The following is a 59,661-nucleotide window of genomic DNA, read 5'->3' on the forward strand; positions in this document are numbered from 1 at the left end:
ATAACAGAGTTAAGACCTATTTCACAACAGAATTTTTTACTTTTTATCTTCATCTGAAGCGCTGCATGGAACTTAATATGCATCACAGCACAAAAGTTTTATTAATTTCGTGATAATTTCTCATATCTCACTAATTTTTGCAGACGTTACTGCCGAGAAAAAACAACACATTTTTGTATGCCATTTACTTTTATAAGTTGCTATGCATTCCAAAATATTCAAACGTGTACTTTGTAGTTTAACATCTGGATTGAGGGACAGTTAAAAAAAGAACAAGCACTGAAACGGAGCCCTTCCATTGAAGGCTTTTATTACAGAATATTCCAGGCACAGAACACTGCTGTAAGCCAGAGGTGCACAGTCGAAGTGGCAGACAATTTCTTTTATACCAGGAGGGCAATCACAAGGACCAGAATCTAAAATAACATAACTGGGAAAGCTGAAGGAATTTACTCAACATTGAGTCTTTGTCCAAACCGGTTCTTACATGGACTGATATGATGAACCAATTTTCTGGTCATGAAATAAACACTGCTGAAATAAAATTTAAAATTTAAAATTAGAAACAGATAAATGAATCAGGAACCTGATGTTTTTCACCCGAATTTTTATTTCAAAGTTGACAGCTTTACATTTTTTCCATCTCCATGTCTTTTCTCACACAACTTAGTCTCATGTATTCCCTAATCTCAGTCATACCACTTTTTACAGACCCAATACATGTAGAAAATGTGACAATTACAAAAAAGTGATAAACATATACAATCAGAGCGTTTACATGACGGGAACGTAGAGACAAAAAAACATCAGTAAGTGCAAACTGGAGAAAACGGGCTAAGATCAGTAACGACTGCCGCCTGACCGTTTGAGAAAACGTAGAAAATAGAATTGATGTGAGCAAAGACATGAGTGAACCAATAGAAACGTACTCATTTAGCAAAAAAAAAAACACGAATCCTCAACTCGTAAAACAATGCCAATAGTTGAGATTATGAACAGAGGATGAGTAAAGTCTGACAAAAAAAAGGGGGGGAGGGGTGTCTCAACAACCTGTGATCCGGTTTATCACAAGGCACGAGTGTTTGGATAGCCCGCGATTGGCTTGACGTGATGTGAAATGCGATTTTGTCACATTAATCGAGGTCGGATTTTTTTCTTTTTCTTTTACAGAGCGTCCAGCAAACTGTCGATCCGGCCGATGAGCTCCTGCCTTTTGGCGGAGAGAGTCTTGTCATTTTCTATGTAGGCCTCCTTTTTCACCTTCCCGGCAACCAGTCGCTCGGCATCTTGGCTGGCCCGGAACACCAGATCTTTCACCTGGCCGTCAAGTTTCTGCACCTCTGCCACCTGATAAGCAGACCACAGTCATTAATCTTTGGGGACTTTATGATTTGATTATAACCAATGTTCCCTCTAAGCTGCGTGTGTGCGCAATTGCGCACTACCCAGAGCTTTTCCGCGCACAAGAAAATCTAGACAGCTCACAAAAATCAGAGCACGAAATTGCTAATTAAGAAGCGAATTAAGTCAAAGTTACAGTGCATGAAGGTAAAACTACAAAGGTTCCCCTGACGTTGTGTTCTAAATGCAGTATTTTGAAGTCAAAAGAAGTAGAACGAAGTTGAGTAAAGTCAGTAGAGTTTTACGAGAAACGGCTTCTTCGGCTCGGCTCACTAACGGCTCTTCAGGTTGTTTTTGCTTCTTTAATCCCTACACGACCAAATATTATGTAGAATTGTGCAAAAAATGACTTAAAGGAAGGGGGGGAATAGAACAAAAAAGAAAAAAAGAATACCAAAATGAAAAAGTAGTGAAAAGCTGAGGAAAAAAAAAGAAACAAAAGGAAGAGAAAAAGGAAGGAAAATTTCAGAAAAAATCCAGAAGAAAAGAAAAGAAAACAAAGGAAAAAAAGTAAATAGAGAACAAAAACAAAAAAGTAACAACTGGGAAAAATGAACACAATAAGATTTTTTTTTTAAAGGAATAAAAAAAAATAGAAAAAAAAGCAGGGAAAAAGAAGAAAAAGTTTGTGTTGTATTCAAATAATTTCCAATTATACCAAGTCAATCTTGTCGCCAACATTGTACTTCCACTAAAAAATGTGATTAAATACAGTTGTGTATCGTGCAACCGACTAAATAAGCCCCAAAAAATGTTAGTATTTTGCAACAAAATATATCAGGGGAAAAAAAGAAATGGATATCTTGTGAAAGAATTGTAAGAACAAACAACGTTTGTAGGCCGTACAACCTTTGCAATAGTACATGAGTCAATTTATTCAAAAGAGAAAAAAAATGTATTGGCGGAAACTCAGCAAAATGTAACTTGATGTCAAGTTTTGGATATGTTTGATAATGGATTAGTTGCCACACTTGGGGATGCTGTTGCTCACTGTTGTTTCAAGCGTTGCTCACAGACTTTGTGTGAACGCTCAAACCCGTGGAAAATTACAGGGAACATTGAGTGCAATTACCATTTAGGGGGTTAAGATTCAGATTATGAAACCATTACAATTTTTTTTCTTTATAAGACTTTCAAAAATTGGATTTAAGACATTCTAATGCATTTTTTTTCATAGAATATTTTATTCAATGCCTTTTAAGACTTTAAGGATCCGCGGGAACCCTGTGAACACTAGGAGCTGGAGTGCCTGCCCGCCGGCTCATCTGTCAAGGTCACTAAACAACTTCAGGGTCAAGATGATGAAGGGGCTGCATCGGAGTCCAATAATGAGGCTTCCCTAGCTACTGCTACTCATGGAAACCAGTACTATCTGTTTCATGTGGGGGAGCAAACCCCTACCCAAAGAAACAACTTGCAGAGGGATGCAAGCTATACTTGCCAGAAAGAGAGAAAAGAGAAGGAGAAAAAGGGAGAAGGGGAGAAAGAGAGAAGGGAAAAGCAAAAGAGAAAGAGAACCAAAGAGAAAAAGAGTAACAGAGAGAGGGCTAGAGAGTGTGAGAGAGAGAGACAGAGACACAGAGACACAAAGAGACAGAGAGAGAAATACAGCGTTTGTGAGAGGCACCAGGCTGTGGCAACATCAAGTGGATACATTTCCACAAGCAGCTCATTTTTCTCTTGTGCTTCTCTGAGCGTCGTCTCACGCCTGTTTGACGCCCCTGTTCTAAGCCTTCCACGGGTCTAATCACACAAAGTCTGTGGGCATCACTTGAAACAACAGTGAGCGACATCAATGCTGCGCGTTGCAACCAAATCATTACATGTCCAAAACCTGAGATCAAATCCATGTCCATTTTGCAGAGTTTCCAGCAACACTGGTTAGTTTTTCAAGTTTTAATGAATTGGCCAATGTAATAATGAAGAGGTCGCATAGCGCACATACGACAGTTGTTTTTACAACAACTATTGCATGAGAGTTCTGATTTCATTTTTTACATTTTGTGGATTTATTTAGTTGGTAGTACTGTAAAGAACTGTAATCAATCACACTTTTTAGTAGAAGTACAATGTCGGCATGATATATCTGCACATTATTTAAATGCAATTTCTTGTTTTGTTTCTTTTTTTTCTAGCTTTACTTATTTTTTTGCCTTTTTCTTTTGTTGTCAAGTTTTTTATTTTATTTGTTGATTCTTTTTGCTTCTTTTTTTCTGTATTTTCTTGCGCTTCCCTTTTTCTGTTTCTCTTTTGTTCTTTTATCTTTTCCCTTTGGATTCTTTTTTATTTTTTTGCTTTCCCCTCTTTTTAAATCATTCTATGACTATTTTTACATGAATAAAAAGCAACAAAAAAAATCTAAAAAGCAGCCGAAAGACAGCCACATTGATGAAGGCAAGAAAAGTCCCATAGCTACATAACATAACGGTGGAGAAAGAAACTGGAACTGTTCACACACACACCTTGTCAGCCAAATCGGATCCTTCGGACTTGAGGCGGGCCTGCAAGGAGCTGATTTCGTTGGTGAGCGCCCGGTGGTCGGCCTCCAGGGTTTTGCGTCCGCTGTTGAGGGCGCCCGTGTCTCTGGATTGCTTGTAGCGGTTGACCACCTCGTCCAAGTGTCTGTACAGGCCCAGGCGCTTGTTGACCAGGGTTAGCACTTGCTCTGTGATGGAAGCCACCTTCATGCGCACTTCCGCCGCTGGGTCCTGAAGGGGAAATTAAACACAAGTTTTCAATAGCAAAACAACAATCCATATTAACCATATTTGTATGAAATCATAACGAGGGGATGTGTGTTTAACTATCAAGTGAAACAAAAAAAAAATCTTTATTTTCATATTTTACTTTTTTGTTTTTAAGATGTATTACGAAGGAGCCTTTTTTTTTTAATTAGAGAAGAATGTGTACAGTTCCTCCCCACAATCATGAAGAAATGTTGCAGAATATTTAACATGCCATGGAGCTCGAGAAATTAATTTTCATAGTAGCTGTATAATATAAACTAATACAGCTGTGACGTCACCAGAAGACAACAAGGAAAGAAAATAATGGCGGTTCCCGTTGAAAAACAGACGGCGATTGTAGTAATCAGCGAATGCATAGTGCTCACTTCTGCTTTGGAGTAAATGGAACTTTGCTCACTGTGTCGCTTGGGGGCTGCTGACTCTTTTGTCCGAGTTGCGTGTTTTGATCATCAAAAGCTGCATGCGGTAAGTTTAGCTGCCGTCATGTACAGCGTGCGTTCCTTTTTTGACTTTGCCTCCTTTTAGGTATGTGATTGTGACATTTCTTTTGGTATTTTCTGCTGCGTCTCTTGCAATTAATATTGCTCGGATAGCTCCCCCGTTAGCGTGCACTATTGCAGAATACCAGGTTAGCCCCATTAGCAGTCGGCTAGCTGGCTAGCCTGCCTTGCTAATTGTTTTTTCCCTGGCTTGGTTCATGTTTGTTAGTATAATCACTTTTTTGTTGTTAGCCCCCAGTTATCCTGGCCCTCTTACCTTATGTTTTTGGTCAGCCAGCCATTTGTTTTTTCCGCTGATCAGTCCCGATTAGCCCTTTGTAGTATCCTGCTAGCCGCCCCATTTGGTGTATTTACGGCTGGGTTCGTGTTTGTTGACGTAATCGTTTTTGTTGTTGGCTCCTGGTTATCCTGGCTGCTTACTGAATGTTTTCGGATATCTAGCCTCCCATATTTCCACGGATTGTTCCAGGTTGGCCATTTATAGCAGCAGGCTAGCCTGCCATCTCCCGACTGGGATAGCCCTATTTAGCTCTGTGTTATCTTAGCCAGTTCACCCCATTTTGGCTACTCGCCATTTGTTGTACCATTGCTGCACCCACCTGCGACACAACGCCTAGCCATTCTCCACATAAACTACCAAAACTTTGCTATAAACATTACAAATATTTTCGACTAATTAACATGTAAACCATTATCGTGACTGGCTTCTTAGGATGCTGGTGTTCTTTACATGGTGTCAGAGCTCCGGAGGTCAAAGACAAAATGGACCGTCTTCAAAATGCATTATCACAGAAAATAATTAGAATATACCAATGACATATAGATTAATATAGATATACAAAAAAAAACTGTACTATTTTCTCACATTTTGTATGTTTTAGAATTTGGGTATCGCTTTAAGTTAATGTTTCAAAACCGCAGTAAGAAAAATAGTCCAACGCAAATGACAGAAAATGTTTTAAGTAGATTTGTTTGTTCGTGTTATGATATTTGATCTCAGAATAAGAAATACATTGTTGAAATAAGCTAAATAGTCTTAACAGATGGTATATTAGCTAATAATTTCCAGAAGTTCGAAAGTACAAAAATATTTATATGGATTAATGAAATACTGCGTCTGCAAAATCAGATTATTCTGCTTATTTAACCCTTGGGGGTATGTTTTACAGATAGTGTCTTTCTGAAAAAAAGCATAGAAAGAAAACACTATCCGGGGAAAAAAATAAATAAGAATACATGTACACATAGCTATGATTTCTCTTAACATTTTGAGTGTTTGGAGAAGACAAACGGCAAACGCGTAGACTTTGTATGATCAAAACATCTCAAGTTAACCCAAAAGGTTAAGCATGCATTTTCTCAGGTTCTTGGGTAAAAATATCTTAACACTACAAAAAAATACTATTTTACTGCAACTGGGGTAAGACTTATTTTTTTGCAATATAAAGATTCCATGAAGAAAAAAAGTGAAATATGATAGTATTTAAACAAATTTAAATATATTTTTTTCTCATGACAGCAAAAAAATATTATATAATATTGTATACAGATCTATGTAGGATTTATACAGCCACATAAAAATGAATCTCAATTTTACCAGTCAGTCTGAACGATTGTGAATTTTATCTCAGTTTTAATCAATGAACCCCTAATATTTCAAATTCTCTATTTTTAAGATGAAGAATTCTTCATATTAATTCAAATTATTGCCTAGTCCTGTTTCAAAGGGTTGCTCCCACGAAATATTTCCTGTTAGGTTGATATTAAGTAAAATGATTAGAATTGATTTTTTTTCAGAGCAAGTAAATCAAGAGTAAGTCTTACTGGGCCCAAAATGCATAATTATGTAGAACAAAAAAACTAAGTCACATTTTTCTCATTTGCAGAGGAAAAACAAGCTAATTTTGTCCTTCAAAAAAAAAGGCTAGTTTTTGTAAACTTGGAGTCTGCAAACCTTTGTTATGGCAAAGTCCATGCGAACATAGATGATGACAGTGAAGAAAAGGATGTAGAAGGCTGCCACAACCAAGAGTGGCTCCTGTAGCATCAAGATCTTATTGAAGTTGTAGTGAACCTGAAAATTATAAAACATGCATTTCTTAAGCCATCATTAATCTAATAACAAGTCGAGTCCTCTTTTTCTTGAGCACAGAGGCTATGTTTACATTCAATTAAAAATCCGAGCTGAAACTGAATATTAGATTTCTGGAGAAATCCAAACAACTCGTATATATACCTGGAGATGAGTGACCCCTTACACATTACATTTCTAAGTTGATTGCAATGGTCAAGCAAGAGCAATGTTATTACAAAAAAGGAGTTGTTTACACATTTAACTTTTGACATTGAAGATTGGGTGTGTAATTTGAGGTGTCTGAAATCTAATATTTTCTCTATTAAGTTTGTGTTAACAATGCCCAACTGAGTTCAAAGAGACCATATATATCTATTTCCACTGTGCGTATCTTCTTTTATCTTACTTTTACCCTTGGTGTTCCCGCCACAGAGCTTATTATGCAAGACTAGAGGAAAGCAGGCTGGGGGTGGGGGGGTTAGAGAGGGATTTCACAAAAATGCTTGTGTTTTTCTTTTTCCAGGATGAAAATAGTGAAAGAAAAGGACTGTTTCAAATACAGTCCAAATGCCAACTCAAACTCCCAAAAAGATGAAAAAGGAAGAGTTTATTCGAGCAAAATTTCACATACTTGCACGCGCAACAAAGGGAGCTTGACTCAGGCTGAAATGGTGATTTTAGCCAGAAAATGGCAACAGTAAACAGAATATTTTGAAGTAATGGACGCCATATTTCAATAAAGGAAGTTTCAGACATGTTATTTAACAAATCTGACAAAGTGGCATGTTTTTTACGTTGATGTCCAATAGTTCGCTCCATCGCTGTGTTTCGTACGTTTACAAGATGTACACTTACATAGCTTACAAGGAGCATAGATTTTAACTGTATATATATGGGTAGATACAACTGTGGCATCCATTTTATAGGGATGGATACAACTGTGACATTTTCATTGTAGGGACAGAAAATCAAACAGAAATGTTGAGGTGAAATAAACCAATACTCTTTTTTGACAACCGAGTCAAAGTTTGTCTCCGTACTACAAATTCCACAGTGCTTTGCAGCACAAAAATATCCTGAATGAGAGAACTGAGCATGTGCACAAGGAATTGGAGAACTTTCATGCACAAGTAATGGGAAAATTAAAGGAATAACCTGGCCATTACAATCAAAGTAGGATTAAGACCTTAATCAGATTTTAGTGCACGTTTCCATGGTTTTACAAAATTGAAATACTGGTAGAAGTATGTTTTCAATTAGATTATTGCCTGCGCGTACCCGATGACACAGTTTTTGGTGCAAGATAAAAAGCCCTCTTACCACAACATCTTGAATGTGCTGCTCCACCAGGTTCTTCTTGGTGGCTACCAGCACAGGCCGGCCAAAAGTATCAAGGTACGTATAGTGCAGTTCATTTGGCATGTGGTCGATTTTGTATGGTGTATCCATCTGGATGTTTCTAAAAGGAAGCATACAGTAAAATAGTAAAAGAAATAGCATTTTATATTTCAAAAAGAAATGCAAACACCAATTGCTAACTCACTTGGCTCCCTCTGGAAGGATAATTTTAACGGTCATGCTATCAATGACCTGGTCATCATAAATGTGGTCAACCAGTCTCATCTTCAGTGCATACTGGTCCCCTGAAAAATTATGGCTCGTATTAGACATTATTGTCACAGTAATGATGCTCTTGTGCATGTATGAATAAAATTTAACACATTAAGGACGAGCGCGCCTGGCGCTGTAGGTCTCGTAGGCTTTAGCCCCACCCACATAAAACTGAGTTTTGCCTAGAAATCAAACTATATTGTTGACATTACTATCCCAATCCCTGAAGCACACGGAAACATCATTATATTATGATTTTGTATCTGATATCTGTGGCTTTGAGAGAAACCCATGTTTATTATTATAAACTCAACATATTTCTAAATTCACCAAACTAAACAGAAAACAAACAAAAAAACAAGTGGATCCAGATATTCCACTTTTGGGGTATACTTTGTATAGTATTGTAAGTTATTGGCAATAGTATTCTATATTCTGTGATGTTTGGTGATTTTATAAAATAAAAGAAAGCCCAGGCCCCAACAGTGAGTTTCTTCCGCATTCACGAATGAACCAACGTTGGCATCAGTCTCCATCAGGGTTTCAAATTGGACTCTTTCAGTAAAAAGAATGTGATTAAAATTGAAAAATGAGGAAAGAACAGTATGTATTTCTTTAAACTCAGAGATGCATTACACTGTAGTCTGAATCTTGTGACTTGAGGGGTAATTATTTGTCCTCCCAGGCAGCTTCTTTGACATGTTCGGTACATTAGACTTTAGTTTTGACCAACAGGAAAATAGTACCTTTGTTTTGCTCTTTAAAAGTCCGCAAGGGCTTTGTTCATATATGTATGAACTTGCACTAGCCACTATCTGTCCCCCCCAAAAAATTGAGAATATTGTATGCGGGTTAAGACACCACCACATGTTTATTCTGGTGTCTTTCATTTTCAAAGACAGATGAAAAACAAATTACGCAGATCAGGGGTCACAAACACTGTGCCAGCGGGCACCAGGTAGTCCCCTACGAAACCTAAATGTCCTCTGATGATTTCTCACCAGTGATTGATCATTGTGATTTTCTAAGAAATTGGATTTCTAACTGGCATGTTGTTTTAGTGGTTGACTAAGTCTATTTTAACACAACTTATTAAAATAACAATTATAGAAGTTGTTATTTTAGAAAAGCATATGAACAGGTAAGCCCTTCATGCTTATCATGAGCCAAAACGTAGCTCATCTTCAAACAGGTTGTTGAAAATTGGTTTAAGAAAATTGCCAACATGCTCCTGTCCTAAATGGGTTGAATATCATACATAGACATATCAAACAGCAAATTTTGGATTAAAAAAAAAACGTTTGGAAAACGGCTGAATTATAATTGAATCAATGAATAAGCCAAATGATTGTTCACGGTAAAAAAGAAAGGTACATATCTTAATGTTCAGTACAAAATATTGGTAACCAACTCACCCAGAGTATACAGATACTCATAACTAGGCAGATTATATCCAATAATATAATGGGTCTTCCAGCCACCAAACAATGGGAAGCGGGGCCTGATTTCAACTTCCACTGAGTCATCCAGAATCTGCAGGTGAGAGGTGGAGATGTTTCCAATCTCGTCCCTGTAGTAGACATCTTGCGCGGAAGCGGGAAGTATAGTCTGCAGGACAAGGGATGATTATCACATCATACAAAAATCTCATGGGGATTTGTTACCTTGAAGGACTTGACAGATGAGATGCCGCTGTCTGACTGCCTCTGGTAGTCATAGCGAGAAAAGGGGCCCTTTAGAACGGCTCCGGTATGCCGGACATCAATGGTTTCCTCCACGGCGATGTTGCCCCAATGAGATACTTCAATGATGCGAGTAACACTGCTAATAGTGAGGAATGGGGTGTTGTTCTCAAAGTGGATTTTCATGGTATCCTGCACGAGAACATGCATTAGGTTAGAAATCTAAAATTTCAAGCACAGATCACCAACGTACCATAATAAAGAGGATGCAGGATACGGCGACCCCATATTGCGTTTTTACGCTATACCTCGATTTGGCATTTTCCCCACTATACGACAACAACAAATTACTTTACGTGCCTAACAACTGATAAACTTTGCCGTGATTGTGGATAGGAGGGGTTACATCCCCAAGATGCCTGACAGTGAATGCTATTTGTCAACATCATTTAAGACTGCTGGTCAAAGTTGGTTTAAATTAAGGAGTAATGAAGATGCAGATATGATATTGACTGAATTCCCTCCCACAATACCCTTCTCTCTTTCCGTTTAGTTCAAAATATTGTGTGCTTCTTAAAGACTAAGTGCGAGACAATGCTTTATTTTTTGTACAGTCATGCTAAAAGGAAAAGCAAAAATATAACAGAGCTGCCAAATATTAAAAATGGCATTTTAGAATGGATAGAGAATTTTCAGATTTGGACTTTTTTTGCTAGTGACAATCAAAGTGCTGTTTTTAGGTTGGAAGTGGTTCTTAGACAATGTTATCACTTAAGAAAATAAAGTAACAATGATTAATAACTTTGTATTAAAGTGAATGTTTAATAACTAACACTCACACACCAACATATTTGAACAAACCAACATTTTCACTAAACAAACATTTTTTTTTTACCTGATTTTTTTAGTTTTAATGGAAAAATAATTAGTAATTTTCTGTAAACTGAAGTAGTAAACTAAGGAAGATTTGTTGTATTTAGTAGCTCCATGATAATCATGAAAAACTATTGAATAGCATGAATCATTATCCTTGTCAAGTTGAATGGCAGTAACCAGTCAAAGATTGGGACAATTAATGAATTAAAGAGACCAAATAAGGCAATGAAATCTCCTAAGGGCATGACAATGCTTACATGTCAATGATTTAATGTAAGTTTTACTTTTATTCTGCCGACGCCATCTCCTCCACCCTCTGCATTCACCCACTACACCACCAAATCAGTTCAAATAAGGTCAAGCCAAATGTAAATAGAATTTATATTTGTATATAATTTCATATTTGTAATGATATCTAATGATATGCATATATATTACACACAAGTACTAGTTACTGTATACTATTGTTATTTTAACATTTTTATCTGGGGTACCAAGCGTTCTGAAGTAAAGTCATGTTTATTTGCATAGCCCTTAATCACAAAGAGTCTCGAGGGGCTGCTGAAGGGAATAACTTATTACTATAGGTTTCTATCCCCACGATACAGCAATTTTACTTTGCGATCCCCACTTCATAATGGATTAATGTTGGATTCTGGGGTATCCTGTACATACCTGGCTAAACTGGGGGATGTCCCTGTATGGGCCGTATTCAATTATTTCATCCGTTTTGCTGGGATTTCCTAGTTTGGTGTAGCTCTCCACGGTTTTGGACGCCAGGCGGACACGCGTGGTTTGAGTTTGGGTTGGGTATGGCGAATAGAAGTAGTGGTTGCCTTCGAAAACTACAAGCTGGCGCTCAGCCTGGGTGATTTCCGAGGGAAAAGGCTCGAGGATGTGGCTGAATGTCATTTCCACCTTGATTTTGACCTTGCCGCCCACCACCAAGAGGGACGGGAGGGTTACTTTGAAAAACACATCCCTGTGAAAGGATGCAGAGACGAATTAATATTACGTAGAAAATGATTTGAATACATTACAAATGGATGAGAATATGAACGTACGTCAATGAGTTGATTTTGGTTTCCTCAATTGGAAGTTGTCCGTCATCCTCTTCATCCCCTTGCACCTGTATGTAAATATATATATATATATATGGTTTAAGTAAGAACACACAAATATCTTATTTGACATGTCAGTAAAACTAAACCTCTTAAGCTCTGGTTAAATAATTAATCAATTCAAAGTTATCTCACACTACTTATTTCCATACTGTGAAGTGTTAAAATAACTGAAAACCTTAAAATGGGATAAGTTGGAGTATGCCTGGCTAAAAATTATGTATAAAGCTCAGCACATAATACAAATCTTAAAATAACCTGCAAAGCCCTTTACAAAAAAGGGTAAACATAAAAAAGTGACTTTTTTTTCTAAACCAAAACACATGCCAAAAATAAAATAAAACCCTGCACAATAGGTAGCTTCCTCAGAACACTGGAGTAGGCCTTGGACTGGTTCTAAAAATAACTCAGCAGTGATGAGTCAATGTGATTTTCTAGAAAATTTGATTTATAATTGGAACCATGTTAGAAGCCTGACCAAGCTCGTATAAACCCTACTTCATGACATGGTAATAGCATAGTAATAACATGTCTTACTTTAGAAATACATAACAAGTAACCATTTGCGCCCAACTGTATAAAAAAAAAGTACACCTACATTTCAGTTGGGGCTCCCTGGTGTACAATGAGTCAATTTATATAAAATATTTGATTAGATAATTAAATAAGTACACTCCATTTTTCATTTTAAAACTGCTTAAAAACAAAGGTGTGTAGCACAAAACCTTGCTTTTTTTACTATTCCATTTTTTCCCTGTGACTCTATAGTTTTACTTCTTTCAGTGCACTTTCACTCTCACAGAGTGGAATGAACGGATTAAACTAAGGGTCTCTTCTTTTATGACAAGCTCAAACAACAATTACTCCCCAGAGCCATTACCACCCTAAACAGGCATACAAAAATGTATATTCATAATTCTTCATTCCTATTCGTACACAACGGTGTTACTAATGACTTTGCACTGTTTACTTATGAATATATAAATTAAATACGTCTTCAACCACTACCTTGTTGTTTTCCTGCCTATTTATCTTAACATTCTTTTATATTTTTAATCAGTTATCAATCAATTAGTAATCAATTACAATAAAGACAATTGTATTAAATTCTAAATAGTCCTAGGTTTTGATTGATGACATCCATTCATGATGAAATTAGAACAAATTCTAATTTGTTTCAATCTGCATTCATTTATTTACACAAGGAAGATAATATAAACTAATAACTATAAAGAATGGTTGCAGACTGGAAGTGGGCGTGGTCAATGCGCAGGCGCAGCCGGAAATACGCTAGCAAGCGCTTACGTGTCATTCAATCACTAGAACAACCATGCAAAGCTAAAAAAGTATTAATATTTATCAGGAATAATTAATAAAATAACTCTTCCAAACAAAGCTTTGTTGTGAATGATTCGATCACAAATAATGAACTCTGATTGGTCATTGACGAGTTATCAACGATGGTTGGCTTTTTGAAAGAGGCATGGTCATTTATTTAAGTACCCTTAAAGGCTAGTGTTAATTTTATCCAATGCATGAAAATTGACGCAGAATATTATTGCACAAAAGTTTGGGTAAACCTTTTCAGACATCAAAGGAATGCAACATACGCGCGTCTTCTGCATGAAGTAGCCAATAAGCTAGCATGTTAGCATTAGCCCTTTTATCAAAGGGCGGAAATTATATAGGATCATGTTCTTACCGAGGCTCCAATGTATGCCATATGGGGGAAAAGTTTAGGATCCACAGTAAGAATGAAGCTTGTTACATCGTAGCGAGCGTGATTAGATAGCGTTATGTCCGCGGTGATCTTAGCCAAATGAGTGCTCAGGTCCACCGTCCTCTTCACTTCGTCGTTCACCAAAGTGGCAGAACACCGCGCAGCGATCATGAGAATCAGGAAAGCACCAAGAAGGGGCTTTCTCGCCATTTCTGTTGACATTACCGAAAGATAAGCGTTTGATTTTGGAGGGAATACAGTAGGGAAGGCCGACACACAGCGCTGCTCCGCAGCCAGCACGAGAAACGATGACGCTTCATTCATATGAATGTTGTGACGTCATAAAGACGCGACCGAATGCCTCGCAATTTTCAGCTATTTCGTCTTCTGGTGATTAATCCAAAAGTGCAGTTTTTGCCCAACTTTTTCAGTAGATAAGCAACAATACCATTACACTGCCCGCTATGGTGTATGTCTATGTAGCCTTATGGCTCCAGTGTGTGGCATGCCGAAATAGCTCAGTTGGGAGAGCGTTAGACTGAAGATCTAAAGGTCCCTGGTTCGATCCCGGGTTTCGGCATCGGGAGACTCCTTTTGTTGCAATTGACGACCTGCAAAACTTTCACTCACTGTCCTATATGCAGGAGGCTAGGGACACGTCATTCTAAAACATGGGTCACAACACTTTTTGAGTCCAATAACTACTTTTTTGTTCTATGGAAAAATATATTTTTTCCACATTTTTGTCTACTTGTTTTGGGCATGGATGGCCACTGGGCAAGAAATGGTCTATGAACCTCATCTCATCTCATCAGCTGAACCGCTTATCCTCAGTAGGGTCGCGGGGGTGCTGGAGCCCATCCCAGCAATCATCGGGCAGTGGGCAGGGGACACCCTGAATTGGTTGTGGTGCCAATTGCAGGGTACACGGGGGACAGACAACTCACTCGCTCAGTCACACCTAGGGACAATTTGAACCGGCCAAATCACCTGAAATGCATGTCTTTGGAATGTGGGAGGAAACCGGAGTGCCCGGAGGAAACCCACGCAAGCACGGGGAGAACATACAAACTCCGCACAATAAGGCCGGGAGCTGGATTTGAACCCACGCAGGAGGTTCCCCCAACCTCAGAACTGTGCCGCACACACGCTAACCACTGAACCTGTTCGTATTTATTTAAGGGACCTGTAGCGTTTGCCAGAGGGAAGCAAGTCAAAAGGGCTGTGGCGAGAGCGAGAAGAGTTGAGCCCTCCATAATGTTATTGGCTCTGCTCTGGTAGTGCAAGCCAGCAATAGCTTATGGACTGGGCAGGGAGCAGCTGATTATTTTCTGGGCTATGTTGATGGGAGTCTGTTGCAGCATACCACATTGTGGTGCTGTATTCTAGGTGTAATGCTTCGCCTGCGTACAATTTGACTAATTTCATGTTAAAATGTGTCATCATTTCTTTAATATGTCAGTTATCTCATTCTCAACTCATGGACGTTGCCATTGATTGCGCCCTCCATCATCTGCACTGCTTATCCTCAGTAAGGTCGCGGGGGTGCTGGAGTCCATCCCAGCTATCTTCAGGCGGTCGGCATGCGACACCATGAACTGGTTTCCATTGATTGTGCATTGACCTAAATTTATTCAGTGTACACTAGAGAACAATTTACAAACAATAGAATAATTCTGAAAAAATGCCATCTTCACTGCTCGACAGTTTAAGGTCAATTTGTTGTGTCTATGTCTTGCTACTACAACACTTTTTTACAAAATGGATAAGGCATTTCAACAAAAAAACTGGATTGAAAAACTGCACTGATCAAAATTAGAGGACACTTTCAGGTGCCTCTTCACCTAATGGTTCTGAAACACCCCTAGGGCATCATGTTCATCTGTTGATAAACAACGGGGTAGACTGCTGGAAGTGTGAATTTCCCTACGGGGATGAATAAAGTATCTATCTATCTATCTATCTATCTATCTATCTATCTATCTATCTATCTATCTATCTATCTATCTATCTATCTATCTATCTATCTATCTATCTATCTATCTATCTATCTATCTATCTATCTATCTATCTATCTATCTATCTATCTATCTATCTATCTATCTATCTATCTATCTATCTATCTATCTATCTATAAAACATTGTGCTAAATTCCTTTATTATCCGTCCACCCCTATTTAACTGGCAATCTAACTGCCAGTTTCACTGATTTTGCCAGATGGCGGGCTTTTCTAAAGTGACTGAAAGCCTTCAGCAGCAGGTTTTCCAGATCAAAACATAAGGGATGACCATAGCAAGACAAGTTGATCGTTCCATATCTGTGATTTCAAGAAAACGACAAACTCTTTCAAGTCATCCTAGAAGGCTGGTTGTCCACAGAAGAAACACAGAAGAGAGGACAGGTCACTGGGGAGGATCGGAGGATGTCAATGGGTAAACGTTTCCACACTGCAGCTAGAATTGCTCATTAGTTCAGTGCCGAGGTTAGTTCATCTGTCCAGCCAGTAAGGAGCCTTTGGACTAAAGGCCCGCACTGCAGTGACCAAACCTCTTATTAGCAACAAAAAAATTATATAAAAAAGCTTGACCAGGGGAGCCGAACACGTGGCTCTAGAGCCTCATCATATTTTCTATGTACTGTGGCTCTTTGCTTTGTTTCATGTTTAGGTTTTTTTTTTGTGTATTGAGGGTGGACACTTACCTTGAAATCAACACAAGAAATATATTTGTTGTTTTGTAAGGAGAGGAGTGTGTTATGGGAAATAATATGTTTTTAATTGTGTGTGTTTGTGTGTGTCCATCTGTCAAGGCAGGTCAGTGCGTGGTGTGGCTCTTTGACTCTCACCGTAAAAATTTTGGCTCTTTGTGTCAAACTTGTTCCCCACCCCTGAGGTAGACTGAGCTTTGCTGAGGAGCATGTGGTGTGGACAGAGAAGAAATTATCCTGAGTTCACTTCTGTGATAAAAGCAAATGTACTTTATTTGGGTCATTATGAGAGGGACTAAACCAGAAATGTGTGAAAAAATAAAATAAAATATAAAGTCAGTGAAAGGTGGAGAAGGAAGTGTCACTGTTTGGGGCATGTTTTCTGCTGCAGGAGTTTGACCTCTTGAAGAGCTACATGAATGCAAATGTGTATCAGAAACTTCACATGGTTAGTTACTTGCATTCATTTCATTTCATTTCCTCACCCAGTCAGCCTTGCAGTCTTCATGCAGGACAATGCTCTATGTCACACAGTAAAATGGGTGAAGAATTTCCTTGAAAGTGAAAATATTGGCCTGCCCAGAACTTTTGGAAAATCTTTGGTGACAAAGTTATGGTAAAGAAAACCACTACAATCACCAAACTGTGGAGAAGGCTATAAGAAGAATGGACCAAAATCACACCAGAACAGTGTGAGAGAAACTAGTGGTATCCTGTTGCCGCAGATGTGCTGATGTCATTCATAGCAGAGGCCTGTACACTTATTACTGATTGCCGACTGTTGTAACCTTTTTCTCCCATGCCAAATTCATTGTCGTTCTCAAATTTTGATCAGTGCGTTCTTTCATTTTGACTTGACTTTCTGAAAAATATGTTTGGGGGGTTGAATGCTTCTTTTTTTTTTAAAAAAAGAAGTGTTGTTTTATCATGATACAGACACAATAAAATGCAGTTCAACTATTGAACCGTGAAGATTGTATTCTTTCAAAATTCTTAAATGTTTTATAAGTTATCTAATTTTAGTTTTTACATTTTTGACCGACTTTCTTTTTTCTAAATGTAGCGATAAGAGGGAGAAGGACGATTTGAGACGAGTCAGCGGGCCAGCATCTGGACCTGAAGCATGTCAACGCCCGCATCGACCAGCCGGCAGAGATGGAAGCTGCGTCGTTGCTGTTAAGGACTTTTTGGACTATTTTACAGGCTTGATGCGTCAAATGTCAACATATTACCTATTTTTTTCCTTTATTGGTGATCACTATGTTGAACTATGTGAACTGTTACCCCAGTGCGAAATCTATTGCACCCTGGTCATCCGGGAAGGGTGATTACCACTTGTGAGGCCTCTTCTCAAGGTTTCTTATTTTATTCGTGCTGAGGTTTTGAGTTTTTTCTTGCCTGCATGTTGGTTTAAGATCAAGGGATGGTGTCTGTGCTGTCCTTTGAAACATCTTGTGATTAAGGGCTATACAAACAGATGTGACTTGACGATAATAGTTTTAATCAAAACCAATCTCTTTAGATATACTTTTTAAATTTTCAATTTATTTTCCTCCTTGTGTTTACACACGAACTAGGAAGAGGAAGCCGGATTTCTTCTTCGGGGTGGATGCTCACGGTAGCGGCGGAAAGAAGCACTACAGTAATGTCCTGTCGTCGGAAAAAGATGCACAATACAAAATCTGACTTACAGCAGTGTCCGGATATTTTTTGACATCCCGAAAAAAATTATCTACAGTGGGACCTCGGTTATCGTGGTTAATGGGGACCAAAACCACCCACGAAAAGTGAAAATCCGCGAAGTAGCGACGCCCTTTCAAAAATGCTTAAATTCTTTTTTTTTTTATCATTTTATTCTATTATTATTTTTTAGACCTGCGAAGCTCTGAACCTGCAAAAGTGGAACCACGAAGTAGCGACGCCCCTTCAAAAATGATTAAAAAAACATTTTATTTTATTATTATTTTTTTTTAGACCTGCGAAGTTCTGAACCCGCAAATGTGGAACCACAAAGTAGCGACGTCCCTTCAAAAATGCTTAAAAAAAAAAAACCCGCGAAGCTCTGAACCCGCGAACGTCGAACCGCGAAGTAGTGAGGTCCCACTGTACTGTTTTTCCTGACTCGGCTGACTCAATCTTGGTGTGTGAGTGTGTGTGAATGGGTAAGTGTGAAGCACATTGTAAAGCGCTTTGGGAGGTCTTCATTGACTTGAAAAGCGCTATACAAATGCAGACCATTTACCATTTAATTGTAATTTCGAGAATCCAAACTGGCCCAACTGAGTAAGGCGTAGTCGGAGTGTGACGTCACCACCCCTTTCGTCGCTTGTTTTGGAGGAAGTGGACGACAGCGAGCGAGGCTAACAGCTAAGCTAGCACATTAGCTAGACGGACGGAGAAAAGCCAACGTCAACAAGACACCGTCGGAGCGAACCGTCAAGTTTGGATTTTTTGCTGCCACTGACAGCACTTTTCTCTTGGAAAGATTTCTCGACGAAAAACTAGTATATATCAGCACAGTGTCCAGACTTTGGAGAGATACTTTAGCGACGGCGGACATTTAAAAGGAACTGCTAGCTTTTTGGGGGGCTAATCGGAGCGTTAGCTAACGCTAGGAATTGAGGAAAACCCCACTTGATATTCTTTACTAAAAGATCGTCTCACAGGTATGTTTTATAATATTTCATGTAATTTATATACATTTGAGAAAATGTTGCTCCATTCCACGTTGCTCATAGTTACGCTAACGTTAGCCGAATTGATTTAGCTAAGGGTAAATGCTGAAAAACGAGGTGGAAATATGGATCAAGTAACACACTGCTGGTCCAAACTAGTAAAAGTTTTTAAAATCACAATCGTGCATAATAATGTTACAAATGTCGAACCATTTTTCCCTTCCTCTATGTTCAGGGTAGTAAAATGATGACGCTGCATTCTGTGCAATCGATTTGAACATTTTGTGCTCCGCGTTAAACATTTTAAATCAACAATTTCTATGATTGCATTTTAATTCCTCAAATTAACCGCTGCGTGCCGAGTCATGATTCCGTTAGCCGTGTGTTGACGAAACCATGTGATCCGTCGTTGACGATGTGTCATGGGTTGCAGATTAGGAGCGCCGCTGCCCCGGCTAGCGCTTTGCAAGCGTTGTGTTCTCTCATCCCTGCTTGATTGTTATGTAAATACCTAAAATATTAAATACGCCTCCTGATTGTTGTTGCAAAATCACCATCGTCACGTAATTTGGACTTTGGTCGGTTTTCCTGCATTGTTTAATAGGGATATTCTGCACACTCTGCTGATACGAGGATACCTTCGTAAAAATATGTCAAATCCAGCACAAATCACTTTTTTATTATTGGTAGTGCTAATTATGTCATCTCAATAATTAACATCTTTAGACTGCTGCAGTGGATTGTAAATGATTGTTATTATAATGCTAATTTCTCCCCATGGCTTATTTAAAATACAATGGATGAGATAACCAATTTATATGCAGACGCAATCATAGAACATGTAATGATTAACACAGGGCTCTATTTGTTATGCTGTCTTGTGACTGTTTTTTCCCCTTTAAAATATTTTTTCCCGATGGTTGACTTCCTGTGAGTTTTGATGTAAAAAACATTAATACTTGATTTTAAAAAGTATTCATTATCCAGGACGTCCCCAGAAAGTTAGAATAATGTGATAAAGTTCATTATTTTTTGTTACACATTTTAAAAATAAATGTCATCATTGTCATTCTGGATTCATTTTCAATCAACTTTTATTGTTTAAATTTAGCTGATTATGGCATACACCTATTATATTTGAATATCATGAAAAAGTAAACTAGTTCAATGCATCCATTTTTGTTTTTTAATTGCGTTACGGAAAATTAATCACACATCATATTAAAATTTTCAGAGACATTGGTGTAGAAATTCCACATGTCCAGTAATATTTTCACATGCTCGAGTCTCAAGGATACTTCATTTTCCTCATGTTAAGGTTTTTGAGTTTTTTCTTGCCCACGTGTAGGTTTTAGATTGGGGGATGGTGTAATAATAGTTTGTGGTTTACAAAAATCTGTGGTCCGTGCAGCCCTTTAGGACATAAAAATTACTTGTCATACAAGTTTTCGGACAATTATGTAAGTGTTGGGCATGTTACTTTAAACAAGTAATTAGTTGTAGTTACTCACCACTTCTTCCATAAATTAACCGAGTTAGTAACTTAATTACTTTCTAGTAACTAGTTATTAGGGAAAGTATCTTTTCCGTTACTTTAAAAATAAATTAGTGTATGTTAAAGGATTTGACATTTTCTGAGCAAATACAAAACACTGTGTTTACTTGTAGAAATGGGAATTCTGGCTTTTTAGAGAATCTTCTTTTATTTTTATTTATTTTTGTCTGTATCACTAAATGCGTAAAGGGGATGTAAACATGAAAATTCTATCCATAATAGATATGTGTACCCCAGTCCTGATTACATTTGTGTTCATGGAAGATGACTTATGCTAAAAAAACAACATTTTTTTTTAACTTGATGTTAACTGCTGATTTTGAAAGCGAGTGTGCTTCAAACCCAGATGAAGTAGTTTAGTGCATGTTTACTTAACTGTTTAAACCTTTGGTGAACTTATCCAGGTGTCGAAGACGTAAACAGTGAAGAAAGGATTAGGCAATAAGAATCCACATAGTAAATGGCACATTTTTAAACTCTTGAGAGTTGAGACTCAATATTTATCAAGCTCTATTGTCAATGTTTGCAGTTATGCACGGATGTAAATCAACCAACCAAAGGAATCAGGTGTAAGATTCCAGACTTTTTGTGGAGCTATCACAGAATGAAAAATGACATATGATGTGTGGATGCTGGGATTTGGATCAGCTTTTTTTTAATAGCATTGTAAACGGCACACAAAAGTCGTAATTGCAACAAGCGGCTTGTGTCCTTGCCATTTCTTACATTTGTATTTTTCCAGTGATGTTGTACCTGTGTTTTTTTCGATTATTAAATCCCCCCCCCCCCCTCTTGTTTTCTCTTGTTCAAGCGGAGGCACAATGACTTCTAGGAAGAAAGTCCTCCTCAAAGTCATCATCCTTGGAGATTCTGGGTAAGCTGCTCTCAAAGCTTAAGTGGTTTCCACTGCACCTTCCATCGATGCATTAATACAAAGAGCACAATTTGTTCTGCTTCAACCACTCCACAACACTATACACTCACAAAAAAGTAAAGTTATCTGTCCCTAATTTTTAACTCTACCCAATGGTTCGCACCTAGAGTTGGGAAGACCTCACTGATGAACCAGTATGTGAATAAGAAGTTCAGTAACCAGTACAAGGCCACGATAGGAGCAGACTTCTTGACGAAAGAAGTCATGGTGGATGACAGACTTGTCACAATGCAGGTACATGCACAATTTTTGAATGAACATTTATCCATTTTTAACGGTACAAATTGTTGAAACGTGTGTTAGGACTGACAGAAGGGGATTAGACATTTTTACTGCACTAGACTTTTTATTCCTGAAGCGTCAGTGTGTGTTCTATAGCGACCCTAGTGGTGTGAAAGTACTTCATTTAAATAAAACGCTGTTTATTAGAATAATTTAAAAAAAAAACATGTACGGTCTCAAACATGATTTTGAAGACTCGTAAATTTTGAGATTTGTAAGTATATTACACAGACGCTTTTTAAAGAAGCCGGTATGTTTGTCTGCCATCTTACTACTACGAATGCTCTTTAGCATTTAATGGCCATTTATTTTACACACCTTTGCCCTGCATGTGGTAGTCAGAGAGTCTCATGAATAAGGTATATGACACTTTTTTCCCCCACAATTTCCTTATCTAGCCACCAGGCTGCAGGCTATGGCTCGCTACAAGCCGCTAATATTGTTAGCTGATTCGTGTAACTAAACATTGCGTCATTGCTCATTGTCACTCGCCTTCCACATCTAATTAAGCAAGCCAACATACCCGAGTTCAGTAATTTCAGGATCTAAAATTTTTTTTTCCAACTTTATTTCGCTCTTGCAATCTTTAACTGGCCTTTCTAGTAGCTTTCCTCACTAGCCGCTAATGTGAATCTCTTTTACTAGCTCTGACCAACCTCAGCTATTCACTTTTTTCAGCCGCTTCGAGTTTATTTAATACCTTTACATTACAATTGGACAACGTGTATTGTTGTGGTCGTAACACTGCTAAAAATAGCATCATTTTCTATGCCAGGGTGTTGCAACTTTTTTGTACACTTTTCTGAAAACATGTGTCATCTCCTTCATCAGGAACAACACTTATTTTGTTTTTTTCTTTTGCTAAAATCAAGCATTACATTCTACCTCGAAAAGCGATTTCAACTTCTTTACCAAAAACTGGCCTTGTTATCTGGAAGTATATTGATATAATTTAACAGATTTCCAAAACTATAGCGAAATATATCTTTACTCGCAAGTGAAGATGCCTCTTCATTTTTCTTCGAATTCCGTTGTTTTAGATTTGGGACACAGCAGGTCAAGAAAGGTTTCAGTCTTTAGGAGTGGCGTTCTACCGCGGAGCAGACTGCTGCGTCCTGGTTTTTGACGTGACAGCCCCCAACACCTTCAAGACCCTCGACAGCTGGAGGGACGAGTTCCTGATCCAGGCTAGCCCCAGAGACCCAGAAAACTTCCCCTTTGTGGTGCTAGGCAACAAGATCGATTTAGAGAACAGACAGGTGTCCTGGAAACTTCCTATTTTTTTTTCTTACTTTGAGTTTTTACTCCACACTTAAATATTCAATTTCGGTTTGTATTTCATAAATTCAGGTCACCACCAAGCGAGCACAGGCTTGGTGTCAGAGCAAGAACAACATCCCCTATTTTGAAACCAGCGCCAAGGAGGCCATCAACGTGGAGCAGGCCTTCCAGACGATCGCACGGAACGCTCTCAAACAGGTTGGACTTTTACAGTGACTACTTTTACATGCGGCAAAAGTCCGACTGGGACCGGAAGTCAGACTTTTGGACCAATCTGAATGAATTAGTTACATGCATATTGACAAACAAATAACCCTGTATATAGGGCATTTGTAAGTATTTTGATTACTGTGGTAAATCGGGAAATACGTCATTATGCAAGTGAGGTTGTTTCCACACCTAATTTTTGACATGAATTAGACGCGAATCGAAGTACCGTGCTTGTTTCCTCTGCACTCTAAAAGTGAGCTCTGCTGATGCATGCCATCTGTCTACAAGTGATCTTACGTGACTAGCCAAAGCGCAGATCTACACTACATATCCCTTATATATCATTTCACTCAAAAAGCCATTAACGCTAAAAAAAAAAATCCCAGTGTGAGCCACACCATATGTTTTAAGGCAAAATTTAACAAATGTATTCAAACTCTTCAGTACATTTTATTTTACTGTATGACTTTTGATTGTTTCATGATATAAAATAAGATGATAACGACAGAGTCCATGTTCCAGATCAACAAATATCCCACTTAAAATTTTTCTTCACTAAGATCGTGTAAGTCCGTTTTGACCATCATTTTTGTCGTGAATACTTTTTTCAAAACAAAATGCGAGCAGAGTCATTTCGTAAAAAGGTAAAAACATTTTGCAAACAAAAAGGATACAGAGGTATTGACCTTCATCTGTGTGACATTGTCATAGTTCTAACCTCATTAGTCCTCCTTTCGATGTTATAGATGTGAACCATTGAAATCTACAAACACTTGTCTTAAAAGTCCACAAGCGTGTTGTTGATCATTTGTCACTTTTTCATTACTTAACAGGCTTTAAAAACAAAAACAGGAAATTGTAAAAGGCGGATGTCATACCGCCTACTTGATTTGATGCATCTCATTGGCTAAAAACACAGAGAATTCAATCCCTTTTTACCAACCTTAGAGGTAGAAAAGCGCTACATTACATTGGATGGGGGAAACTGCGCCTGAGCAATCTGAACAATCTTATGCGTTAAACGGATGAGTCTATGGAAAATCAAACCAATGATTGCATTCAAAATTTGAACCACGACCTTAATTGGATTTCCTGGTTGCGTTTACAAGGATGTACATTATCCGAATACTGGCAAAATATTGTTTTTTTTTTTAAGTGGAATATCGCCTGCATGTAAACGTAACCAGTGACAGCTCAGCCCCTCAAAGCAAAGTTGCAACTGTGTGTTTTGACCTTTTTATCCAGGAGACCGAAGTGGAGTTATACAACGAGTTCCCAGAGCCCATCAAGCTAGACAGGAACGAACGGGCCAAGCAGTCGGCAGAGACCTGCAGCTGCTGAGGAACGCCCATGAGATCTGCGTCACGGCTCTCGTCATGCCTTGTCAAAATAGTCTCCCTTCCCATGACCCAATGTGTTGACCCAAGCAGCACCCTGCTCACAAAAGTGACCAAAATGCTGCCCCTTTCTCCACACATTTTCTATCAAGTATAGGTCCTCTAGCCCAAAGAACACCTTCCACATTGTATGCTTATTATTCCTGTCCAGTGTTTTTTCCCCATGTTTGAATGGCAACAGTTGTTTTCAGTTCTATGAATATTGCTGCTTTCACAATCATTTGTTTTACATCGAGCTCCTACATCCTTAAATGTGTTGGGGTTTTTTTGTAGCTGTGGTGATCGTCTTACATTAACAAAGCACCACAACTGCATGATTAGAGGAAAAATTACCCCCGCCTCCTTTTAGCCCCTTGTGTTGTGGCTTTTTGTCACGCAACTTTAAAACTGAACATGTTAGGGACTGAAATTTATGTTTTGGATAATCCGAATGTGACAAATGCAGTCAAATGTTGCCTATTGATGTGCTAATTGATACACGATGAAGAAAATGTAGACCAAGTTCTACCACCTCTTAAGTGCGCAGGTTAAATATTTGAAAAAATGCGAACGCTACATGACACTAGCTCACAAGTTAGTGCAGTTCTCTTTATTGATTTTTTTTTCTTGTACATTAATCACTTGTTGGTGCAACTTGTAACAAAAAAATGACAGTTTCTCTTGACGAAAGAAGTACAACGGTTTGTAACTGCACATTTAACCAATGTCTTTTTTTTTATTGCCGACTTTGTACAATTCCATTCGTTCTGTGGGAAAGACAAACGCGTACGGCTTCATATCTTACTGCCAGTTGCTTTAAGTGCTTGACATTTTTCTTTTAACCAATCAGATCTGTTTGAATCATGGTGAAACGTTACAGGTTCGAGGAATGCTAACACTCTATAACGGTGTGATGGTGGAAAAAGTGGCATTCATCATTGTATTATAAATATGATAAATGCATAGCAACGTTTCAAACATGTCTTTGCCTTTCAAGTAATAAGGTAATAAAAACCGCAAATTCAACTACTTCATTTTTAGAACACGACTTTTGAACGAGTCATTGAAAAGTACATATTGTGTTATAATGTCACATTGAACTGAAACAAGAACCCAAATTCGGTAGTTCTCTACTGGGTTTTTGTTTTTTTGTCAGCACTCTGCAACCACTGCTGAAGCGCTCCAGCAGACTTGCCCGGAGTTTCTTTCTTATCTGGTTCCTCGTGAATATCCGGCTCCTTCCTTTTTGAAGAGCCGCTCGCTAGCCAGTTCATCATCATCTTGCTGCTGGCTGTCTGCTTGACCTCCTGCAAGGATAACAAGGTCCAAGTTATCAACAAAAGCATAAACCATTAAGGCACATCTACGACAAAAGTTCTGAAAGATTTTCAGGGTCACAAGAGAAATAAATTTGAAAAATAGGATTACCGTGGTTGACAAGTTCATATGGAGTACAAAGAAGAATTAATCAGTTGAATAAGTCTTTTTAAACAAACCCTCTTTTCAGTTAAACCTCATAATTATTGCTAAATTCCTAAAACCATTTAGAGAAACAGTTTCCTTAAAGTAACTGTGCGATAAATCACTAGGTCGTTGTAGCTTAGAATGGCGCAGAAGTGTGCATTTGAAGACACTATGGAAGCCTTAAAAAAAACACATGGCAAAGTTCTGAAGCCGAATTTAATGGCGTAAACGAGGATTAATTTTCAGCCAGGTAGGACCATAAAAGGTGGGAATAATCTCAAATAGTGACAACAAAATGCAGAGTGAGCTGGACACACCCAGAGCAGCTAAAAGGTGAACAGCTGGTGATAGTTTGATGGCTAGGGGGAAAAAAACACTAAAAAGGTTAGTAAAAGATTACACAAAAATAAATCACATCTTGTGCTTACATTGCCAGCTATGGAATGTGAGTGACACTGAAAAACGGAGCAAACTTTTCGCACAGAACAGCTAACAATAGCTGCAAGCCATAGCCTTCAGCCAAGTGGCTAACATAAGAGGCGAGAGAAGAAAACTGAAAAAAGTAGAATATGACTGGACCCAGTGACTATCAGATGCAGGACTAAGCTGTGGATAATAAAATGCCATCAAGTGCTAATGGCGCCACCGTGAAAATTACCTCTTCAAAATCCCTATTTGGGCTTCCGTAGTAAGATGCCAGCCAAGAATGTCCGCTTCTTCAAAGAGCATCTCAAATCGTGTAATACGATTACAAATTTCTAAACAAGTGTCGAAAAAAATAATTTATGAGAAAGAACATGTGTTTTTGCTTACTACTCGGTAAATCGATTGTTTTATTCAAATAAAATATTTTACACAACTCGGAGTCGCTATATCATGCACACTAAGCTTAGTACATTGAAGTAATAAGATCGAAGAATGTTGGATAAATAATGGGTTGGAGAGTTCTTTAAAATTAGAATGAATGATCACACATATTTCTCTTACTTGTAGTGTAAAAAAAACAAGTTTCTTTTTTAGGTATGACAATAATAATAATGAACAATATCATATATAGAATGGCTTTTTACATAAGAAATTACGTTTAATCTATTAGACGTATTGTTTAGGCGTTTATAACATCATTTTGCGTTGACTTCCATGCCACGAAATGTTAGTGTATTTATTATTTCAATGTCAACTGAGTAAAGCTCCTTTTGTGTTTTTTTTTTTGTACGACCAGTTTTCATTTAAAAAAATTAGATTTAGTTCGAAAACGGTATAAAAAGATTCAAAACCTCACTAAAATATTCAGCTCAAATTAACACCCATACTCTACGCAGGGGAGAAAAACCCAAAAATGCAGTACCTTTTTCTGGTTGAGGTCCACAGGCTGAAGACACTCAGGTGAGTTGTTACGAGAATTATTGACAAGCGACGAAACAGGATGATAGACCAATGTGTTTTCTGACCGGAGTAGTTTCAGAGCGTCCTGCGATTTCACTTCACCGAAATCGAGCCACCTCCTTACGTCTTCCTCTCCCATCAATATGGCGGGCATCCTGAAAGGGGCCAGGTTTAATCGCCGAAGAAAAGCTTTATAAGTGTAGCGTAGCTGCTATCGTCACCTGTCGTGGATGCTGTGGAGGTTGGAGGAAGCGTCGACAGTGATGACACTATAGGTATAGAGGGGTTCCCCACCGGATGGAGGGGTCCAGCAGTCAAAAAGTCCTGCCATGGTCAACAATCTCCAGCCTGTCCATTCATGTGATGGTTCTTCTGCCTGTAAAACAACAGATGTGTGATGCTTTAGAATCTGGAACGTTAAAGTTAGTGGTACATATTTTTTTTTTTTAAAAACAACACTTACACTTAACTTATAATGGAGATCACAGGTGAAAGAATTTAGCACAATAACTGTCTTTTGCCCCCTACCAATAAAGACTGATACCAATATTTTTTTTGCTGCATACAACTTTATAGAAAAAAATATAAAAAAAAAATATTTATAACGAAAATCATAATAGGTTTATAATTGTCCTAATTGACTTTACAATTACACTATACTGTACAGCTTTGGTAAAAAGGTCGCCAAAAAGTACTGTAGCGCTATACTTAATTGATCTATACTTGATTTTCTGACAGTAATAACTATAAAAACAAGATATTATGAGTACCATAATACTGAAACATAGATATTGCAAAACATACTTAGGATTATGTTTATGTTTATTATGCGAAAATAAATAACATCTGAACATTCTATAATTGCTCCAAAACTTAATGTTACTTATGCTTTGGCTCGGGAAAATATAATATCACTCATTTAGATTATTAGTACCTATAATACATCAAATTGTTTACACAAATACTAATTTAGAGAGGGAAAACCGCATCAGGAATTTTTGACGTTTGGCCAATTAGGTCTCATCGCAGCCAACATTAAGCAGATTTATAACAGCGAAGATTTGCTGTAGGAGTACAAAACATACTACTACTACTACTTTTTGTGTAAGTGTAGTAAAGAAAAGTAACACATTGTGTCACCAGTAAGAGTTTGTAGACTTTTTTTGCAAATATGTCACTTCACGAGTTGTCAATCTTTAATATCGTTCATGCACAATAACATGTAGGAGTGCAACAAAAAAGATATTTATTTACCTAAAGTTCAGTAGCCTGTCTTGCTGTCTCCGATACCAATATTTTTTCCTGCATACAACTTTATTTAAGGTTTAAGGTGAATCAAGGAAGCAAGGATTTGGGTGCTCTGAGGAGAGTGATGAGCAGCAAGAGTATTAGTATGGATGTTAAGAGGGGACCGTATGAGAGTGTGATTGTGCCGACTGTGTTGTATGGTGCAGAGACTTGGAGCCTGAACGCAGATTTTTTGAGATGAAGTGTTTGAGGAGTATGTTAGAAGTGACAGGATTGGATAGATTGAGAAATGAAAGTGTGAGAGATAGAACTGGAGTAGTATCGGAACTGAGCAAGCGTGTCGATAAGAGAGTACTCTATTGGTTTGGACACATGGAGAGTATAGATGAGGAGCGAATGTTGAAGAGGATCTACAGAGAAGAAGTAAATGGAAGGAGATTAAGAGGAAGGCCGCGATTGTCGTGGATGGATGGTGTTATGAGTACACTGCAGGAAAGAGGTCTAAATATAGTGCAAGCTAGAGCTCTTGGTGATAGGAATGAGTGGAGTTATTACTCTGTTATTAACTCTTTACCTAATATTTCTCGTGCATCCCTAAATTAAACATAAACTTTGACTTGCCTCTACCGACTCAGTGACAGGAACTTCTTCCTCTTTGTGAGTTTGTGGGAAGTAGATGAAAAAGGGCTGCTTTTCTTTCTCTTTCCTCCTCCACTCATAGAAGCCATCAGCAAGGACAACACAGCGCTGTCCTTTCAGCAAAGGCTCCTTGGTGATTTTGAAAAGACAATGTAAGAGGGTCTCTGAGGTTAAATTAAACAACCAAGTAAATCATTTCTAAATGTCTAGCCACAAAGTACCTTATAGGTCTTTTTCTGTAGGATGTTGTCACTGCGACAATTGTTGGTGCTGTACTGCATTTTGTTTGGGTCGTTCTCCTTAAACCAGGATGGGACCAGGCCCCAACGCATGGAAGCCAAGACGCACTCGTCCACAGGTGCATTCTACATATACAAAAAGAAATGCATATCTCGCAATCATTTTGATTTTAAATGGAAGTCACATACAATGTAGACAAATGTCCAAATTGCAAAAAAAAGAGCACTAAGAAAATAGTTTTGTTATCATTGATTAAACAACATGATGTATATTGTTTACGAGATAAGACATGGCACTCCATGACAAACATGTAATGAAAAAAGAAAAAGGGGAAATATAACACTCTTCATTTTGGTTACATGTCTCACCTATTGTACATATTGCAAGTATGGGAAAAATCCACTGAAACATACACTGAGTCAATATGTGTAGAAAATAGGGCCATAATAATAGGTACAAGAAAGCCATTAGGAACAGTTTCATCCTAAACAAGTACCTACCAGTGTGAAAAACAATATGGACATTGCCTACATATTTTAAATTTTATTCCTTTATTCTTATTTTTGCGCAATGTTGCTAATGTCATTGCACTATATTTTCTTTTTATCTTTCTTTCTTTAAATGTTTCTTACATGCTTATCCTGAAGCATGTGTTATCAATGTCAATTCAGAGAATTCTATTCCCTTTTATTTATTAACCTGTTTATTTGAATAAATGAATGAAAAAAACTTTTAATTTCAAACATGACAAAACAAAAAAATCTAAATAAAAAAAACAACCACAAAAAGCACAAAAATTTTTATTGTACATGTTCAAAAGGGAGTAGGAAGAAACAAATGCTTATTAAATCAAAACCCTTTGACTTGATTAATAATTGTGTGCCAGTTAGCTCATCTGTGAATTTACAAACAAATAACACCTCTTGACACATTGGCTGTGTGGATACACAGTCTCTTCATTATCATCAGTATCACCACTTCCATCACTGTTTTTATCCTACCAGATTAATTTAATTTTACCCATCTATTAACTGTATAATGCTCATAATCACCTAATATCATTCAGTCACCAATAATGAAAATAATAACAATTAAAGACAGTTATAATTATTATTACCATCATATTAACATAATAATAACAACAATGCTTACATCTACCTCTTGCTGTATTATTCAGACGCCATTTTCTTCCTTTCTGTACTTTGTCAATATTGTTTTTTTTTGTATCTGGATTGGAACAAGTGAATACTTTGACTTGTTTTTGAGCTCATCCTGTAATTTGTTCCAAGTTTAACTCAACATACAGACACACACATACCTTTCCTGGTAGTTCTTACCAGTTGGATTTTAAAGTTACTACATCCCCTCAAGTCTTAGCTTCCTTCTTTTCGTGTGAATCATTTTTCTATGTTCTCTGGCAGCATATCTTTGTTCACTTTGAATAGTCGTTGGGAAGTAGAGAACTCCACCAGATCAAATAGTTTTAACAATTTGGACTGCAGAAATAGGATATTGGTATGATCACAGTATCCGACAATGTGCATAATTTTTATTGCTTGTTTTTGGTGTACAAAAAGGGGATGTAGTGAACTTTTGTTATTATTGGCCCAAACTTCTGCACAGTACGTTCTGTATGGCAAAACTAAAGAACAATATAATAGGTACAGCGCATTATAATTTAAAAATAATTTGGCTTTACTAGTAATTGAAATATAGCGCGCGTGCGGCACAGTTCTAAGGTCTTGGGAACCTCCTGTGTGGGTTCAAATCCAGCTACCGGACTTCCTGTGCGGAGTTTGTATGTTCTCCCGTGCTTGCGTGGGTTTCCTCCGGGCACTCCGGTTTCCTCCCACATTCCAAAGAAATGCATTTCAGGTGGATTGGCCAGTCCAAGTTGTCCCTAGGTGTGAATGAGCGAGCGAGTTGTCTGTCCCTGTGTGCCCTGCGATTGGCTGGCAACCAGTTCAGGGTGTCCCCTGCCCACTGCCCGATGATTGCTGGGATGGGCTCCAGCACCCCTGCGACCCTACTGAGGATAAGCGGTGCAGCTAATAAGATAAGAGATGAGTAATAGAAATACTTTTAGATAACTTAGTTTGCATGTGTCTGATATGTGTTATCAAATTGAATTTACTGTCTATTGTAACTCCTAAAAATGTAATTTCTGATACAATGTCTATGACAACACCATCCATTTTCACCACTAGGTCTGGATTTGCATTGTGATTATTTTTGTTCATATTTATGAATTGTATTGTTTTATAATTGAGGCATTTAAATCGGTATGGAAAATAAGATGTTTCCTCTTTCTGTTCCTTTTCAATCGTGATTGTTTTTTTCCGTTAAAACAAATGAAATCAATTTTCCTGATTCATTGAACACTAAATGCTCAAGCACTAACATCATTTAGTTTTAGTTGACGAGTTACCTTGTCAAGATGCTTGCGGGACAGCAGAACGGGGCTCATAGACTGGGGACTTTTGTTGTAGGAGGGTTTGTATTTGTCCGCGTCTCCGTCCCTCCAGCCGGGCTGTCTTCGCTGGCCGCTCCGGTTTCGGTACAAGCAAGCTCTGCTCACTTCGTCCGGAGCCAAAGTGCAAGCAGTCCGTCCGCACATTTTTTCCGGTTTTACTATATCTCAGGTAACACGTCTTGTTAGCGTTATGATAGCTTAGCATGTAATGCTAGTTCAGCTGTACAAACTCTGTCTCGTTTGTAAAAGTCAATTTTACCTTTTCTATTGTGATTTTAAGGGCTTCGTGACCGTCTTGGAGATAAAACGGAATTTTTGTGCTTGTTTTAAGAAGTTTGTTTTGATGGAGGAAATGAGGTGACTTGCCCGAACAGATTACGCGATGACATCTCAGTGACGTAACTAATTAGCCAAGATGGCGGCATAAACGGGGAAAAGCTTGTGGTACAGTAGTATTTATATTTGGTATATAAATTTGACTATATTAGAAAATATATTTCACATTTTACTAATAGTTTTTTTAGTGTTTTGTCTTAACCTTTGTGATTTGAACCGAATTCTAACATTTTGTGAAAAACGGCAATTTAAATTGTGAAAATACAGTATTATTAAGAATTTGAAAATGTCAAAATGTTCCGAATAATGTCTATCTATATTTGTTATTAACAATTTATAAATTAGTTAGTTCCCAGTACTCTGGAATGCACTATTCATATATTCTGCCCAAAATCCAAGTACAGTACTATATCATAAATTAAAAAAAAAAAACTTTTTTTAGTACGAATACACCTCACTTTTAAAAATATTCAATATTGAAAAAAATAATAATAATAAAATAAAAATAAAAAAACATTAAATGGCATAATTGCGACCAGGTACTGGTTGTATATTAGAAGTGCCCTTGGTTGTCACCATGGGAACGTAAACCGAGTTGTGAGTGAGCGCGCGTTCCTCCTGTAAAACTCAACAACAAAGTACTGAAGTTTACCAGGTAAGGACCAGAAAAACTACAGTATCGTAGTTAAAATAGAACTAGTTCTTGCATTTTCTACTATTTATTCTTTAGCATTATATCAGGGTGAATTACCTAATGGTCGATTTTTTTTTTGTCATTTTGTACTGTCATTTATGAGAACGTTTTAAATATGTTTTATTTGTTTTCATCTAGATATCATCCATTTTTCAGATGTTGTGGTCGAAATAATTGTAATTGTAAAGTGTGGCAACGTTTACTCACTGGTGTAGCCAAGCAGTCTGCAATATGACCCCTGCATTGACAACGTAAACCTGTTGTTGCCATCAGAGTTTTAATGACTGTATTACGTTATGTGCACTACAAAACACAAGGTTATTTCACAAATACAGCTATTTATTAACAATGTAACTCAATTTACAGGCGGCCTGCTACTTTTGGGGTCAGAGTAAGGGGGAACCGCATCTTTCCCACAAAAAAGATCAGAAAAAATTAATGCTCGCAAATAGTTGCTTTTTTCCCTAAAAAGGATCAAAGAGTAGATTAATAAATGAATAAATACATCTTTTTGTAATAAAGAAATATGATAATAATAATAATACATCAAATAATAAAGACTTAAAAAACTAAAAATGTGAGTAGAAAAAAATATAACATCACATCTTTGTGTAGTAACAGTCTTTAACCTTGGATTTATAGTACAGACACTCCGTGGGACAATCTATTAAAGAACCGGCAGCTGGAAGCGATGGTGCAACAAGGGCAAAGCCAAGTGGAAATCAAAACCCCGCAAAACAGTAAATCATTTAACAATACGTTTACGGATTAAAATGTTAGTGTTTCTTATATTATTCATAGAATTAGGACCAGGAAATACTTAAGAGAAAAAAAATTATTGGTTGAACTTTAAACTCAGAATTGTGACTTTTCTTAGAATTCTGATATTTAAAGGGAACTTTCTAAATTAAGAGGTTGGAGATCTGTTATTTTTCTCAAATATTGACTTTAAAAGTCCAAATTCTGTGAAGGGTATTTCACATGAATTGGTTGAAGTCAGAACTAATTGTTTCATAATTCTAACGTTTTATTGTGACAGAATTTTGACTTTAAAATCAGAATTTGGGCTTTTGTTGCTTAGAATTCTGATTATTTTTTTTTAAGTCTAAATTTTTATTTCTCAGAATTCCTTTTTCAAATGTCAGAATTCTGAAATTTTGATTTCTGACTTTAAAGTGTGATGCTTTAGAAAAATAATATTTTTTTTTATGTATGATTCTTCCTTTTCCCCCCTCAGTTTTTCCTTTAAAAGTCAGAATTTCACATTTATGTCTCGGAATACTGAACTTAAGGTGAGATTTTTAAAGAAAAGACAAAATTTTTATCAAAAGGCAAAAATCTGACTATAAATTGAGAATTCTGAGAAAATAAGTGAAAATGTATACCTTTTTTCAGAGTTCTTATTTTTTTATAAGTAAATAAGTAAAAATTCTTACCTTTTTTCAGAGTTTTTATTTTTTTCTCAGAATTCTTATGGTACTTTAAAGCCAGAATTATGACTTGTATCCAGAAAACTCTTTAAAATAAAAGAAAAGAAAATTAGAATTTTCTCAAAATTCTTACTTCATATGTTCTAAAAAAAATCTAAAAACAGAGTGTAAGGAGACGTTTGTGAGAGAAAAAAAAATCTGAAAAAGAAAAGACATCAAATTGCGAATTTTGAGGAAAAAAAAGTCACAATCCTGCCAAAATTGATTTCCCTTCTTTACTAGCCATAACCTTCTGTAATTATGGATAACCCAGACAACATCTATTTTAATCTTTCTTTTGTGTGTGTGAGACACAGCTTCCCCTCCATATCGCCCCGCTGTCAACCTGCCTACTCTTAACCCAGAGAGACTTAAAACTGCCAAAGCCATTGTAGAAAAAACTGTCAAGGTAGGCAAGCAGGAAATTATTTCACAAACAAAAATCCTTTGGAACATGTATGACATAATAACAATTATATAATATATATATTTATATATACATACATATAATTACTTCTGCCTCTTCATTTTAGTTGCACAAAATCTTCTCAGTTAAGGGCCCTTACCCAGTCATCAGGGCCTCATTGAGAGCTAGAGGATGGGTGGAAAAGCGAATAAGTCGCTCTGGCTTCCATTCGCACTCACGCCCTGTTAAACCCACAGTGGCGTTGCTGCTGACAGCGATGGCGAAAATGGTCAGTCAATCACGTGATTTGTCTTTTTTATTGATGTACTTATCACCATTGATCCTCCATCTCAGGCGAGCAACAACAGGATCCGGATGGTCTTTATGGTCTTATGGTAATCCCTCTTTGAGACATGACACGAAAACAACTGTTTTGTCACTTTAATTTTTCGTCAGTCCCGCCTGGTGCGCAAAGAAATGGTTTATTTCTACTGGACGAATAAAAGAGACGCCATCAACACCAATGTCTTGCATAAAGAACAGATGATTAACCATTTTGCCAAAGCTGGCAGCTTCACCACAAAGGTTTGTTGTTCATATGTTAAATGCAACAGATATTCGTCACCAAATTTCTTGGGCTGAAAATCACTAAAAGTGCATTTTTGTTTTCGGCTCAAAGAAAAAAATCTAGCCAAAAAGAGGGATGTCAAAAAATTATGTTGTGATGCCATCAAATCTAAGGTGAGGCAAGCCTTCTGAAGCTGGCTTTCATTCGGGGGCTGCCTATTTTTTATTTTAAACATGAGAAGGAAAAAGTTGGAAAGTGTCTTTTAAAAACCGATTCTCCACCAAACTTCTACCAAAATACAAGACCTTTACCCAAAAGTCTGTGCGTCTCTGTTTCGACATTTTTCTCAACCACTAGATTGGCTAATGTTTACATGCTAATACTACAGAGATAACTACCTATGGTTCAGCTGTTTTAATTCGTAAACACATAATTTGGGTACGACATTCACTCCTACCCTGTAGTCAATTGGCCTGCGCTAAATTATGTTCAAGAAGAGTTTAATTTATGACAGTATTATTATTGTTTGGTTTTACATTATTAAGCGGATATGCAAATGCACTGGTTTGTTGTATTACACTGTGCTGTCTACGGGACCACCAACATCAACCTCTCCTCTTTTTTTCTTTTCACTACTTTCGAGTCCATTTAAAGCTTCAATGGCCCAAAAATGTATTCATTTATTTATTCTAATTTATTCCGGTTTTGCTGTTTTAGTATTTTGGCCAAGCATTTCACATTTTTGGTTTTCTTTTACTTTTCTGTGTATTCCTAGATTAAAGTGTGTCATTCGTCATACACAATAGATTATTAAATTTGAGCAACTTCCTCAGGTGGGCTTGTGCGTAAACCTGAGGAGTCTCCACTGGTTTGACTCAGCCAACCCGGACAGCTTCTTTCCTCGTTGTTACAGACTCGGAGCACGGGATGAGAAGCATGCATTTATCGGTTGAAGTCTTCAAACCTTTTTTTTTAAAAGAGAAAAAAAATTATTTCACTGACTCGAAATTGTATTTCTTTCCTGAAGAGGACTACAGAAGAACGGCCTGCAGCAGTCTTTTGAAGTATGCTGTGGAGAGCCTGCACAATGTTGAGAAAGAGGAGATAAACGTGAACATTCAAAGTACCGTATAAACATTTTATCAGAGAAAGGACTACACTGCAAAAAAACATTGCACAATTGGCAGAAGCTCCTGCTCATTTAATGTCATGTAATGATTTTACTATATATTCATTCTTACCAGTAAACTAAAAAATAAAACTTTGTTTACAACTTATAAATAAGTAATACTATACTTACATTTGGCAAATCATTTGGCTCAATTAAGTGATGTTTTTCCAAACTCAGTAAAACAAAAAAACAAATGTAAAATATCTTCAATTTTATGATTTAATTAGGGGTCGGCACGGCAGATGAGTGGTTAGCGCGTCCGCGGCACAGTTCTGAGGTCATGGGATCAAATCCAGCTATCAGCCTTCCTGTGCATGTTCTCACTGTGCTTGCGTGGGTTAGCTGGGATGGGCTCCAGCATCCCAGCGACCCTACTGAGGATAAGCAGTGCAGATAATTGATGAATGGATAATTATCAGGGACTAGATAATTGAATGTATTTTTTTACAATTTGCTGAAAACATCATAAAAAGAGCAAAATTGCATAACAAATCAGACAATTTTGTTTATTAAAAAAAATATCAAAAATTAAAAAGATTCTAAATCAGTAGAAAGATTAGCTTAAATGTTTAGTAAAATAATCAAAAATAGTCATTATAATTATATAATCCTCTGTATTTTTTTACCAATACGAGAGAAATAAACCCAATTTATTTGACCGAAAGGACAAATTTCCTCATGTATTAATTTACCCTATTTACTAGCCAAAAAGGTTCAAATACAGTAAAATAACCAAATTGTTTAAATGTAGAATAGTACAGTGCTCAGTATGTATAATACATAAAATATAAATGCTTATTTTCCTTATGCAAATTCAAAGGGTTTTTTTTTCAATATGAAAACAATTAAAAAAGAAATAAAAATAATCCCTAAGATAAGCCAATCTGGTAAGACTTTTCATTACAACAAAAATCGATCCGATGCATTCCTCCATTGCTTTTAGAACCATTCGATCCCGTGACTGTTTCCAAAATGATCAACACTGCCTTGCAAGTGTGCCAGGATTTCCTTGAGAGTTTGGAACACGCCGACATCGATACTGGTTTGGAGACAGATCTGTCTCTTACAAAGGATGAATGGGGGGAATTTCTTGACAAATATTACTCGCTTGTTCAGTAAGTGCTGCAGCCTGTGTGTGCAAGTATATTTTGGCACATGTTACAATGAATGTTTTGTTTCTCAGTGACGGGGCTCAAATCAATATTAGCCATCATTTAGTAAGCTCCTGTAAAGCTATGCTGCAGAGATTGGCTGAGGTCTGCCCACAGCTGGACACCGATGGCATACACAACATTTGGATCATCAAGCCGGGGGCAAAATCCAGAGGAAGAGGTGAGAGGTCCACCTTAATGGTATTTCAAGCTAACTTGCTTGCTTCTGTTCTGTAGGCATCAAATGTGCCAAGCGTTTGGATCAAATCCTCAGCTTGGTGGACTGTGATCCAGCTGTGATCAAGGAAAGCAAGTGGGTTGTGCAGAAGTACTTGGAGAGGCCATTGTTGGTGGAGGGCACCAAGTTCGATGTGCGCCAGTGGTTTCTGGTCACTGACTGGAACCCCCTCACCATCTGGTTTTATAAGAAGTGCTACTTACGCTTCTCCACACAGCCGTACTCATTGGACACGCTGGACAAGTAGGGTTGAAATCAAACATGTTTGGAGAGAACAATAGATTGAATTTATTAAATATTTCTTTCTTTTTTTAAGGTAAAATGTTCAGTTGATTTTATTCAATATACTTTTGAAAAGATTGTTGCCTTTGTTTTTTGGGAGGGTTCTCATAAATGGTGAAAAATATTTTTTTGCAGTAAATGAAATTATTGGGTGTAGCACGGTTTTTATTCATTGGGGAAAATATGAAGATAAGAGCATGTAATATTGTTAATTTTTTATTGTATTTGTTTTGCCCAAAAATAATTTCAGAACTTAATTACCAGAGTCAGAAATGGTATTTTGTCAAATATAAACATGATTGTTTAACAATAAATTTGTTAGAAAATTTATCAAAAAAGAAATATACTTTCCCGATTTATAGTTATTTCAATTACTGTATTATTCTGCTGTTTTAAATTTTTATTTTAAAAATTATTATTAGTTTAAAAAATTGCCAGATATTTTCTCTCATTTTTACAGATTATTTCATTTGATTTTTTTACCCCAAAACATTGAGAAAATACGTTATCTTGATAATGTTAGTTTAATTTTTCAGGTTTTTCTTAAAAATAAAAATTATAATTATCATAATAAGTGTTAATAAATAATTATTATGATAAAATTGTCTTCCAATGTTTTTCTCAGTTCACAAAACAATTCTTAAAATCATGAAAAAATATAGGTTTTACTAAACAAGAATCATACAGCATTAAAATCTGTGATTTTGCTAAAAATGAAATTGGAAATTGGAAAAGAGGAAAATCATATTTAAATTAAAAAATATATTTTCCAGCTTAAAATTATTATCAGTTCTTTTTATCTTTTAAGGAGACTGTTTTCATTGCAATCTATTTCTGTCACCGATTTCCCAACTTTATGCCCTTCTTCCAGCTCTGTGCACTTGTGCAATAATTCCATCCAGAAGTATCTGAGGCCTTCTCACCAACGCCATCCGAGTATCCCAGAAGACAACATGTGGTCTGACCAGCAGTTTGCCACCTTCCTGTCTGATCGGGGCCACAAGTCTGCCTGGGAAAACGTGATCGTGCCCGGGATGAAAAAGGCTGTTATCCATGCATTGCAGACTGCACAAGACCTTGTGGATTCCCGGAAAAACACTTTTGAGCTCTATGGGGCTGACTTCATGTTAGGTGTGAGCCCACACGACATACAGTTGACCGCGGCATACGCCGGCCCTTCATTATGATTTTCACCTTAAGTTGTCGAAAACAATGTTTTGAGGCCCATCTTTGTGGAATTTTCTCCATTATACGACATCACCTACAAATGTTTTTGCCTGCCCAAAAACGTATTCAATTCAAACTTTATAGTGTTAGTACGTATAACGTGCGTCTAGAATACCTGTTTGCTATTGGACAATGTCATAAAAGATGCTGGCCTACCATTGGTTTGCATCACGGCATTAGGAAAATGCTGGTATAATCTTGTCTAAACTCCCTCCCACAATACCTCTCACTTCATTCAGTTCAAGATCTTGTGTAATTTACAAATAACTTCTAAGTCGACCATTTCATAGTGTCTTTTTTAGACTGTATTTACATGTTAATGGCCCAAGACTTACAGTTATGCTAATGGAAAAGCAAAACACAATAACCATGGAAACAATTCTTGTGATTATCAAGAAATACGAAGAGGGGACACAACTTGCTATTCTTGCTAAATTCCATGGCCATAACCAATCGACAATCTGGATTATTATTAAAATTAAGAAGGTTATTCAAGCAAGGGAATCTTCAAAGGACATGACAATTCTCACAAGTGGAAGTTTTAGAATCAGTTTTAGTTTTAGTCCGCCGTCTCCTCCCCCTCCGCATCCACCCTCTAACTCCACTGTACAGCTCAAGTCATGTCACACCAAATCTTAAAAATATTTACTTTTTCCTTTACTTGTATATTAATCTCATCTCATTAGCTACACCGCTTATCCTCAGTAGGGTCGCGGGGGTGCTGGAGCCCATCCCAGCAATCATCGGGCAGTGGGCAGGGGACACCCTGAACTGGTTGCCAGCCAATTGCAGGGCACACGGGGACAGACAACTCACTCGCTCATTCACACCTAGGGACAATTCGGACCGGCCAATTCACCTGAAATGCATGTTTTTGGAATGTGGGAGGAAACCGGAGTGCCCGGAGGAAACCCACGCATACAAACTCCGCACAGGAAGTCTGGAGCTGGATTTGAACCCACGCAGGAGGTTCCCAAGACATGAACTGTGCCGCACATGCGCTAACCACTGCGCCGCTTATTCTTGTACACGTATATTCCACACAAGTAGTATCGGTACAGTACTTACGCTATACTATTATTTTAATGAATTTATCTCGGGCACCAAGGGATTAGAATGCATTAGCAACACATTACTCTAGGTATCTATCCCCAGCTATACAAAAAATTCACTTTGCAAATCCCCAACTCAGAACAGATTCATGTCGTATCAAGGGGTCTACTGCATATTACATTCATTATGTTTGATCTTATTTGCAATATCGCCTGTATACGGATACATAACTTGTTCATAAATTGTATTCATTCATTCAGGCCGTGAATTCCATCCATGGCTGATCGAAATCAATGCCAGTCCCACTATGGCCCCGTCAACTCCTGTCACAGCCCGTCTCTGTGCAGCTGTGCAGGAGGATACCCTCCGTGTCGTCCTGGACCGCAGAGCAAACAGATCAGCAGATACAGGAGACTTTGAGCTCATATATCAACAGGTAGGCGATCTTAGAACCAATAGATTTGACCATGTTGCTTCGTTTGTCTCTTTTGTCCTGCAGGCAACAGTGAACATACCACAGTATGTTGGAGTCAATTTATTTATTGAAGGCTTCAGGCTGAAAGGTACCTGCCTGCTTCCTCCTCTCAGGCCTCTAAACCGCTCAACTTTGAAGTACCATGGTAACAAAAAGGAGATGGCTGCTGATAAAGTCAAGCCTATCCCAAAAATGGTCAAGCTTTCCAATGTTCCCATCAAAAAAAAAACAAACAGAATGATTCCCTCTGCTGTCGTGAAACCACCAGTTGCCATCCCTTCAGAAACATTCACATTTCACCTGCCGAAGACAATGAACGGATCCGTCCATTTACCGATTGATGCTTGCTCACATTCTGTCTTTTTGTGGAGAAGAGGCTTGTAGAGTAGACATTATCAGTGAATGCTAAATTGCCATAGAAGTACAAAAAGACCTCAAGTAAAGAAAATAATTTTTTAAATGTATTATCTATATGTTTTATTGTTTTTTAATTTTTATTTTAGTTTTTCATATTTCATTCATGTTTTATCATTTTTGTAGTATTATTTTTTCCTTCAATCAAATGCAATCAACCAAAAAATTACAGTAAAATATAATACATTTGTTGCTGTGTTAGAAATGTATCCCACCAAAAATCTTCAAATGCATTTGAATGATGTTTTATCTCTTAATAAAGTAGGGAGTTAATTCATATGTTTGGTTTCACAATTTGTTGCTTTACTTGGATTTGAATTTTCAGTAGTATCAACGTTGTGAAACATTGTATGCAACGAGATTGGACATGGGTGGGACTCAAGGGTAAAACATGTTATAAAGAGACTTTAAAGACAAAAGATAAAAAAGAGTATCAGGATAAATAGGCCCAAAATAATAAAAACTGTTTTTTACAATTACCAAGGAAACCAGTAGTATCTGTTTAATGTGGGGAAGCAAACACCTACCCAAAAAAATGGCCTATAGAGGTATGGGCACTGCCAGGCCGCACTTGCCCAAGACACACCAAAGGAAGTGCTGCCTCTACGACCCTGGCAGTTAAGGGATCCGTGAACCGTGATCCATTTAAACACTTGTTTGTTTACCCTGAAACCAACGAGCAAACCATCTTCACAAGCTCAAGTGTTTGTTTAACAAATAAAAGTGGACATGTTTTTTAGATGCACCTTGCATATCAGTGAAGAAGTGGACCGTGTGAAGTAAATTGCTTTGTAGCAAGGGTTCACTCCATATACTCTTTTAAAGGAAGTTCTTCTAAATATGGTTTGTAATGTTTACTCTATCTAATCTATCAATCTATGATGAAAACAAAAGCAGAGTTGTTTTTTTCCCTCGGGTTAAAGTCACAAAAATGGCTACCAACGCATAGAAATTTCCATATATCAATATCTTAAATGTCAACCTGTACATTTTCCCGTATTTTACATGTTTTTTGATTATTTCTAATTATGTAAGCCGTATGACATCTTTTACAGTATTTGTTTTAATACACTGCTACTGTATAATAGGCAACACTAAATCTACATCTAGTGGGGAAAAAAACTTAAAAAAAAAAAAAAAAAAAAAAAAAGATCCAGAAAGAATTGTTTGTGTTTTATTTTTTCATTTGGTAAATAAAATACATTCGTTTGCACAAATTTTCTTTGTCTTAATTATACATCGTCTGCCTTACTGAAAGTAAATACGTGCCGCGTTGTGTTTGTAAGGTTTATTAACACTTAATAAGGGGGGGTTGCAATCATTACGGGGATAAATTGGTTGAAGCCGACTGGTATGATATATTTTAATAATTTTATAAACAAACCATTATATAAAATCCCGATCTTTTTTTTTTTTTGCTTTAAATTGACACATTTTAAACACGGGGTGGCGACAAACAATTCGGAGATGGATGACAACCGAAACGCAAACGAAGAAGCGTATTACGCTTTTACAACGGATATTGTCTTTGCTGACCAGCAAAGTAAAATGGCGGCGTCCGTGTGCCGAGTCGGAAGCACCGTGGGACGTGTACTTGCCAGGACCCGCAGTGTAAGCAAGGTTTTGAATTCTCAACCATAAACAAAAACAGTGGAAGTTTTATCTAGCGTCTAATGTGAAAATGAACTGACTCCCAATCTAGAGAGAAGCTGTTTTCTTAAGCTTTTCGCCAGTGCTACCCTCGGTTAGCATTTTAGCATCGGTTAGCTTGGCGTTAATGCAAGGTCAACTGTCAAACTGTATATAGGTGTTTATCGCTGTTTTATAGTTTTATGTTAAATGTTACATTTCTTACATAGTTAAAAGCATCAGCTTGTTTTTTTTCTTCTGTCAAAATGAGTATGTCCCCGTTTGCCCTTTCAAAACATAGCTTGGCTTAGTTGTGTTTGGTAACTAGTAAAAGATAAAGTGATGCGCTTGTATATAGTGACTCACTGTTATCTAATTTGACCTTAGCTGCAAGATCAATGTATGTGTTACTCAAGTTAAATTAATTTTGAAAAAAAATGTCATTACTGGCGTTGATTTCAACAAAGTGTACATTGTCACATTGAGATTAGACGTGACACTTTAGGATGGAGATAAAATAGAAAACTCTAAAGCAGGGGTCGGGAACCTTTTTGACTCAAAGAGCCATAAAAGCAAAAAATATTAATTTTATTTTGGGAAAGAGCCACGCCATATATTATGAGACAAATTTACTAAATTGCTAAACCCGCGCCCCAGGCAAAAGCTTAGTCTTCAGCACATTTATTTTTGATGATTTGATAAAAATTATGAAAAGAGAATAATGCCAGAGCCCCTGTCCCAAATTCAACAAACAGACCACTTTAAACTTGTCTCTTTCTTGCAATTACTCAAGATCGGTTAAACTCCTTTTGACCCTTTTTTCATACATATTGGTTTCAAAACCAGATGCAAGCATTTATTTTGTAAAGACGTCACAACATTCTAAGAATAGAGAGCCTTATGTGCTTACCTTTGGCGAGAGATGGGAGGGAATGCTTGTACTTTTTGCATAGCTCCACCCATCCCTCCCACTCACCCAATCAAATGACTAAGTTCTCTTCCGGTGTTTTGGCGTATTTACAGTTCTGTGGATTCATCATAAAGTATCTGAACACTGAACACAGATTATATAGTGAACTTTTATATAAAGGATTCTTTAGCGTTGTACAGCCAAAACGAGTTTTCCCCCCCCCTTTTTTTGTGTGACACCTTGACTGTAAATTGTAGTGAAAAACGTTCCCTATATATACTGCGAAGTGTTTCCTTTGCATTTAGCTTTGGTTTGGCTTTACGTGTACCTGAATAGCATAGACATTCCCGGTTTTGAACAAGATGGAGAAATTTTGCATGCAATCAAATTGGTCTCTGAGCCATAGGTACTCATAGAAAGAGCCATATATGGCTCGCGAGCCATAGGTTCCCGACCCATGCTCTAAAGGATTAAAATTGTTTGCATGACGAAGACACTGATAATAGTGCGTGTAGAACGGCCCAAGTAGTTAGTGCATCATAAAAAACTATTATAGAAATTGAGCAGCAAAATTGAGAATTTGTAATCCTACATGAGTGCAATTTTTTGTAGTTTTGTGTGCTTGTTTAGGGTGGTGATAGCCCTGGGGAAGAAACTGTTGCTGAGCCTAAAAGGGGCCTGCAGTGACTGTTAATATAAAGAAATATAGTGCTATTTAGGCTGCAATTCGAAAACATTTGAAAATGGACAGTATACTTTTTTAAAAAATTTATGAATCAAGCGCTCTCATTTCAGAATTTAATTTGCTAAATATTGTAAATTGCTGGTCATCAATTGTGTCATAATCTAATGTTATCTCATACAAAGTGGGACAATTCTGGATTTGTTTTTTTTCCCTAAGACCTGTCTAGAGTGAGTGTTAGTATTGCATTACAATTAGTTTTAAATACATTTTTAGTTTGACAAGTTAGCACAGGTTATTCTATTTTTAAACCAATAAAAAACTATTACAATTGGTTTATTTGAAATAATTAAGGTGACTGGAAAGAAACAAGGGTCAGATGTATTATTTACAGAAAAAAATAACAATCATCTTACCCTTCTAGCCGCTCCTGTTGTCTTTGAGGCGTGGACAAACTTCAGTCAGCTATGCCCAAAGCTTGCTGGGTGCCCCCGAAACCCGTCTCTCTGCCCTTGAAAATGGATTAAGGATTGCATCTGAAGAAACAGGACATGCTACATGCACTGTAGGTGCTTTTCAATATGTTTAACTAATTTGGTTTGCAGTTGTGCCAACCGCTCGATCTCTGCATATTTGTGTTAGGTTGGACTGTGGATCGGTGCTGGCAGTCGCTATGAGAGTGAAAAGAACAATGGAGCCGGATTTTTTGTGGAGCATATGGCTTTCAAGGTACTCATTGATTAGTTACAGAAAATGGACAGATATAAGTGTTTTGTTTTATCAAAGAATTGCTCACATTTTAGCAATATTATGCACAAATTTGTTTTATACAACCACGTAGAAACTACAAACAACACTTCTGCTTAGACAAAGAATCAACTATGTAAAATAATAAGTCTAGACAAATTTAAACTATTAGAACCTTGTATATTTTCCTTTGTAGGGAACGAAGAAGTACCCTCAAGACGCCTTGGAGAAGCAGGTGCAGTCTATGGGTGCTCACTTGAGTGCCTACACGTCAAGGGAACACACCGCATACTTTATGAAGGTTTTAGCTAAAGACCTGCCCAAAGGTACCACGACTTAATGTCGAAAGCAGTAAGAGTTGAAGATAAAGTGGTATTAAACGTTCGTCCGTAACTTTTGTTTTCTAAGCTGTGGAGCTGCTATCCGAGGTGGTGCAAAACTGTTCTCTGAGTGAGGCGGAGATTGAGCTGCAGCGAAGTGTCGTCCTGCGCGAACTAGAAGAAGTGGAAGGCAACCTTCAAGAAGTTTGTCTAGACATGCTGCATGCAACTGCTTTTCAGGGTACACCTTTGGGTCGCAGTGTTTTGGGACCGTCCACAAATGCCAGGTAAGAGGTTGAGGGGGTTATCTTTAGTATGATGACGCGCTCAATTGTTGGACCCCTTCAATGTGCAAATCCCCTATGATACACTTTTGATTTCTTTTAGAACTCTTACCCGTGACAATTTAGTGGAATACGTCAACCTCCATTACAAGGCGCCCCGCATGGTTCTGGCTGCAGCTGGAGGTCAGCCCGCTTTCTGCTGCCATCTGCATTATTCGTGTTAAAGATGGGCCATGACGTGATGTACTCAATCTGCAGGCGTGAACCACGACGAGCTAGTGGGTTTGGCACAGACTCACTTGAGCGGAGTCCCATTTAACTACGAGAAAGATGCCGTTCCTCTGTTGTCACCATGCCGATTTACTGGAAGTGAGGTGAGCTCCTTAAATACTTCTGCTAAGATACTTGAAGGATTTTTGCATAAATTGCAACTATTTTACTCCTGGCCGCCACCTTTGGATTGTGTAATTATTGCAGCCTTTGTCAGCACGATATGATGGACATGCAAGTACGTGCATGTTGACAGACTCAACACTGATTGAAAATTGAAACAAAACTGGGACAATGGACAGGGATGCGAGAGCACAAAAATGATGCCTCACGAGGGATTTGTATCGGATATGGGCTCTTTGAAGTCATTTTTAACATACCTATTAGAGAAAATATGTAACTAATTTTTTTAAAGAACATTTCAACCCATGCCTCCAATCTTTTAATGTAATTTGATTACTTGCATTTTCAAGGGGACAAACTGGAAAACCATCATCGAATGCTTCAGAAATCCTAAAAAATAGCAATGTTGGAGAATTCAGTTTGAGACCTTAAAGCTCTTGTATAATTAAACAACATTCTTTTCATATTTTGAAAAAAGAAAAAACTTGTTCAGTGCCATTGATGATTTTACACATCATTTAACAGGGGTGTTGACATTGAATAAGTTAATGTGATATTGGCACGTTGTCTCTCTCTCTCTCTCTCTCTCTCTCCCCCCAGATCCGCATGCGGGATGACGCCCTGCCCTTTGCTCACATCGCTATTGCTGTGGAGGGGCCCGGTGTTACCAGCCCAGATATTGTTCCTCTTATGGTTGCCAACGCTACTATCGGAAACTTTGACATTACTTCTGGTGGTGGAAAGGTTAGACTGCTCCACAATCATAATTTACATTCTTTGTCAAAGCGTCAACCACCTGAGGATGATTGTGTTATGAGCGGGCATGATAGAGGGGTAAATAAACGTTCCTCTCTTAAAACCTGGGTCAGGGGTCCTGCCCTCTGCCTCCGGACCTGTCAGTAGGAACACTGCCAGCACAATGTTTTAATGTTGATACTACCAATTTTTCCCCACTGAAAATAAGCAATGAAAATAGCACACCATACTCACCTTGTGAAATATATTCCTTATTTCATAAAGAACATGAGCAGCCGTCTGGCCCGCATGGTCGTGGAGGAAAACTTGTGTAACAGCTTCCAGTCCTTCTACTCGTCCTACAGCGATACCGGTCTGCTGGGCCTCTACTTTGTGTCCGATAGGTTCCAGATTGACGACATGATGTATGCAGCGCAGAACGTGTGGTGAGTAACGGAACTCGTTGCGCAAATCACATCAACCGCTTGGGTTCAGTCTTGCGTCAGGATACTGAGTCATGCTTTGCCCTGCGCAGGATGAATCTGTGCACCACATTCACTGAAAGCGACTTGGCCAGAGGCAAGAATGCTCTCAAGGCCAGTTTGGTGGCACAGCTCAATGGTACGAAATGTTGTTTACAAGACAAACATAGACTAAGATGAATCTTTAATTCAATACAACCTCCTCACCGGAAAAAAGGAACAACGCCGATTTGTGACGACATTGGCAGGCAGATTCTCAACTATGGACGACGCATTCCTCTGGCTGAGTGGGATGCTCGCATCGACGTGAGTTTGTTTACCCTGCTGCCAGAAATGCAATCACTTTTGCACACTACTAATCGGCAATTTTGCACAAAAAATAAGGTAACATTATTTTTGGGCAGGCTGGAACTGGGGAAAAAGGAAAGAAATTATTTTTTTCTATCCACTACTACCTCTATTTAAAAAAGACAGCATGAAGTAAATAATAAAAAAAACATTAAGTAAATATACAACTACATATAATTACAAATAATTCAAGTTTTCTTTCATTGAATATTTTGATTGAATAATCTTATTTTCCCCATAAAATGTGAAATTATTGTTGGAAATTAGTTCTCAAATGCCACTTGTTTATTTTTTAAATCCCGCCATTAAGTAAAAGTTGAGGCTTAGTATTCCCCTGATGTTTGGGCTGTGGCTAGCCAATATTTTGCTATTCAGGGACCCATTTGATTTTCAACTCATTATAAATACAGCAGACAAAAAACATTTTGTTTGATTCTGGTCAACTTAATTTCATTTTTAGCTACTTGACATCTTGCCTGCAATTCAAATCAAGTCAAGTCAAGTCATTTTTATTTGTATAGCCCTAAATCACGAAGAGTCTCAAAGGGCTTCACAGATTGTTACACTATATTACACAAACTATTTTCAACCGACAAGAGGAGTAGGTTATTCATATGCAATGGAGTAGAAGTGAGTTTTAAGTTTAGATTTAAACATTTCCACTGAGGTTGCAGATCGAATCTCAGGGGGAAGAGCATTCCACAGCACCGGTGCCCGGATGGAGAACGCTCTCGAACCAGCAGAAGACTTTTTTGCTCTCGGGATCATCAGAAGACCAGCACTCTCAGATCGTAGGCTTCGGACCGGGACATAGTGGCAGATCAGATCTGAAAGATAAGAGGGAGCAAGTCCATGTATGATTTTGTACAATACTAAGAGAACTTTGAAGTCACATCTTTGGCTAACTGGGAGCCAATGCAGGTTAGCCAAAATCGGTGTTATGTGATCGTACTTTTTTGTCCTGGTTAAGAGCCTCGCTGCGGCATTTTGTACTAGCTGAAGAGACTTGATTCTGGACTTCGGGAGACCGGAGAGTAGTGCATTGCAGTAATCGAGACGGGGGGTAACAAATGCATGAATTATTGTTTCCGCATCAGACTGAGACAGTATTGAACGGATTTTAGCAATGTTGCGAAGATGGAAGAAGGCAGTTCTAGTAATTTGCTTTACATGCATCTCAAAGGATAGATCAGGGTCAAATATGACACCTAAATTTTTAACTGAGTCACTCTGTGTGATGTGACATTTGTCAATGTTCACAGCAGTTTTTGAGAATAAGTCCCGGCATTTAGAAGGACCAATGACTAACATTTCAGTCTTTTCAGAGTTAAGACGCAAGAAATTGAGTGACATCCACTCTTTTATCTCAGTGAGACAGGCCTCCAAATTTCCACAGTTTAGTGTGGAAGATTCCTCCAACGGAAGATATAGTTGAGTGTCGTCTGCATAGCAATGGAAGCTGATATTGTACTTGCGAATAATATCACCTAATGGAAGCATGTAAATGTTGAAAAGTAGGGGGCCGAGCACTGAACCCTGCGGAACACCGCAGGTAACATTAAAGGGCTCAGATGTCGTTTCACCATATTTAACACAGTGCGTCCTATCTGAGAGGTAGGATTTGAACCACGAGAGGACAGCTCCTGAGAGACCAATCCATTTTTCCAACCGTTCTAGTAGGATATTGTGGCGCACTGTGTCAAAAGCAGCACTAAGATCCAGCAGCAGCAAAAGTGATGAAGCGCCAGAATCCATTGACATTAGGAGATCATTTGTTACCTTGATCAGAGCTGTCTCAGTAGAGTGGTTAGCCCTGAATCCTGATTGCATGGATTCAAAAAGGTTATTCTCGGATATGAAAGCATTCAGCTGCTGTGCCACTACTCTTTCGAGTACTTTAGAGAGGAAAGGTAGGTTTGACACAGGTCTGTAATTACTTAGTATTTCTGGATCAAGGTTGGGTCGTTTCAGTGTGGGTTTAATAACGGCGGACTTAAAAGCTGCTGGAACTACACCTGAGGAGAGTGATGTATTTATAATATTTAGAACTGAAGGCCCAAGGACGCTAAAAAGACTTTTAATAAGTGAACCTGGGAGCGGGTCGAACTGGCAAGTTGTCGGTTTGGCCGCATTCACCACTTGTTTGAGATCATCAAGTGACAGTTCACTAAAACCGGCCATTTTCCCAGGGCAGCCACCCTGTCGTGCATCTGTAAATTTCAGTCCTTTAATACGTGTGGTACTAACAATATCTTTTGCAATTTCTTCCTGTATGCATTGAATCTTCTTAGTGAAGAAGACCATTAACTCCTGAGCAGAGTGTGTCGAACTGTCTGCGATAGGCTGTTGCCTTGTAAGCGATGCTACAGTGTCAAAAAGGGCTTTGGGGTTGTTCTTTTGAGACGCAATCACCTTCGAAAGGTAGGCCGATTTTGCAGAGGCAAGGGCCGCTTTATACTTTAACAAGCTGTCACACCAGGTTTGATGGAAAACCTCAAGCTTGGTAGCGCGCCATTTTCTCTCCCATTTCCTGCATTCTTTTTTAAGGGTTCTAGTTTCATCAGTAAACCAAGGTGTGCGTCTTTTAGGACGTGATTTTAGTTTTATGGGCGCTATTGAATCCAGCACACTAGTCAGGGTGGTATTGAACTCATTCATGAGTGAGTCAATCGAGCCATTGTATTTAGGAAAGGACGCAACTGCTCCAGGAAGGAGTTCAAAGAGCTCAGAAACTGTGCCAGTGCTTATATTGCGTCCGCTAAATCCCTCATCTTTATTAACTCTACATTTAGTTAGCACCTCAAATGTCACTAAATAATGATCAGAGATAACAGTAGTACACGGTAGCACCATAATGTTTGAGGTTAAAACTCCTCGAGTCAGAATCAAGTCTAGCGTGTTCCCATTTTTATGGGTTGGCAAGTCAACCAGTTGAGTAAAACCAAATGCATCAATTAGAGAACTAAACGCAATAGTAAGTGAACTGTGTGGGGAGTTCATATGAATGTTAAAGTCTCCCATAATTATAATTTTGTCTGCATAGGTTACTAGTTCAGACAAAAGTTCAGCAAATTCGTCTAAGAAAGTTGTGTATGGCCCAGGTGCACGATAGATAGTTATTACATCAATTGACAATTGAGGGGACCGCATCACAAGAGCCTCAAACGTTTTGTAATTATTAGAGGTACGTGTATTAAATTTGAGCGATTTTTCAGAGATTAGCGCAACACCACCACCTCTTTTCAGCGTGCGTGCTATATGACTACTCTCGTAGTCTGGGGGAGAGGCATAATTTAGCGCTAAGTGCTCATCCGGGCGTAACCACGTTTCACAAAGACCCATACAGTTAAGTTTATAATCACGAATAATGTTATCAACAAGTAAAGCTTTTGGAGCAAGCGATCTAATATTTAACAGACCAAATTTCAGTTTTGCTGAATCATTTGACTTAGCTGAACTCTTTGTAGTCTTTGTCGAGATCTTCAAAAGCTCCCGGCGTTGTGGCCGTTCGTGAGCGCTGAGTTTAAAGCGTCGGTTGTCCGGCGAGGAATGAATGGTGGAATTAGTTACATCCTCGCGTCCATCCTCGCGTCCATCTTGCTGCTTGGACTTCACACGCTTCACACATCTACCTGCACGGCAACCACGTTTCTGTTTTCTTTCTTTACGGGGCCGCCGCCGTCGTTTATTAAGAGGAATAGCTGTCCACAAGGATGCCGGGTCTCTTTGAAGTTCGCTCGGTATATCATAGGCGTTATAAAAAGTGCCCGAAAAGTCGAAATTTAGACGCCCACCCAACCGAATAAGTTCGTCCCTACTGTAAGTGTTTTTGGCCACACATGTGTCCAAAAGTGAAAGCAAAAAAGACAAGAGAACGGCAATAAATAGAAGATTAGCTGGACGAGCCGCAAGCATGTATCCATGCGCCGCCATAAGCCTGACTTAGATGCATTTATGCGCCTGTCACTTACAGAGCGGTGCTAATGTTATTTTCAGTGAGGCTAGCTACTAATGCTAGCCATTATAGCCATTCGGAGTGGTGCATTTCCTCTAGAAAGGCATCAGAGCTAAGTTACAGAAGCTCATGGGGGCAAATTCTGCAGCAGAGCAGAAGGAGAAACATTTTTTTTTAATAATTTTGATAAATAGTCCATTATTTGAGAAACGAGACAAAATTGAATCAATCTCGGGTGGAAAAAACGCCCCAAACATCACACATTTGATTCAACTTTTCAGGCCGTGTCTGCCAGAATGGTGCGGGACGTCTGCTCTAAATACATCTACGATAAGTGTCCGGCTGTGGTGGGAATCGGTGAGTTCTCATGGCGTATTCCTTATTTCCACTTCACTTGAAACTTTTTGATTCATTCATTTTCCTCCCATGTCTCCCTCAGGCCCCATTGAGCAGCTGCCTGACTACAACAGAATACGCAGTGCTATGTACTGGTTGAGGTTTTAAATCTCATCGTGTCTTCTCTACGTCCACGCAAGGCGCGTGTACAGACACACTCAATCCTTATTTCCTTTCCCCTCCACTCACTATTTTCACGTCAACAGAGTAGAGATCATCAATTTGTATCTTGGTTCAAACACCGCATAATGTCATCGACAGGCACGTGTGTATATGTGCGTGTTGTAGGTAGGCTTCAATTATTCTTTTGAAGTCTCGGTGTATCCTAAATCCAGCAATCATGGGAAAAAAAGTATATTTATCATTTCTGTAAGATGAATTTCTGTCAACTATTGTACTTCAGATTCAGATTCAGATCTACTTTATTGTCATTCTAGTACACGTGTATACAGAACGAAATGTCGATGGATCTGACTCCCACAGTTTCCCTCAGTGTCCTTCAGTGTACAGATATAAATAAAGCTGTATTGTGTTATTTACCATAGTGCCGATAGTGCAAGAAGAGACGCTAACCAGATGTGCAAGATGGGCAGTCAGGTTAACAAGTCAGGTACACAGTACCATTATATGCTGAAGATCTCCTTCTGACAGAAATAAAAGAGTAAATGTGTATTAAGTGTTGTGATTGTATATCATGCATGAATGTGTGTGATGAAAGTTAATGTTTGGCCTACGATAGACAGCTTGTCAACACTAACTGGCTGATATTAAATGCCACCTAAACTTGGGGCATGACTAGGTCAGTGTGAATGCATTAAAGGAACGGAACAAAATGCTGCAGGTGGCAGAACTGAACTATACAAACTTGAGAACCCAGTTCAGGTAATTACTTATTACAATAGACCCTCACATTCACCACATTCACTGAAAGCGACTTGGCCAGGTAGAAACGGTTCAACTTGACCAAACGTTTGTAAATATTAACCTTTTTTTTGTCGACTTTAACTTGATTTCAAAAGCCATTAAAAAGTCCTTAAAAGGTCTTATATACAATTTCCCTTAAGCTGTATTAACGCCGGGCAGGGGTGTACTCTACTGTATCAAATTGATATTGACAGTTTAGTTAGAAATTATATATTTTTGATATGTCAGCGCTATAATCATTTCATCATTCATAGACAATAGTTGGATTTACAGACTAACGTAGAACTTCTACACTTTTATCTGACTCATCAGCTTCGAGTTATGACTTACCGTAATCTTACATGAATATCACAAATACACAGAATTTTATATATATATATATATATATATATATATGCGACTGACTGGTGCAACTCATGAGTGCTCGGTAGTCGGGAGGACGGGCTTTATGACGTGTTTTCAACCGCTTCTTCCTTGATCTGTAGCCATCCTTAACGCAGGAACCCCTGAGGGCCATGGTAATCGAGTTCAACCTCAACTCATTAGTGAGATGAGGAACGCTGCGGTGATGAGATGCACTGGAGGTGCTTCAGTGGACGAGGTACTTCTTTGCCCTGACATCTTCCGGAATCCTTTTTGTACATAAATGCACTGAAATCTCATATTAGCTCAATTAAAGCTTATAAAACTCAAGTCATCTTAGATGAGTCGCCACAACACATCCCAAAAATGCAATTGCCTCTTTTAAAGATGCAATGTTATGGTTCAAAAGCTGTTGCTGTTAAGTTAATGAAGCCTGTGATATCTTCTCAGAGTATTTGGGATTGCTCGATCATGTAGAACTGCTTCTTTTAGAGCCTTTAACGTAGGCAGCTCTGTTATGGGGTGTGACAGGTAAAGTGTCAAAACGAGCAGGCATATGCCAAGCTTCAGCTCTTTTCATTGCATAAATAATATTAAGGTTGCATGTAATTGGCGAAATTATATCCCATGTTCCAGTGCATTTACTGTCTCAACAAAATATCCGCCAAGCATAACACATCGCCCATGAACATGTAACTATAAAATTGGAGCATACAAAGTTAGAAGCAGTCGTTATGAAGGTCTGAATTGATTAATCTAAAACATTGATTGAATTACATCATCCTCCAAGTGTCACTGAGCTTGGATGTTTGTAGTTCAACCCAAGTAAATTAGTATTAGACAAGTATCAATAAGGGCAGCACTGTGGTTAGCGCTTGTGCGGCACTGTTCTGAGGTCATGAGATAAAACTTTCCTGTGTGGAGTTTGCATTTTCTCCCCGTGCTTGCATGAATTTCCTCCGGGCACTCCGGTTTCCTCCCACATTCCAAAAACATGCATGTCAGGTAAATTGGCCGGTCCAAATTGTCCCGCCGTGTGAATGAGTGAGTTGTCTGTGTCTGCTCTATGACTGGCTGGCTACCAGTTCTGGGTATCCACTGCCCAAAGATGGCTGTGATGGGCTCCAGCACCCCCGCGACCCTACTGAGGATAAGTGTTGCAGATAATGGATGTATATATATAAAGTTCAGTGTATTTGTGATATTCAATAATGGCAGCACGGCGGCGCAGTAGTTAGCGCATGTGCGGCACAGTTCTGAGGTCATGCGATTGAACCTTCCTGTGTGAAGTTTGCATATTCTCCCTGTGGTTGCTTGGGTTTCCTCCGGGCACTCCGGTTTCCTCCCACATTCCAAAAACATGCATGTCAGGTTAATTGGCCGGTCCAAATTGTCCCTAGGTGTGAATGAGCACGTGAGTTGTGTTTCTGTTTGCCCTGCGACAGGCCGGCAACCAGTTCAGGGTGTCCCCTGCCCACTGCCACTGGGATGTACTCCAGCATCCCCGCGAAGTAGTAAGGAATCACAGTATTTACAGTCCTGTATATCATACTTTTGCTCAATCCTGGTTTATACTTTTGATTATGCACGTCCGATTCTAAAGATTGATTATTGTTTTATTTTACCAGGGGCCAGTTTATTAATAACTATATTACTGGATTGAAAAAACACTTTCAATACAAGACCTGAAAATTAATGTGGCACATTAAGAAATATTGCACACAAATGACAGGAATTTCAAAGGTCAGTTTTAGCACTAATCACATTTGACACATTATTTTTCTGCGTGATGAATCGAATGAATGCCTCAATGTGGCTGAGCTCCCATCTCTTTATTTTCAGGATCCATTACATTCGGACAACTTCACTGTGCGTTGACCATGTCATGACGGGACGCTGATGGTGATTGTGTTATTTTTAGACTGAAAAAATACATAGCGTGGAGGAAATGAGATTAAATGAAGTGAGGGAGAACATAAACAGAGAGAGAAGGCGAAACCAAGAAAGAAGGGGTCGAGCGGGACTCTTGGTCATTCCGACGTCCTACTTGAAGACATTTTCCTGTGAATATTTGAATATCCTGATTTCTTTTTTTCAGCACTGAAAGTTTCCACGGCGTTTTTTCTTTAGTTAAGCGACAATCCATTGCAGTGACACTGAGTAAGTACAATTCTTCACACACTTAATCAGGACTTGTGAGTTGCTTGTGATTCTTTCTTTTGCAATATTATTATAAAATGTGAATTAATGACAAACACCTACAATTTGCATAAAGATAAGGACTAACAGTCTTAAAACACTGTTTCTTCCCCAGGGCCATCACCACCCTGAACAAGCACACAAGACAGTGAAAACCATACTGATGTCTTGACAAATGATGTATATTGATATGTAGCAAAATGTTGCTAGTAATGTCATAGCACAATATTCTGATTCATTTCAAACTAGGCTATTTTACATGTAAATATTTCATCAGCGTTTTTCAAGTAAATTGCCCAATTTTATATTTGCCAAACAGCGTTCAACTGTTATGTACTTTTGCATTTTTCCTGTGATTGACTGGCAGCAGATTACTATTTTTTTAAATATATTTTTCAACTGCTCATGAAGTAGAAAAGTGAAATATATTCAACAAAGAAAATTCTTTAATTAAGCTGTTTAACATTGCACTGCAAAAAACAAACTGTTTTAAATATTTTCCGATTTTTATTGTTTTCTCATTTAGCTCAAAAAAATGACACTGGTAGACAATGTTTTCTTATTTTAAGAATTGTTTTGTGATAGATAAACTATATTAAAATGCGAAAAACAGGTTGAAAATTTAGTAAAATCCATAATTGCGCCATAAAGAAAATATGTTTTTCTAATTTCACCAACAACTCATGATGACAATGACAGTTTACCGTATATTCCCAAGGCACAACTGATTAAAAGGTGCGCTTTCGAATTTCTGGCAAATTGTAGTTTTTATGACGCACCTTATAGTAGGGAAATATGGTACAGTATAATTATTAACCAAAATAAATAACCTGACCCAGTGACCACCTTCAATAAGTGTGCCATGAGTTTTAAATGTAAAATAAAACTGCCTTGGCTCAAAAAAGGCTGAGAAACACAAGTGAATATACCTTAATATCATTTTTTTCTCTTTTGATTATTCCCTCAGGTATTTTATTTCATGATTATCATGGAAGCACGTCTTAATATATTGACCAGTGTTTTTCAACCAGTGTGCCGGGGCACACTAGTGTGCCGTGAGACCTCGTCTAGTGTACCGCTGGAATTTGCCCAATTTTATCTTTCCAAAAAATCAGGCCATTATTCAGCATTTTTGCTATATTCAGACGAAGAACTCTAACTGTCGTTGATATCAGTAGGTGGCAATTGATTTGTATATACTCTTTATATACTAATTATCTGCTAATGAGTTAGCACAGCACAGTAATAACTTAATTTGTTTAACAAGCGGTTTAAGATTGCCCTGTAAAAAATAAAAACACAAATAAAGCACATCATTCTTTTTTATTTTAAGTTATTTTCTTCTTTTTATATACTAATTATCTGCTTATGAGGTAGTATAGTGAAATATTGGACATAACTTCATTTTCAAACATTTTCGACGGACGGTGTGCCTTGGAACTTTTTCATAAATAAAAGTGTACCTTGGTTCAAAAAAGGGTTGAAAAACACTGTTTTAGACAATGTTCACTACATTGTTAATAAAGACACAAAGACAATTCCAATAATCTTCTGTTTTTCTACATTAGACCTGCAAGCATGAGGATGATGCCGTTGTGCTTATGCCTCGCTCTGCTGCTTCCCTGCGGGATCCAAGCTCATTGGAAACGTCCCGATCCAGCCGACTCGGTATCAAATTCGTGGCCACGACCCGCCCGAGCACCACAGGCCCCCAAGAGAGCCCAGGCGGGATCCCGCTTCGCCCTGTCCCTCGATGTCCCTACCAATATTCTGAGTGTCCTCATAGACCTGGCCAAGAACCAGGACTTGAGGACCAAAGCGGCGGCTAATGCGGAACTGATGGCGCGGATCGGCAAGAGGAAATAGTGCTGGAGTTGAAGGGGGAAAAAAATCAATATTTTCCTTTCTACTAGTTAATATTTTTACTTTACATGAAGAGGAAAAGGCTGCCCTGCTCTGCACCGTTCATCCAATCTTACCCATTAAAAATCTGTTCTTTGCATGTCAACAAATACTGCTGAAATAAACGTAATTGTTTTGCTCTAGTTTTATTGATTTTTGTCAATAAGAATCAGCAGGGCAGGATGTCCGACAAACATAAGATACGACGAGGAGGATATTGACCTCAGGACATATTGTATCAATATGTCAGCCGTTGTTTGTGAGGTTTGTTACATTAAACACTTCTGGTCTGCGTTCAGCCTTCGCACTTTATGTGCTTTGTTATACGAAATTATCTTGCAGCGTGATTTATCTCACCAAGCATTAAATGTGATTCAATCGAGTGAAATAAATTGTTGACTTGATTCACTGTGGAGTTTGCGCTGATGCCCTTCATGTCCTTAAAATTATTACTCAAAAAGTATGAGACCAGGATAGATATTGATAAGAGTGGTAAGCGCCAGAAAGGATATTTATACGGGATGAAAAGAGCTATTGTTTTATATTTCACTTATACGGAATCTCTACTCACTTAATGTGCACTTCTATCTTGAATTATGTCCTGAACAAAATATTGTTGATTTGTTGGCCTGGAGATGGATATACTGCCCAAGATATCTTTAGTGTATTTTAATTATCTGTGTGATGTTTGCTGATTTGATAAAATGTACTAAAAAATAATTATGCCGGAGGTCATGTCCCATATCAACAAATATACCACCTAAATTGTGTCTCCCTCCTGCAGTCACTTAAGATTTTTGAGGTTTATTTTTACCATCCTTTTGGTCGTAAGTAACAGTTTCAAAACATGGTGCGGGCAGAGTCATTTAGGAAAAATGTCATAGAATACTGCAAACGATAAGGATACAGATTTATTTACCTTCAGAAATGGTAGAAGGCAGGCGTCACACTTGCACGTGTACATAGTCGTGCTGCTAATGGTGGGAACATGATGAGACTCGTAGCCTAAATGTGTGAAAAATCTATAATTTATCTCTGAGCCAGACGAACTCATGAAAAGAGCCATACCTGGCTCGTGAGCCATACGTTCCCTACACCTGGTCTAAAGCCAGAATGGGGCAGCAGTAGCTCAGGAGCTAAGGCGCTTGGGACCAAGATGTTGCAGGTTTGATTCCCGGCTCCCCCAAGTTAAATGTCGGAGTTTCGTTGGGCTGGACACTAAACCACCAAGGCCCTTGATAAATGGTCTACATTTCTATAGCGCTTTTCAAGTCAATGAAGACCTCTCAAGGCGCTTTACAATGTGCTTCACTCTTACCCATTCACACACACTCACACACCAATAGGGAGTCAGCCATGCAAGGCGCCAACCTGCTTATTGGGGCATTAGGGATTGTGTATCTTGCCCAAGGACACGTCGACATATAACACAGAGGAGCCGGGAATCAAACCTGCGACCTCTTGATCCCAAGACGAGCGCTCTATCTCCTGAGCTAATGCAAATATTTGGTGTGGCCACCGTGATTTTGCAGAAGCACTTTATTCCTCCTGGCTATGGATTTCACCAAATTGCCACTGCCTCCAGGACAGCATATTCAAAATTTTGGCGTTTTATTTTACCTCCTTTTTTCAATTGTAGCATAGGCTACGCACAAAGTAACACCGAACAATTCATGATCCACTCTTACTCTGTTATTCTCTTCATA

General features: G+C 38.2%; 6 protein-coding genes and 1 non-coding gene across 8 annotated transcripts; 5 read left to right on the forward strand and 2 right to left on the reverse strand.

Annotated features, from left to right (window-relative positions):
• Window positions 1-590: 590 nt before the first annotated feature.
• On the reverse strand, window positions 591-14,061 carry rpn1 (ribophorin I). The gene is made up of 10 exons (XM_088338720.1): window positions 13,715-14,061; window positions 11,956-12,020; window positions 11,567-11,873; window positions 9,998-10,207; window positions 9,749-9,941; window positions 8,266-8,365; window positions 8,043-8,181; window positions 6,603-6,722; window positions 3,864-4,109; window positions 591-1,347 (listed from the first exon to the last, which is right to left on the reverse strand). Exons 1-10 carry the CDS (start codon window positions 14,054-14,056, stop codon window positions 1,165-1,167), a joined length of 1,905 nt encoding a protein of 634 aa, XP_088194846.1. The 5' UTR covers window positions 14,057-14,061; the 3' UTR covers window positions 591-1,164.
• Window positions 14,062-14,239: 178 nt separating this feature from the next.
• On the forward strand, window positions 14,240-14,312 carry trnaf-gaa (transfer RNA phenylalanine (anticodon GAA)). Its single transcript has one exon. It is a non-coding gene; the product is annotated as a tRNA-Phe (tRNA).
• Window positions 14,313-18,755: 4,443 nt separating this feature from the next.
• On the forward strand, window positions 18,756-25,781 carry rab7a (RAB7a, member RAS oncogene family). Its single transcript, XM_088338725.1, has 6 exons — window positions 18,756-19,105; window positions 21,481-21,543; window positions 21,711-21,837; window positions 22,926-23,144; window positions 23,236-23,364; window positions 24,622-25,781. The coding sequence occupies exons 2-6, from the start codon at window positions 21,491-21,493 to the stop codon at window positions 24,715-24,717; spliced, it is 624 nt and encodes a 207-aa protein (XP_088194851.1). The 5' UTR covers window positions 18,756-19,105; window positions 21,481-21,490; the 3' UTR covers window positions 24,718-25,781.
• On the reverse strand, window positions 25,348-32,636 carry hmces (5-hydroxymethylcytosine binding, ES cell specific). 2 transcript variants are annotated; one of them, XM_088338723.1, is made up of 7 exons: window positions 32,462-32,635; window positions 32,158-32,360; window positions 29,711-29,854; window positions 29,468-29,618; window positions 27,824-27,974; window positions 27,565-27,757; window positions 25,348-26,059 (listed from the first exon to the last, which is right to left on the reverse strand). In XM_088338723.1, exons 2-7 carry the CDS (start codon window positions 32,344-32,346, stop codon window positions 25,883-25,885), a joined length of 1,005 nt encoding a protein of 334 aa, XP_088194849.1. In that variant the 5' UTR covers window positions 32,347-32,360; window positions 32,462-32,635; the 3' UTR covers window positions 25,348-25,882. The 2 variants fall into 2 exon arrangements, with proteins under 2 accessions (XP_088194849.1, XP_088194848.1); XM_088338722.1 differs by having other exon boundaries at window positions 32,158-32,636.
• Window positions 32,151-41,965, forward strand: LOC148364578 (tubulin monoglycylase TTLL3-like). The gene is given in 16 exon segments (XM_088338721.1): window positions 32,151-32,371; window positions 32,483-32,646; window positions 33,875-33,972; window positions 35,019-35,110; window positions 35,235-35,367; window positions 35,370-35,396; window positions 35,462-35,502; window positions 35,564-35,692; window positions 36,509-36,623; window positions 36,703-36,798; window positions 37,790-37,961; window positions 38,030-38,178; window positions 38,235-38,478; window positions 39,389-39,648; window positions 41,058-41,233; window positions 41,297-41,965. Coding segments are annotated over 14 exon segments (2,043 nt in total). The 5' UTR covers window positions 32,151-32,371; window positions 32,483-32,646; window positions 33,875-33,923; the 3' UTR covers window positions 41,657-41,965.
• A 1,167-nt stretch (window positions 41,966-43,132) lies between these two features.
• On the forward strand, window positions 43,133-52,961 carry uqcrc1 (ubiquinol-cytochrome c reductase core protein 1). The gene is made up of 13 exons (XM_088338726.1): window positions 43,133-43,297; window positions 45,332-45,472; window positions 45,550-45,636; window positions 45,851-45,980; window positions 46,063-46,261; window positions 46,362-46,441; window positions 46,517-46,632; window positions 47,252-47,395; window positions 47,672-47,832; window positions 47,922-48,007; window positions 48,086-48,174; window positions 52,453-52,528; window positions 52,611-52,961. The coding sequence occupies exons 1-13, from the start codon at window positions 43,154-43,156 to the stop codon at window positions 52,673-52,675; spliced, it is 1,518 nt and encodes a 505-aa protein (XP_088194852.1). The 5' UTR covers window positions 43,133-43,153; the 3' UTR covers window positions 52,676-52,961.
• A 2,888-nt stretch (window positions 52,962-55,849) lies between these two features.
• LOC148364580 (urocortin-3-like) lies at window positions 55,850-58,249 on the forward strand. The gene is made up of 2 exons (XM_088337225.1): window positions 55,850-56,014; window positions 57,622-58,249. The coding sequence occupies exon 2, from the start codon at window positions 57,632-57,634 to the stop codon at window positions 57,917-57,919; it is 288 nt and encodes a 95-aa protein (XP_088193351.1). The 5' UTR covers window positions 55,850-56,014; window positions 57,622-57,631; the 3' UTR covers window positions 57,920-58,249.
• The last annotated feature ends 1,412 nt before the right edge of the window (window positions 58,250-59,661 follow it).

This window comes from Urocampus carinirostris, chromosome 6, assembly GCF_059441175.1.
Source record: "Urocampus carinirostris isolate Australia breed hairy pipefish chromosome 6, RoL_Ucar_1.0, whole genome shotgun sequence".
In the NCBI taxonomy this organism is placed as follows: Eukaryota; Metazoa; Chordata; class Actinopteri; order Syngnathiformes; family Syngnathidae; genus Urocampus; species Urocampus carinirostris.

Excerpts from the sequence above, each read along its gene's own strand:
- LOC148364580 (XM_088337225.1), top strand. The coding sequence starts at position 57,632 with ATGAGGATGATGCCGTTGTGCTTATGCCTCGCTCTGCTGCTTCCCTGC.
- rab7a (XM_088338725.1), top strand. The coding sequence starts at position 21,491 with ATGACTTCTAGGAAGAAAGTCCTCCTCAAAGTCATCATCCTTGGAGAT. Across the intron at positions 23,145-23,235 it reads TCGATTTAGAGAACAGACAG|GTCACCACCAAGCGAGCACA; the intron begins GTGTCCTGGAAA and ends TCATAAATTCAG. Across the intron at positions 23,365-24,621 it reads CACGGAACGCTCTCAAACAG|GAGACCGAAGTGGAGTTATA; the intron begins GTTGGACTTTTA and ends CTTTTTATCCAG.
- uqcrc1 (XM_088338726.1), top strand. The coding sequence starts at position 43,154 with ATGGATGACAACCGAAACGCAAACGAAGAAGCGTATTACGCTTTTACA. Across the intron at positions 45,637-45,850 it reads TGGAGCATATGGCTTTCAAG|GGAACGAAGAAGTACCCTCA; the intron begins GTACTCATTGAT and ends TTTCCTTTGTAG. Across the intron at positions 52,529-52,610 it reads TCCGGCTGTGGTGGGAATCG|GCCCCATTGAGCAGCTGCCT; the intron begins GTGAGTTCTCAT and ends TGTCTCCCTCAG.
- hmces (XM_088338722.1), bottom strand. The coding sequence starts at position 32,346 with ATGTGCGGACGGACTGCTTGCACTTTGGCTCCGGACGAAGTGAGCAGA. Across the intron at positions 27,975-29,467 it reads CACTGAGTCGGTAGAGGCAA|AAGAACCATCACATGAATGG; the intron begins GTCAAAGTTTAT and ends TTTTACAGGCAG. Across the intron at positions 26,060-27,564 it reads TGGACCTCAACCAGAAAAAG|GAGGTCAAGCAGACAGCCAG; the intron begins GTACTGCATTTT and ends TTATCCTTGCAG.
- rpn1 (XM_088338720.1), bottom strand. The coding sequence starts at position 14,056 with ATGAATGAAGCGTCATCGTTTCTCGTGCTGGCTGCGGAGCAGCGCTGT. Across the intron at positions 12,021-13,714 it reads TGGCATACATTGGAGCCTCG|GTGCAAGGGGATGAAGAGGA; the intron begins GTAAGAACATGA and ends ATTTACATACAG. Across the intron at positions 11,874-11,955 it reads ACCAAAATCAACTCATTGAC|GGATGTGTTTTTCAAAGTAA; the intron begins GTACGTTCATAT and ends ATCCTTTCACAG.